The following is a 72,089-nucleotide window of genomic DNA, read 5'->3' as shown; positions in this document are numbered from 1 at the left end:
AAAAAATATCCTCTGACAATATATGGTATAATGTCCAAGGGTGGCTATATGGTAACCACTTATGACATATAGGACACACCATATAAAAAACCTAAAGCACATCATGATGGAAATTCATCAAAGAAGGTAAAACCTTAGTGATAGTCAAAAGTCACATAGGGATATAGTATTTCACAATGACGGATGAGATCAAACAGTTCCAGAGAACTACACATTTTAAAGGCCTACCGACCAGTCTCTCTGGACAACGACCTAGAGGCCAAATAGTGATGGGCAAACCAGAGTGTTGTTCAACAATGGGTTTGGGATATTACTCATAATCTGTACCAAGTAATACCGGTATAAAACCAAACTCACTGAATGTGTATAATTAGATGGCAGAGAAGCCCATATGAGCCAGCAAAAATTACCCAAGAAAATAGTTTGATGAAAAAGGCCATTTGTGGGCCCACCCGCAATGCCCCAAGAGACTGTTATGTATAATCAAGAGGAGGAATCCAAAATGCCCCAGATTGCAAAAGTACAAATAAAGGGTCATAGGACAAAAATCACTGTTCACCCAAAGATAAATGAATTATTCACTCAATAATAATAGCAGGAGAAATTTTTTTTTTTTATACCCTGCTCTGTATTGTACAATAGGATATAAAAAATGTACTACTGATACAAGTATAGGCAAGGTTTATTAGCCTCTTTGCCTCTCAAGCAGACAGAAGAAACAATATATGGCATATAATAGTTATAGCTGGCTCATATGAATTTTTGGGTAATTTTTGCTGGCTCATATGGGCTTCTCTGCCATCTAATTATACACATTCAGTGAGTTTGGTTTTATACCGGTATTATTTGGTACAGATTATGAGTAATATCCCAAACCCATTGTTGAACAACACTCTGGTTTGCCCATCACTATTTGGCCTCTAGGTCGTTGTCCAGAGAGACTGGTCGGTAGGCCTTTAAAATGTGTAGTTCTCTGGAACTGTTTGATCTCATCCGTCATTGTGAAATACTATATCCCTATGTGACTTTTGACTATCACTAAGGTTTCACCTTCTTTGATGAATTTCCATCATGATGTGCTTTAGGTTTTTTATATGGTGTGTCCTATATGTCATAAGTGGTTACCATATAGCCACCCTTGGACATTATACCATATATTGTCAGAGGATATTTTTTTCAGTCTTTCTTGACTAGGGTTGTACCACTGTAACATCTCCATACAGGACATTTCTGTGCACAATCGTTGACACCATGAATGCACATATCATCTTGTTTCGGATACGGTTCATGTAGCATATTTTATAAGCGTCATCAGTCTATTTTATTCAGCACATATGGCCTAATTTGGGGCATTTTTTTTTTTTTTCCCCGCTTTTGCTACTATACTATTATTCCTGGCTGTTATATGTATATATCGATCATTATATCATATGATGTACCAGAGATACGGAGATGGCTAGTGCCTGTGTTGCCACCTTTTTGTGCACGTGCATTTTTTTTTTTTTTTTTTTCATTGCTATCATGACAACCTGGTACCACTATGCATTTTCCATATATAGGAATGCGCCTTATGAGTGCTCTATGCTGATTGGATTATATTTAGGAACGCGCTACATGAGTGTTCTATACTGATAGGACTTTTTCATAATTAGTATTCAGTTCTATTTAGTTATTTTTCGTGTCTGTATACTGTTGTTTCTGGTTGACTTTTGTATATAATGTACATTATACCGCACGATGCGTCATTGTACATGCATTGTTTTCATTATCACCATTGTATTATTATGCCCAGATGCACTCTCTGTATTAAGGGGATTATTGCTGAGATTTTCTAGCGCATGCGCTGTCTGTCTAACTGTATGGTCATTATTACTGGTGTCTATTTTGTGTTTAATAAAATCGCCGTACTTGTTGGTGCACTGATACTCCTGGTCGCTACAGAAACTGAAGTTCACACTGTGTGATGTGCCACTGGTTTAGGGATGGTTAGCACGCGTGCTGACACCTTCCGACACGCGCGCTCCCTCTCTTGTTACACCGTTACCATGGCTACTTGAACCTATGACGTACTTCCTGTATTGAAAGAACTTGAGCGTGCGCTGTGATTTTTTTGGCGCTTGCGCTCTGTGTTTGTCTGGTGATTACCATGACAACTTCATAAGAACACCCACTAACGTCCGGCTAAATGACCAACAGAGCATGTGCATTCCACTCTGCCCTTTCATCACATGCCTCTCCTGTGCTTAATGAGTTTCCCAATGGCCTGGTAAGCGGCGCAGCTGCGCACTATTGTTCAATCACTGACTGTATTTAAGGACATGACTACACCATGATTACTACCCCTGACGAAGCCACTGCGGGTGGCGACACGCGTCGGGCATACATTGCACTTGGCTCTACTCCATATGGGTCTTTATATGTAGTACTATTTCCCTCATGGAATCTAACATGAGTGTTTTTTCTAGCCTGTGGTTCTAACACCTGTATATCTGAACAGCTATCCTAGTGGTAACTAACTATCATGACCTCATTCCTGAACCCATATGCACTCCATCTGCATGTATCTTTGTGATCTCAGTGACTCATTGTTCCATTTTGTCACTGTTCATATATATTTCTAGTGTGTATGGCTCTTGTGATTATTTGTCATCTTGCTGACTTTTGCCTTGCAGGGTTCAGGGTTCAGATCAGATATAATATATGGTTTTTTGTATCCTTGGTAGGGCATTTTATACTGTTAACCACTATTTGGTATGCTGTTTTTATGATCATTTGGCTGACACTTGCACAATCTTTTTTGGAGTATTGCTATAGGTTGCAGGCTGTATTATGAGCCTAGGGTTGTTATAGCTATGTCACATGGATGACTTTTAAATGTCTTTAAATGTGTGTGTTGGTGCATTCATGTCCAATAAAATTTGCTTCTAAACGCTATCTCCTGGTTTGTGGTGATCCCCCTTTTATGGCCTATCTTTTTCTTTGTTTTTGTTATAGTCTTCATATATAGGCCTGGGTTGGATCCTGCTTTCTGTATTTAACCGTGGTGCCCCCGCTTTTGGTTTTAAACCACTATTTGGGCGCATGGCAGAGCTCGGAAGGGAAGCAGCGCCATTTGACGTTTTTGGCTGGAATTGAGATCGGACACCATGTCGCGATTGGAAAACCCCTGATGTACCAAAACAGTGGAAACCCCCACAAATGACACCATTTTGGAAACTAGACCCCCTAAGGAACTTATCTAGATGTGTGGTGAGAACTTTGAACCCCCAAGGGCTTCACAGAAGTTTATAACATAAAGCCGTACAATTAAAAAATCATATTTTTTCCACAAAAATGATCTTTTCACCCTCAATTCTTATTTTTCCAAGGGTAACAGGACCCTAAAAGTTATTGTGCAATTTGTCCTGAGTACGCTGATACCCCACATGTGGGGGTAAACCACTATTTGGGCGCATGGCAGAGCTCGGAAGGGAAGCAGCGCCATTTGACGTTTGTGGCTGGAATTGAGATCGGACACCATGTCGCGATTGGAAAACCCCTGATGTACCTAAACAGTGGAAACCCCCCACAAATGACACCATTTTGTAAACTAGACCCCCCAAGGAACTTATCTAGATGTGTGGTGAGCACTTTGAACCCCCCAGTGCTTCACAGAAGTTTATAACGCCCGGGCGTGAAAATAAAAAATTCATATTTTTTCCACAAACATGATCAATTAGTCCCCAATTTTTTTTATGTTCCCAAGGGTAACAGGAGAAATTGGACCCCAAAAGTTGTTGTCCAATTTGTCATGAGTACGCTGACACCCCATATGTGGGAGAAAACTTCTGTATGGACACACGTCGGGTCTCGGAAGGGAAGCAGTGACGTTTTGGAATGCAGACTTTGATGGAATGGTCTGCGGGTGTCATGTGCGTTTGGAGAGCCCCTGATGTACCTAAACTATTGAAACTCCCCACAAGTGACCCCATTTTGGACACTAGACCCCCCACGGAACTTATCTAGATGTGTGGTGAGCACTTTGAACCCCCAAGTGCTTCATAGAATTTTATAACGCTCGGACGTGAAAATAAAAAAATCATTTTTTTCCACAAAAATGATATTTTTGCCCCCAATTTTTTATTTTCCTAAGGGTAACAGGAGAAATTGGACCCCAAAAATTGTTTTGCAATTTGTCCTGAGTAGGCTGATACCCTACATGTGGGGGTAAAACACTGTTTGGGCTCATGGCAGAGCTTGGAAGGGAAGGAGCACCATTTGACTTTTTCAACTCAGAATTGGCTGTAATTGAAATCAGACGCCATGTTGCATTTGGAGAGCCCCTGATGTGCCCAAACAGTGGAAACCCCCAATTCTAACTCCAACCCGAACCCCAACACACCCCTAACCCTAATCTCAGCCCTAACCCTAGCCCTAACCCTACCCTAACCCTAACGGAAAAATGGAAATAAATACATTTTTTTATTTTATTATTTTTCCCTAACTAAGGGGGTGATAACGGGGGGTTTGATTTACTATTTATGGCGGTTTTTATGTTTGGCGGCTGTCGCACGCTAAAAGACACTTTTTATTGTAAAAATAGTTTTTGCATCACCACATATTGAGAGCTATAATTTTTCAGTATTTTGATCTACCGAGTCATGTGAGGTCTTATCTTTTGCGGGACGAGTTGACGTTTTTATTGGTACCATTTTCGGGCACGTGACATTTTTTGATCGCTTTTTATTCCGATTTTTGGGACGCAGAATGAACAAAAACCAGCGTTTCATGAATTTCTTTTGGGGGGGCGTTTACACCGTTCCGCGTGCGGTAAAATTGATAAAGCGGTTTAATTCTTCGGGTCAGTACGGTTACAGCGATACCTCATTTAGGTCGTTTTTTTATGTTTTGTCGGTTTTATGCAATGAAAACTATTTTATATAAAAAATAATTATTTTTGCATCGCTTTATTCTGCGAGCTATAACTTTTTTATTTTTTCGCTGATAATGCTGTGTGGCGGCTCGTTTTTTGCGGGACAAGACGACGTTTTCAGCGGTACCATGGATATTTATATGCGTCTTTTTGATCGCGCGTTATTACACTTTTTGGCGGTATGATAATAAATCGTTTTTTGCTTCGTTTTTTTATTTTTTAAGGGGTTCGCTAAAGGGGTTAACTAATGGGACAGTTTTATAGGGCGGGTCGTTACGGACGCGGCGATACCTAATATGTGTACTTTTATTGTTTTGTTTTTTCAAAAAATGGATTTATTTGGGGGAATATTTTTTTTGTAATTTATTTGGCGATTTTTTTTAAATTATTTTAACACTTTATTTTTATTTTTTTTTCACTTTATTAAATAGTCCCAGGTGGGACATCACTGTTCTGTGACAGATCGCTGATCTGTCACATCACAGATCACTGTGACAGATCAGCGATCTGTCACAGGCAGTGCACAAGGCTTCCTCATGCCTGAGCTTTGCAGGCACTGAGGAAGCCAGCTTCCTGCAGGCCCCCGTCGCCATCTTGGATTCGGGGGCCTGCAGGAAAGGAGCCCCCGGCAGCAGCGCTGCACATTGCGCTGCCGTGGGGGGCTCAGGGAAGCACGGAGGGAGCCCCCTACCTGCCGATGGTTCCCTTTAACTCCCGGTACACCGCGATCATGTTTGATCGCGGTGTGCAAGGAGTTAACATGTCGGGGGCGGTCCGTGACCGCCCCTGACACATTGTGCCGGGTGTCAGCTGTGATAATCAGCTGACACCCGGCCGCGATCAGCGGCGCTCACCACGTGGGCGCCGCTGATCGCGGTAGACGTACTATCCCGTCCATGGGCATAGGGGCCCGGGTCCCATGGACGGGATAGTTCGTCTGATGGCAGGAAGGGGTTAAATGCCCTTGTCAATCATTGGCATTTAGGTGGCACGATGGCTGATGTATGCACTCACCAGCTCCCATGACGTAGTTGCATGTTGCTGATGAGTGTCATGTGTTCCTGCCATGTTAGTTGTTCAGTGAAGCCCAGCTTGAGGTTGGGCTCCCTGGACGATGTCACAATTACAGCGCAGAGACGTTATTACAGCACGCTCACTTTGTATATACCTACAAACATGAGGAAGCAGATGCCAAGTATATAAAAATGTTATATTAATAATAATCTTTATTTTTATATAGCGCTAACATATTCGGCAGCGCTTTACAGTTTGCACACATTATCATCACTGTCCCCGATGGGGCTCACAATCTAGATTCCCTATCAGTATGTCTTTGGAGTGTGGGAGGAAACCGGAGGCTGCAGTGCTATCCACTGAGCCACCGTGCTGCCCCTTTATTAAACATTTAGTACAATCAAATTAAAATGCCTAGGAGACACAAAATACAAAAATAACTGCATACACAGGGAGTAATCTTCCTTGTTGATTCATGTATTATTCTGCCACCAATATACGTGGGTGAGATGTGTCAGAGGGATGTGAACACGGTTCTCTGTATAAGCAATAACACGTAGTGCTAACTCGCTAACGTGTGCCTCTATTCCTGATGAGCCGCACGTGATTAGTCCGGAAGGATGATGCAGTGAGGAATTCAACAGGTTTTATTCACAGTACCTTGATGAGATGAGGTGATATGTCAGGGAGGATTAAGGGATAAAGATGAGGTCGGAGTTAGTACTGCAAGTTAGAAGGTCACAAGGGAACCCTTTCTCCAGTCCTGAAGCATGTGTTATCCAAGATGGCACTGACAAGGAAGAAGGAAATGAGATAAAGATAGGAGGAGTTGCAGAAAGAAGTTCAGTAATACATGAAGAACATAATATAACAGCGGCCAGTAGATGGCAGGAAAGTACAACAAATACAATAGATGGAATTAAACCATATAGATAACAGCACATGTATAACAATACTAGTAAATTAAGCAACTTGGCCCTTCTAAAAAGATTTTTTCAAATTAGATAATGAACAAATGGGTATTAAAGTATACAGAAGCCAGATGATTGTGGATAGGGATTCACAAAGAAGTGGTAAAATGGCTAAAAAAAAAACCTTGCAGTTCCTCTCCAGTTCCGTCAGGTTGGATGGTGAATGTTGGTGGACAGCCATTTTCAGGTCTCTCTAGAGAAGCTCAATTGGGTTTAAGTCAGGGCTAAGGCTGGGCCAGAGTTGTTCTGAAGCCACTCCTTTGTTAGTTTAGCGGTGTGCTTAGGGTCATTGTCTTGCTGGAAGGTGAACCTTTGGCCAAGTCTGAGGTCCAGAGCACTCTGGAAGAGGTTTTCATCCAGGATATCTCTGTACTTGGCCGCATTCATGTTTTCTTCAATTGCAACCAGTCAAACTGTCCCTGCAGCTGAAAAACACCCACATAGCATGATGCTGCCACCACCATGTTTCACTCTTGGGATTGTATTGGGCAGGTGATGAGCAGTGCCTGATTTTCTCCACACATACCGCTTAGAATTATCACCAAAAAGTTCTATCTTCGTCTCATCAGACCAGAGAATCTTATTTCTCATAGTCTGGGTGTCCTTCATGTGTTTTTAGCGAACTCTATGCAGGCTTTCATATGTCTTGCACTGAGGAGAGGTTTACGTCAGGCCACTCTGCCATAAAGGTCCGACTGGTGGAGGACTGCAGGGATAGTTGACTTTGTGGAACTTTCTCCCATCTCCCTACTGCATCTGTGGAGCTCAGCCACAATGATCTTGGGGTTCTTCTTTACCTCTCTCACTAAGGCTATTCTCGCACGATTGTTTAGTTTGGCTGGACGGCCAGGTCTAGGAAGAGTCTTCTATAGACAGGTGTGTGCCTTTACCAATCAAGTCCTATGAGTTTAATTAAACACAGCTGGACTCCAACGCAGGAGTAGAACCATCTCAAGGCGGATCACAAGGAAACGGACAGCATGTGACATATGAGTGTCTGAGCAAAGGGTCTGAATTCTTATAACCATGTGATATTTCAGTTTTTCTTTAACAAATTTGCAAAAATTTCTACATTTGTTTTTTTTTCAGTTAAGATGGGGTGCAGAATACATTGAGGAAAAAATTAACATTTTTGAATTTACCAAATGGATGAAATGAAACAGAGTGAAAGATTTAAAGGGGTCTGAATACATTTTGTACCCACTGTACATGAATCAACAAGGATGATATACTCCCTGTGTATGCAGTTATTTTTGTAATTTGTGTCACCTAGGTATTTTAATTTGATTGTACAAAATTTTTAATAAATAATATAACCTTTTTCTATACTTGGTATTTGCTTTCTCAGGTTTGTAGATATATATAATTTTGGAAGTGCTACTAATCTAGGCCAATACTTGCCTTTATTTACACTCATTTTGTAGTTAGCAATGACCCCATCACTGGAAGCAACTGCCGGAAGGGAGAATAAACCTTAATTTTCTCCCTGTAGCCAACGTTTTTCTACTAGGCTGGCTAACCAGGAATTAATTTACCTGTACATTATCCCTATATTCCTTGTGTTTCTCAAGGTGAGGCGTTAAAGGCCCGTTACACATAGTGATATTGCTAGCAATATCGCGGTAACATCACTGGTTTTGTGACGTAGCAGCGATATCGCTACATGTGATACTTACCTCCACCCGGCTCCCCCGCTGATTATCGCTGATCGTGTGAGAACGTCCAGGACAATTTCTCGTCGGGTGCTTCCTGCTGGGCCTCCTGTGGCGGCGACGCGTGGACGCGGGCGGGAGGACGTCAGGATCGCCTCGTCTGACAGATAAGTAGCGACCCCCGATCACTGCTATGTCGCTGAGGAGAACTGCCTGTTTGGCAGCTCACTAGCGACCACTTAGCAATGCACCAGCGATCCATATCGTTGTCGGGATCGCTGGTGCATCACTAAGTGTAACGGTACCCTAACCCTTAAAGGGACTCCGTCAGTACAGATTGACTGTTCAAACTAAGTCCTGCCGCTTGGTGCTTCACTGAGGGAACAATCTTGAAAATTCACCTTCCCATCTGTTTGTATTCCATCATTCTCCACCCCCTCTAATTTAATTGACAGCTCTGGCTTCATAGAGCCAGAGAAGGATGGAGATGGATGGAAAACAAGCAGGTGGGAAGGTGTATATAAATGATTGGCCACCATGATGATCAGAGCTCCTCTGCTTGTTTTGAATAGTCTTTCTGTGCTGACAGAGAGCCTTTAAAGAGGTGTCCAATACACCTGAAGGATTTCACTCTGACTCATAACATTGCTTATAATGCATTCAGCATTATATGAGTATATATCAGTATAATGTCAGCACAATCCTCATCTTGGGCGGGTCCACTGTGGGATACAAGCAGCGGGCATCCCGCAGTGGACGCGCTGGTGTGAAATTACCATAAAGATGTTTTCTATGGATTCTGTTACAGGGAATCTGTCACTGATTTCATGTCTTAACTAAGGCTAAGTTCACACTTGCATAGGGTTGGTCTGCGTATGGCTGCGTACGTCCTCCTTTAAGCTCTGCCTACTTCTACATGCATCCTGTGTACCTATCTTTAACATTGAGTACGCAGGGACATGCGTTGTATGCGGATGCGTACACATGCGCATACAACGCATGTCCCTGCGTACCCAATGTTAAAGATAGGTACGCAGGACACATGTTGAAGTAGGCGGAGCTTAAGGGAGGCCATACGCAGACCAGCCATACGCAAGTGTGAACTTAGCCTAAGGGTAACAACTAGTCACACATCCCCATAGCAAAATGCTGGGTCACTCAATTGTACCAAAATTTTGTATTGGAAGCTTCAGCAGATTATTCAGAGTATTCATTAGTTCCTGACTGTCTCCACCCCCTGCTGCTAATTCAGTTTAAAAAAAAAAAAAAACTTAAAAAAAAAGCTGTAAATCGGGCCGGGTGTAGAAAAAGCCGGGAGCTCAGGAAAATCCAGACTCGGCATTTGCTGCTGCCAGAAACTTATTTTCCTAATGAGGTATATTACACACGTTTAACATCCCTGTCATTATATTATATAAAAAAACATTTACGGTAGCTGTAGAGTGGGCCCTAGGCACCCCACTCAGACCCTGTGTTCTTGCATGGCTTCTGCTCCATTCTTAATCCCCCGTCACACACAGCAATCTCGCTAGCGAGATCGCTGCTGAGTCACAAGTTTTGTGACGCAACAGCGATCTCACCAGCAAGATCGCTGTGTGTGACACCAGCAACCGGCCACCCTGACTGGTATCGCTGATCGTCCTGAAATGGCCATGACATTTTTTTGATCGCTGGTCTCCAGCTGGCCAGCATGCATCGCTGCGTGTGGCAGGTGGGAGACCAGCGATCTGGCGCTGGTAACTAAAGTACACATCGGGTCTCTAAGCGGCGCGCAGCGCTTAGAAACCCGATGTGTACCTTAGTTACCAGCACGTTGGTGCAGGGAGCTGGTAACCAAAGTACACATTGGGTTTCTAAGTGCCTGCGCCACTTAGAAACCCGATGTGTACCTTGGTTACCAGCTCCCTGCACCAACGTGCTGGTAAGGTACACAGTGGGTAACTAAGCGACGTGCGTCGCTTGCGTGTCGCTAGTGCTGATCGCTCGTGAAGCTGCCTGTTTGACAGCTCACCAGCGATCCTGTAGCGACACACCAGCGATCCTGACAAGGTCATATCATTGTCTGGATCGCTGGTGCGTCGCTATGTGTGACGGGGCCCTTACAGCATATATCGGTACTCTGTTCTTGAGATTGGTGGTGGCTCCTGTGATAAATATCCAGCCCAGTATGTGAATAGGTGGAAACTTGCTGAGTTTACTCACTTTAAAGAGGTATTCCCAAAAAAAGAAGTTATCCCCTATTGATCGGATAGTGCAACATTTGCTGATATCTGTGACCCCTTTCCCCAGATATCACAAGGATGAGACCGTGTAGCCACATTCTGAACAGAGGGAAGGTGTGCATGTGCAGCCTGCACTCCATTCAAAAACAAAAGGCAATGAATAAAAATGTACCTTGAGAATGAGATTTTAGAAATCTCATTTATTTTGCTGCTACTATAAAACAATGCATTTTTTGCACACAGAAAAATGCTGCATGTGAACAATCCTTAACAGCACTACCAGTTTCCACAGCTTTACCCTATGTATTTCAATGGGGCGGATCTGAAATACCAGACACAACCCCAAGGTTTGGCTGTTTCTGGAAGACTGCAGTTGGGCGTGTCTAATCCTGTACCACCCCATTAACTGTTCTGAATAACAATCAGACGTCTGATGTGGAGAATGTCAGCGTCAGGCGTGTATTGTGGGCGTTGGGTGTAATTGGGTGCTCCACACTGGGCAAAATGGGCACCATTGTAATAAGTGTGGCCATGGCTAAAATCCAAGATGATGACTACCGTCAATAAAACAGACAATACACAGCATTAAGTAGTACTTTAATTCTTTGCATTTTATCCTTTTATATTTTTTTTTTTTAGTCAATGACATGTTACAATTTAACAGCCTCACTTCGAAAGAAAAATAAAATACAAATTAAATATTAAACCACATACAGCCATCCAAAGATATATAATCTATATTCAGTCTGTACTCACTAGTGCTAACACATTATCGCCCAAACTCACACAATAGCGAACACACTGTAGTAAGAATTCAACTCTATTCCCTCTAAGAGGGAGGAGGCAAACAGACGTAACCCTGGAACTACCACACGAGTGCAACTTTCTTATGTGGTGGCGGTGACAGGGTTACATATATCGGCGTACAAACTCATTTATAACCCTCTTCACTGGAAGGAGGTCGCTACACAGGGAAAAAGACAGGACAGCTAGACAGCAAAGATCTCACTTCTCATTATTGAAGAGCCTGGCAGATCCCCAGAAGATGTTTTGTTGTAAGGCATAGAATGGGTTAAAAGGCGTCACCCCCCCCCCCAACTCTCAGGGATGAGTTTAATACAAGTCTAATTGCACTATGCTTATTAATAACAGATCATCAGCTACATACACAGACAGATACACTACTGAGGGCAGAGAGAGCGCTGACAGAGTGACAGATTAAAAGGCTTTGTAGAAGGACGGAGCGTTGGCGCTGGTTATAGGCACCAGCTGAGAATACACCGATAATGGGGAAGTTAGACTGAGGCAACACAGTTACTGCTAATGGCTACTACTTTGTTAGCGGGAGTAACAGCTGGATTTCCAACTGCCCAAGCAAGGGAGCAGAGAAATAGATGAACGATACACCCAGGATCACGGTTAGGGTTCATTAGACCTCCAATTTTCACATACGAGTGCTAGCCCCGTTTTCACAGATAGGCCGGGGTCAGACTTGCGAGAAACTCGGACGAGTCTCGCACGTCAATACTCGGCACTGCCGCCGGCACTCGGGACCGGAGCGTTCAGCTGCATGTATTTCTATCAAGCTGAACGCTCCGCTCCCGAGTGCTGGTGGCAGTGCCGGGTATTGACAAGCGAGACTCAAGCGAGTTTCTCACAAGTCTGACCCTGGCCATAGCCTGATACCGTTCAGGTCTGTGATTCTTCACGGACTGCTCTGTCTATGGAAAATTGCGGAGATATGTCAGATTTGTATTTGAGGGTCGTCTCAAAATCGGAAATGCAAGTCAAGGAGTTTGTGTAAGAATTGGATCAAACTCTTATGACATCTGAATGAGGTCCAGTTTTCACGGATTGGCAGAAAGGAAAAGGTGGAGAAGCTTCCCCCCCCCCCCCCCTTTCTCCATGTACGAGAGAACTGATGACACTCGGACCACACTCTTATCAAAATAGTCAGTCTGGGTGAATGAGGCGTAAAGCTGGGTTCACACATCATTCATGTGAAATCTGTCATTTTACAATACCATCACTGTGGGTCAGTTTTTGTTTTTCCTTCACTGTGGAAATTGCCTTTTGTTGCATTTTCTTTTAGGCTATGTGCACACGTTGCAGATTTGCCTGCAGAATTTTCTGCATCTCTTGGCAGAAAACGCAGGTAAAAAAAGCCACAACGCTTTTTTTGCGGATTTAGTGCGGATTGGCCTGCGTTTTTTACCCCTGCGGATTTCATTAATTCAATGGGTGTAAAATGCATGTGGATCCTCAAAAAGAATTGACATGCTATGGAAAATAAACCACTGCGGATTCCGTGCAGAATTTTCCGCAGCATGTGCACAGCTTTCTTTTCCTATTGAATTACATTGGTTGGTCACACTCTTGCGGATCTGCAGCGAACCCGCTCAGAAAATCTGCAACGTGTGCACATACCCTTAATCTGCAGTAGGTGAATAGCTGTTGTGAAAATGCACTTTATGTGGATTTTACCCAGTTATTTTTATGGAGAGACCCTAAATCTGCAGGTCAAACTGCTGACCTGCCACTGCCATTCCTTTGTTTATATTTTTGGCATGTTTCCCAGAGAAAAAAAAAAAAAAAAATTAATGAATGTAGAACATATTTGCAGATGCAGAAATGCTATGTACGGTATTTCAGTTTTGAAGTTGGTCTACAAAACTCACGCCAAACACAGTACTTGTAAACCTAGCCATTGACTTTTTTCAGATGTAGTGTTTGGGCTACAGCTTTTGCCACACAGTCTAGAACTGCTTGACAAACTCAAAATAGTTTTCTCGCAGTTCCGCAGCTACGATAAGTGAAGGAAGGTCTTTGAAGCTGCCACAACTCATGGTAAAACAATGAGGTTTTTGCCACTAAATTCTCATCTGTGTGGCAAGAGCCATAGTGACCCTGCTACACGTGAGTGTTTCAGTATGTCAGCTCATTATATACTAGATCCATATAGAACTCTACACGACAGGCATAAATACACAGACTAATCTCAAATAGAAGAGGAAAAAAGACGCGCACTCTTGCTATAAAGAGAGGTGCTGACTGAGCGTGGATAGACCACAAACAGTAGTAAATGGATGGACAGTCGCACTCAGTAAATAAATAATCTTTGCAAAAAAGTCTTTGAAAAATTTTTTTTAATTCATGTGAGATTTTTCCAATAGATCAAATAATAAAACACTGCAAACAAAAAATAAATATTCCAAAAGGTGAGTATTATATGGTTCCGTTTTGACCTAATCCTAGGTCTTTCTCAAACCATATTCAATAGAAGATTCAAGGTAAACAGCAGGGAGATTAATTGCAAACTCCCAGTTAGGGGCTGGTAGCATGTGGGAGGCAGGAGTCTGCCATAATGTGCACATCACTGCAGACTCCTGCCTCCCACACGCTACCAGCCCCTAACTGGGACTTTGCAATTAATCTCCCTGCTGTTTACCTTGAATCTTCTATTGAATATGTTTTGAGAAAGACCTAGGATTAGGTCGAAACGGAACCATATAATACTCACCTTTGGAATATTTATTTTTTGTTTGCGGTGTTTTATTATTTGATCTATTGGAAAAATCTCACATGAATTAAAAATCATAAAAAAAAATTTTCAATGACTTTTTTGCAAAGATTATTTATTTTCTGAGTGCGACTGTCCATCCATTTACTAATCTCAAATAGAGTCTGTCAGCACAAAAGACGACTGTTCAAACCAAGCACATTGCTCTCAGAGCACCCTCTTCTTTCCTTCTCCGGCTCCTGTAAAGCCAGAACTGTCAATCACGGAAGAGGGGACGAAGATGGATGGAAAACACATCAGCTGAGACGGTGCACCGAGCGAGTGTGCTTGGTTTGACCAGTTATTGAGAGCTTGCAATGACTGCTTGTAGGACCGTTCTCTCGCATATGCTGGTTGTAATCAGCACTTTTAACCCCTCTCGCTCTGTCTCTCTCTCTGCCAGTTGCTGGTTTGTTGCCCTGTTATGGGCGTCAAAGTTTTTAAAAACATCTGCTCGCATCTCAAAAGGACTCACGCGACGCTCTCACAGGAAAACCGCAATTATTCACTCTGTCTAATTAAAGTGATTGAAAATCCATGCAAAAACAAGACTAAAGGCACATGCATCGCATATACTGCAAAGATGTATGGAATCCCACTACTATATACAGTGTGTATATATATATATATATATCAGTGCTCCGCAGCTTGTGCCCATCCAGCCGCTGAGGAGCTGGTCCGGAGATGCTGGGAGTTGTAGTCTCACAGCAGCTGGACGCACACAGCTCGCAGACCATTGGTTTTCATATTGCTGCAGATCATTTCACCACACAAAACTCTTCTATCATTGCAAACTTGCATTTTTTTGTTATATTTTAAATTATAATCTAGTTCTTAGCACACGGAAATTATCAAAACTAGCACCCAAAATACAACACCAGGATTACATCCTAATCTGGTGCACGTAAATAAATTGAACAGCACCATCAAGCTGTAATATTCTCTGGTTTCCACTGACGCCACACATACAGTGACCAACATGGCCGACATATGGAAATGGCACACTAAACAACAATTAGTGAGCTGATTGTTTTTACCATCCAAATGCTCATAAGACAGTAGACACAGCCATTATTAATCTGGTGTTAATACCGTCTATACATGTAGGAGACAAAGCCATTTTATCATTGTGTAATAGAAAAACTAGCCTTGCCAGCAGCAACCAATTACAGTACAGCTTTCATTTCTAGACAGTACCTGAAAAAATGGAAGCCGTCATGTGATTGGTTGCTATGGGCAACACTAGTATTGGTAAAGGCCTAATGCCAATAATTGTAACAATCTTTATCATTGTCCTTTTTGGCGGCACAGCTGAAGTAAAAGATGGAGGGTTACCTGAAATATGACAGTACGGCCATACTTGCGCACTTTCGCGTTACCCCATGCAAGCAACTATGGCACCTGCGTAGGGGACCTGGGCATCCAGAAATGGCAATAATAAAAGCACAAGAATGGTGGATCCCCAATATTACTGTGCCGACTGAAGACAATGAGTATACGCCAAGATGTCATGTAGTTGCAGACTGACGCTTTGCTTGTGTGTGCAACTGGAAATCTAATCTGGATCCTTACTGGTTAAATGTCTATTCTTGCACGTCATTAGCTTTTCATTAAAACAGCAGATGACTGCTTGTTTACTTTGGATCCCGCTGCATCAAATGATGTTAATTATAATTGTGATGATGCACAAGCTTGCCAAAAAACTAAATATACACTCTATAGATGATAGCAGTGACTACAAATCAGATCATAGAACTTTAAATGCATGGCTTACAAACGGAGTTGAGGAAACGATTCGTAGGACCTTCTCCAGTCGCTACTGGAACAGATCACGGGAAATCTACTACCCGAGGCGTCCCCTTTACCTCCTCTGATTAGTAGGCCCCTGCGAAGTCATGAATATGTCACAGGACCTACTAGTCAGAAGAAGCACCAGAGATGTAGGAGGTCCACAGTCCTCTGGCTCAGTGGCCACTGGACCAAGGTCCTCCTTATTTTGCTAAACTCTACTTTTAAATCTAGCTTCCTGGGGATGTTCAGCAGCAGATAGGGACATCTTGCCAGCAATCATGTCACTTATCTGGGACAGATTGGGGAGCGTGGACTGTTCTAGATTCCATTAGCGTATGTTCAAGCAGTTTCTAGAGGAGAAAACTGGGTTACAAACTGGGGCACAGTAACTGATCTTCTCGTTATGGTGTTTCTCTACACTGTCAGCACAGATTGGATGAAGTCAGACTATGTGGGCACATGCCACATTGAGGGGGGGGGGCGTAGGATAAAGCCCGGTTTGAAAAGTAATAGCACATTTAGGTGCCACAAAGTTATTTCATGGGAAATACTAGTATTAACTTGTGTAAGAGCTGACTGAAGCGTCACAGCACGAGAACCTGACCATCAATGGCATAAGGTGTGGGCAGATATTGAGCATGTTTGATTAATAAGGTTCAGTAGCACATTTTGCGCTGACACTGTCCATAACAATAAAACGAATAGGTGAACAGCACCTTAATGTGTACATGTTCAATCCATGAAAAACAAGCACGGAGCTTGTATGTGAAAAAAAGACACGTGAATGAGGTCTAAGAGTATGACTTGGCAACCATTTGCACCGCTCCACCCACAACAGACTGAATGGTTTGATGGTATAGGTATATGAAAGCTAATTATGTCCTAGTGGAGGTATCTGTACGGGCACTCCGTGACCTGTCAACATATTACTAGACAGTTTGCTACACTCTCCCAATTCTGCCTATTCAATATGGAGATGTACGAGAACTATTATAACTTCATTTTGGCCTTTTTGGTATGTTTATTCTTCATGATCTTTGAGTTTGATTTGTTTCTGATTCCTTGTGGTTGAACAGGAGTGAGCTAAAACAAGTCTGAATAACACAGACTGGCAAGTATGGCTGGGGTCACACTTGCAAGAAACTCTGAGTCTCGCATCTCAATACCCGGCACTGCCACCGACACTCGGGACCGGAGCGCTCAGCTGCATAGAAATACTGCCGGGTATTGAGATGCGAGACTCGTGCAAGTTTCTTGCAAGTGTGACCCCAGCCTTAATTGAATAGTTGTTGGAATTTCCCGTGCGGAGGTCAGCAGTGGGAGTGTACACGGTTACTAGCTAGATAGTCAAGATGTTAGGGGTCTACAATAAGAGGAAAAAAAATTTGTAAAATGGTTTGCAATGCCAATAACTATATGCATGCAACTAGTGCAATGGCGTTAGAATTTAACATGTAGATTCAATCTAGATGAGATTTGCCACACAACATGTAAAATAGTCAAAGTTGATCTGTCCCTAGTAATATAACAGTTTGTAGTATGTCTTAAATACAGTGAAAGTAACTTGACAGGTTGTAGCATGCAGCTAAGCAATTGCAGAAAGAGTGGAAAAAAATATGTTTTTTTTGTTTGTTTTTTTGTTTTTGTTTTTTTAAGTGTGCAACATATCATCTTGTGATGGAACTTGCACTCTAAATATAATTACTACAATATAATCTAGAGTTTACTATATCCTATGATTATTTGTAGGGTATTAATTTACTTTTTTTCAAATTTAGTATTTATTTTACACAGCAGAAAAGCAATGCTAATTATAAGTTAGATATCAATATATTATCTATTTTCTTTGTTTTTGATTTTTATTTTTTTTTAAAGGAGAGAAAATACAGTTTTAAAGTAGTGTCTATTTCCTAGGTTCCTTCAATAAGCGGATGAGGGAAGGAGTAAAATTACTAATTTTGGTACACAATTGTTACTCAAGTCATGTCATGATACACATTATAAAAATAAAAAACTGAAAGGATATTCACTCTGCTGTAATTTCAGTCCTCAATTTACATTTTTTTTGTCAGGGATTTTTGGGATAAAAACAGGTGTGAAAATATGGCCAGATTTCATCTCATATGACCCTTTTTCAGTAGAATATTGAGCATCTTATATACCGGTAATTGAAGCCCGAATTTATGCTTTAACGTTACTCAAAAAGTTATGCTATCGCTGCAATAATCAAATAATTGTGACATTCGATTCTGCACTTGACATTAACAGGGTCATTGTATAATTAAAGGGGTTGCTAAAAAACCTTTATGTTTTATGCCAGAAAGCTCTAAACTTGCCCCAGGTCTTCTTTTGAAACCTGCTGCTCATGGATGGGATGGTAAATACTGAATGTGTCAATCTCTTCATCCATAGGAATCACGATGGTGATGGTCACAATGTTTACCCATGTGTCTGCTTTCCCAGCACATATGGCGCACGCCCAGATACCAGCAGCAAAGATTCCTATATCTGCATCTGCGCAAGTGAATAGAGCTGGCAGACAGCTGAGGAATCATGTGGGTATGTCATGAAACTGCCACCATCTTGATCACTATTGATGTGGACTACGTTGGGGCTGGGATTTACAGTCTTATCCTTGCACAGCGTGAGGAGATGAAGACCAGGAACATAATATAGAATTTCCTTGTACAAAATGCAAAAAAAGTTTACTAGTCATACAGAACAAGTATATGAAGATGTAAGTAACATTTAGCCACCACAACAAAATGGATGGAGAAAAGTATTATCTCTCCTGAGAAAATGGCTGCCCTTTCAGTGTCAGAGGGGGTTAGCAAAACATCTGCCACTGAAGTAAACAAGCCAAATAAAGCTCAACAGTCACAATATGGTTAATATCTACAATAAGGTGGACTTGTAGCCTACACACTCAAGACAGTGATTTTGAGGGCCAGGCCAATACGTAGGGCCCAATATTAATGAAGGCTCCTTTCGATTAAGATGAGACGCAATTAGGTGCATCTCCACCAGAAATATAACTCAAGTCATGGAGATACACAAGTTTTGTGACATTTAAAGGAGTTTTCCACCAGAATTCTGACAAAAGTACCTTCATGAATTGGGCCCATAGACTACCAAGTCTGTGATGTCACAATTTCCAACAGAATTTGCAGCAACTGGTTGAGCTCCCAACATGACTTCCTGTACAGTGAGTAGGGGGACAAGTATGTTTCATGTCACACACACACATCCAGATAGCTTCCTCACTAGCTGATGGGGTCCCTGAGTCCACACAGAAATGTACACTTCTTCACGCATGCACACAATTCTTCCAAAACGAGTTGACACATCATTCACAGAAGTCCTTTATAAAAGAAAATGGAGGCAAAACATCTATCTGGTAGCAGTGAGTCATCTAATGGATCACGCCAACCGTGCATATTCCCATTTGTGAACACGCTGTCGTCAAATACTCACACATGCTTCATAGTGTTCTAAAATATGTACACGCCATTAGAGCACATTACTCTAGTAAGCACCTTTGAAGTGATTATATACAAGTCTGTTGGGTAGGTCACTACCAGGTTATAGGTTTGTTCAGTCATAATTTTGTCCGTTATACCGTCTCAGTGCTAGCGCGCTCACAAGGTTAACAGTTCTAAGAAGGTTAATTGTACATGTGACTCCTATGAGGAGTCTGCAGCTGCCATGATGGCTCCCTTGATAGGGCATCATACCGATACCAGTCACTAACTAGAAGCCTGACTGGCATAGGTGGATAGGGTATACCTGGACATACTGCTGGGGGCAGAGACATAACAGCATCTCCCCATATTCACCAAGGCAAGCAACCACATAGCTGCTGTCCTTCTATATTCTTCCCTGATCCTATTGATTTCTATGGGATCATTTCTGCATTAGAACATTTGTTGGAGCCGGATCAAGAAAAGTTTTTCGATTCTTCGATGGATGTTGGAACGGTGCACAACTTTTCCATCAGTTGTGTCAGGGCAATTTTTATGCCTGAACCAGAACAACCGTTATGTGAATGAACCCAGACACCATTATTATAAATCACGGAACCCACACTGAGTACATGAGGGACATGCAATGCTCGAGCTCTGTCCTTTTACACATGACAGTAAGGCTGCTGTAACAAATGAAGAGCCTGGACCTTGTACGGAGATGAATCACTATGTGGCTTTTCCGTTACTACCCCTTGTATTAATACAACCCCCTAAACGGGTTATATAAGAAGATTTGCGATATCTTTTTTTCCCTCAAACAGCACCACTTTAGCGCCAGGCTGTGTCTAGTATTGCAGCTCTGCCCCATTCAAATGACTAAGCGAAGACTAGACACTGACATCAAAATGGCACTGTCCTGATCCCAAAGGAGAAGGATTTTCTTTTTTTTTTCTAATAGTCTTGATACTTAAAGTAGCACAGTAGTATTAATATATATATTTAAATATAATTATTTGCTAAAAAAAAAATAAAAAGATTAAAATATAACGGAAATAGTCAAGTAGATTTTTTTTTCCTTACTCCACAATTGTTCTGACTTCATCAGTCTGAACAGCAGCCTTACATACTAACCATAATCTCTTTCTTATTACCGTTATATCAAATCAGGCTCATCAGATTACCTTTCTGTCCCAAATACCCTTCACTCCTATCCAGATTATCTACATCCACTTACCAACATCAACCTGCGACCACTTTCTGCTGATGCCAAGCATTGCAGGTCCCTCTGGCAAGTGAAGGGAACACATTACAACCTCACGGTACATGTTGGAAATGTACTCGGTGGTCACTTTAGACCTATCTGATGTGTATATTGCGTGCCATCACCTATGTACTCAGTGTTTCTCGAATAGATCGTGTGAGGGGTAACTTGATTTCTAGAACAGATGACCACAGTTACATTTGTTTCTCATAAAAAATAATTATAAATTGATTGTAAGGCGTCTTGGCCAAGCCATTCATGAATACCCAATTAACCTTTGAGGTCATATATAACCGTACGTATTGCAACATGCCAAACCTTGGGGCACTAGAGTTCAGGGACAACATTTCTGAAATAGACAGTGTTAACACGAATAACAAAAATACATTTTTGTATAATGACTAGAGTATTGGGTGTGACCATAATAACAGAGAACATAATTAAATATATTGCCTTTCAAGGATTCGGGTAACTTCTCAGCAAACTGTGTAGATTACCTTTTCCCTTAATAATGATGCTGGAAAATCTATGTACTTGCAGCACCCTTGGCATTGGGGTATGTTTACTACTGGAAAAACGATGAAAACAACGGGGACTGGTGGTCTTGTGCTTAGGGCAAGGAAAAAAAAAAAATAGGCAAGAGACGGTATTGCCAACCCATGAGGCAGGACAGGAGAATTCTGGGTAAAGATAATGCCCATGTTCATGTAAACAAGCTAAAGGGTCAGTGGTTGCACTGGCGCTGCCTTGGTTGGCACATATAATTGCGGTGCCGCACTGCATTGCGACCTTGAAACTCCCGCGCCAGATTCTGCCTTTGTAGATTTTTACGTCCTAGCTTGCGCTTATCCACCATAGCTTTGGCGCGTTGGATCCTTGAGACTTGACCTACTTTTCCTAAAATAGCGGCTTTGGCAGCGACTGAGCTGGCATGGTGGGGTGTGCGACGCTCCACTCTGGTTTTGGACAGTGATCTGCAGAAAGGAGGGGTACACGTTACAAGGCTTTTTCTATGACGTAATGGAAAGTATTATTACACCTCTAACCCCATTTCTGTCTGGTGTTCCGTTTACGCCTAACATCTACTCCTAGACCATCACTCCATAATAAGGATAATTAACTTTTGTTTTACAGTTGTGCCCAAAAGGTTACATACCTCGGCAGAATTTTTGTTTTCTTGGCCTTTTTTCAGAGAATATGAATGACAATACCAAAACTTTTTCTCCACTCATAGTTAGGTGAAGCCATTTATTGTCAAACTACTGCGTTTTCTCTTTTTAAATCATAATGACAACCCAAAAGATCCAAATGTCCCTGATCAAAAGTTTATATACCCTGGAGATTTTGGCCTGATAACATGCACAGAAGTTGCCACAAATGGGTTTGAATGGCTACTAGAGGTAATATCCTCACCTGCGACCTGTTTGCTTGTAATCGGTGTGTGCATAAAAACAGAGTGAGTTTCTGGGGACTAGACAGACTTTTGCATGAAAAATGTGCTGCATGGTCGAGTCGCCAGAAGAAAGCCATTACTGTGCAAATCCCACAAAGTATCTCACCTACAATACGCAAAACAGCACAGAGACAAGCATCAAAACTTCTAGAACAAGGTAATATGGAGTGATGAGACTAAAATTGAACTTTTTGGCCACAACCATAAACGTTACATTTGGAGAGAGGTCAACAAGGCCTATGATGAAACTAACACCATTCCTACTGTAAAGCATGGAGGTGGCTCGCTGATGTGCCAGCTACAAAAGGCACAGGAAACTTGGTCAAAGTTGAAGGAAGGATAAATGCAGCACGTTATCAGCAAATACTGGAGGCACATTTGCAATCATTATCCCGGAATCTGAGCATGGGACGTACTTGGACGTTCCAACACGACAATGATCGAAAACACAAGGCTAAGTCGACCTGTCATTTGCTACAGCAGAATAAATTGAAGGTTCTGACGTGGCCATCTCAGTCTCCTGACTTCAATATCATTGAACCACTCTGGGGATCTCAAGCACGCAGTTCATGCTAAACAGCCCAGGAATTTAGAGGAACTGGAGGCTTTTTGTAAATTAGAGTGGGCAGCTTTACCATCCAAGAAAATAATGAACTTCATCCACAACTACTACAAAAGACTTCAAACTGTCATTGATGTTTGAGGGGGCAATACATGGTAATAGAGTATGTAAACTTTTGATCGGGGTCATTTGGATGTTTTGGGTTGTCATTATGATTTAAAAAGAGAAGCCACCAGTAGTTTGACAAATTGCTTCACCCAACCACTAACCATGAGTGGAGAAAATGTTTTGGTGTTATCATTCATATTCTCTTAAAAAAGGCAGAGAAAGCAAAAATGATGCTGGGGTATACTGTATGTAAACTTTTGAGCACAACTGTACTTCCAGATTATAAACAGGTCCCCACACAATTGTTCTCATTTGTTCTGTAAAATACATATATTACATACCTGTCTCTGGGTATTTCATTGGTTTCTTGCTCCACCACGATGCTGCCACTGGTGATGTATACGGACATGCTGGGGTGCTCAATCAGGAGGTCTTCTAGCGGGCTGCTTCCAACCGCATTGTGGCCAGGACCCTCTGCAGTGAAACAGGGGGGAGGGGTAACGAACCAGCTCTCGTCCATCGATTGGGGTGCGTGGGGGGGTATGGACCAACCAATCCTCTCACCCAGGGAGTGTGGCAGTGGGCTGGAGTCAATGCTGTCCGTTTGGCCTTCTGCCACATCTTCCCCACTTGAGGTTAAGGTGTAGCTATCTGATATGGCCAAGGAGTCAAGTTAGGAGTGGAGGAAATGGAGGACCACACACATACAGTGTTAGAAGAAGGGGTGGGGAATGGGAAAAAGGATGGGGGAAGTTATTAGTTATGAAAACCATTATAAACGTCATAGGTGTCTATTCCTTACCAATGATTTGTTTTTGCCTATTAACTCCCATTCCCAAAATTCTCTGTCTATACAAGTTATGCTGCTTACAAGTTATTTGACAGGTCATACCCTTTGGTTTGGAGATATCAAGGCAAGTATAAAGTGTGCAATTAACTGGTCACATAGATCAGATCACTGAACAAGTGTTTCGTTAGCTGAAACTTATAAGCCATATCTTTATCAAACCCCAACAATCATGTGCTTGCTCAGCTCCGTCAAGTGTGCACTTGCATTTGCAGTAGAAAGGCCTGAGTAAGCTACTCCCAATGTCACCTCACATGTATCTATGACATATCAGAAGGTCATTTTCACTTTTTATTCCATTAGTTAGGAGGCTCGTCAGCTAATATATTAGAGAATATTAGTAACATGTTTCGTAACCTGTTGAAGGACTACACAGAGAATTAGCAGAACCAGTACCGGCCAATGGGATCAAATTAGTCAGTTGCACATATTATTCTAACCTAGATATCCCCAGAGCATGTTAAATATCAAAATCATAAAAATGTGGTCTCCACAAAATGTATTGAGCCAAATCATTCACAAGTAAAAAGTATTCCTGTTGTAAGAGACAAGCACATAAAATATCTATAGATATAAAGGGTTAATCTCTTGGATACTAAAAGGTGCCACTGTATTGCTCCCAGAACCAAACGTTTAAGTGATACATATGGTCCCAATATCAAACTGGAGAGAAGACTTGGGAAGTGCAAGGTCTACAGCTCATAGTACTGTACTTCTTGATAATATCCTCTCCAGCAATGTCAGGTACAATATGTGGACCAACATATTGGTTCCTTAGAAACCAAAGACTAACCCTGTATGGCAGTCTAAGGGAGCAGTCAGACGGCTGTATAAATCGTAGCAAGATCAAACCGCAGTGCTCGAACTGCCCCTGGCTCTCCCGACCCAAGTATGACAGCGACACAGAAGTATATAAAGCTGTTATGCTTGGAGTGGGGGAGGGCCCCACCAGCCAGTCCGTGCAACACTGTCCGATTTATATGGCTGTCCAACTGCACCCTTACATATGCTCTACTAGAGTGTCCACTACTGTATGTTATGGTACAAATTCGTCCAGGGTGGTCTGAAAAAAAATACAACCTTTCCCCATACTCACCAACAGGTAGTGGGATTGAGAAATGGCAGGGCACTATCAGTGTAACCAACAGAAGAAGCGGCAAGAAGACCAACAGGCAATGTCACCTTCTTGCCGCAGCCAGTTAGCAACCAATTGATCAGCAGGGGATACAAGCAGCAGGGCGGGGCCAGAAGCACATATATATATATATATATATATATATATATATATATATATATATATATATATATATATTACAAAAAAAAATAAATAGAAAAAAAAACATGCAGCACTCCAGTTAGCAGGAAAATTGTGGACTTTAATCCAGCGCCAAGTGGTGCAACATTTCGACCTCACAGCACGGCCTTTGTCAAGCAAGACAAAGACTGTGCTGTGAGGTTGAAACGTTGTACCACTTGGCGCTGGATTAAAGTCCACAATTTTCCCGCTAACTGGAGTGCTGCATGTTTTTTTCTATTTATATTTTTGCATTGGACAACCGCATTATTCAGGACTATTGCACCCAAAATCTGCTCAAGTTTTTGCTGCTGTTTTTTCCATTTAGCTATATATACACCGTATATATATTATATATACACATACACACACTTTTTAATAAGACCACCCATTTGTAGCATGATATACAGTAGGGATACAAAATGTCTCTAATTAAATTTAAAGTGAATTTTTATACCTTAATGTCAAATGGATTCAATCTTTTTTTTTTTTGTCAGATCTGTTTCTCTGATACAGGGTTTCAAATACATTGCATAGATATAGCAATAAAAAAAAAAAAATCATGTAAAATACTATACACCTACAGCCAACACTACAGGGGGCTTAAAGGGGCTGCCCTACAAAGTACATCTTAACCAATAGATCTTGGAATAATAAAGTTCCACAAATGGATATGTTAAAAAAACAAATGTTCTTGTGCTTAGATAATGTTATAAACAAGCTGTCCAGGAGAAGAAGCATAACTCACGTATGATAAGCGAGTATACAGACAAAACAGCAGGTGCTTGTAGCTGCTACTTTGTCAGGTAACAGTGTTTCTGTTGCATTTCCAACTCATCATAAATCACGTCAGTGTTATAGGAGCTCCAGCACTGAGCCTTTAGGTCATCGACTTGATTTATGATTAGGTCACAAGACTGGTAACATGGCAGAAACACGCCTATGATACAACAGGCAGGGAAATGTGTTACCTGACAAAGTACCAGCTGCAAACTCCTGTTTCATTTGTATACTCACTTATAAGTGATTTATGATTCTTTCACTGGCCAGGAGCTGTGGCATGTACCAACCATGAACTGTAGCGGCGCTCTGCATTGTGAGACACAGCAAACAATGCATGGCAGGGGCACATTTATCAGATATCCGCACAGGAAAATTAGAAAAAAAATATATAATATATTAAAACATCCAATTGGGGAACTTTTATTCCACGATCAATTAAAATGTGCTTTGTGGGACAACTCATTTAATGTATGCTGCTATACGTTGAACGCTAAACAAACAGTACACAGTAAGCGCCCCCTGCTTCCTCTACAGGAAACTGAAGGCAGACAAAATTATCTCTCTGCTTTACTAGATTTATATTAGGTCTACCTTTTTGAAAAACATATCGAAGATATATATATATATATATATATATACACACACTCACTGGCCACTTTATTAGGTACACCATGCTAGTAAGGGGTTGGACCCCCTTTTGCCTTCAGAACTGCCTCAATTCTTCGTGGCAGAGATTCAACAAGGTGCTGGAAGCATTCCTCAGAGATTTTGGACCATATTGACATGATGGCATCACACAGTTGGCGCAGATTTGTCGGCTGCACATCCCTGATGCGAATCTCCCGTTCCACCACATCCCAAAGATGCTCTATTGGATTGAGATCTGGTGACTGAGGAGGCCATTTGAGTACAGTGAACTCATTGTCATGTTCAAGAAACCAATCTGAGATGATTCGAGCTTTATGACATGGCGCATTATCCTGCTGAAAGTAGCCATCAGATGTTGGGTACATTGTGGTCATAAAGGGATGGACATGGTCAGCAACAATACTCAGGTAGGCTGTGGCGTTGCAACGATGCTCAATTGGTACCAAGGGGCCCAAAGAGTGCCAAGAAAAAATTCCCCACACCATGACACCACCACCACCAGCCTGAACCGTTGATACAAGGCAGGATGGATCCATGCTTTCATGTTGTTTACGCCAAATTCTGACCCTACCATCCGAATGTCGCAGCAGAAATCGAGACTCATCAGACCAGGCAACGTTTTTCCAATCTTCTACTGTCCAATTTCGATGAGCTTGTGCAAATTGTAGCCTCAGTTTCCTGTTCTTAGCTGAGAGGAGTGGTACCCAGTGTGGTCTTCTGCTGCTGTAGCCCATCTGCCTCAAAGTTCGACGCACTGTGCGTTCAGAGATGCTCTTCTGCCTACCTTGGTTGTAACGGGTGGCAATTTGAGTCACTGTTGCCTTTCTATCAGCTCGAACCAGTATGCCCATTCTCCTCTGACCTCTGGCATCAACAAGGCATTTCCGGCCACAGAACTGCCGCTCACTGGTTTTTTTTTTTCTTTTTCGGACCATTCTCTGTAAACCCTAGAGATGGTTGTGCGTGAAAATCCCAGTAGATCAGCAGTTTCTGAAATACTCAGACCAGCCCTTCTGGCACCAACAATCATGCCACGTTCAAAGGCACTCAAATCACCTTTCTTCCCCATACTGATGCTCGGTTTGAACTGCAGGAGATTGTCTTGACCATGTCTACATGCCTAAATGCACTGAGTTGCCACCATGTGATTGGCTGATTAGAAATTAAGTCTTAACACACAGTTGGACAGGTGTACCTAATAAAGTGGCCAGTGAGTGTATATATATATATTTTTTTTTTTTTTTTTTGGGGGGGGGGGGGGGGGGACTGATATAAGAGATAATTTATTAAAACATAGTGGGTAGAAGATCATAGAATTACTGTGCCTATGCTTTCTATTGAATCTGTACCTGACACTGTGTGCATGCTCAGGCAGCAGCTAGCCACCATCGTCTGAGCTGCACGCCTGCCAGGGAGTTGGCCATGTGGGAGGTGTCAAAACCAGGACACCTTCAATCTGCTTGCAATTGAAAGAGAATCTGTCAGCAGGTTTTTGCCATTTAATCTGAGTGCAGCATAATATAGAGCAAGACAGCAGGATTCCAGGGATGTGTCACTTACTAGGCTATATGCTGTCATTTCAATATAATCAGTGTTTTATCAGCAGGAGATTATTACTGCAGACTAGCCATAGAAGGCAACACAGTACAGCTAATCTGTATAACCCCACCCTAACAACGGATTGGCAGCTTGCTTACCATGTACACAGGAAACTACCAATCAGTGGTGAAGGCGGGGTTACTCATCTCAGCCTTTGAGAACTGCTAGATCTGCAGCAGAGAAAATCGAGATTCTATCAAACTGTATCAAGCAGTCCAGTAAGTGAAACATCAATGGAATTAGACTCTCTGCACCCACATCATGCTGCTCTCAGATTACAAAGCAACAACCTGCTGATAGATTTCCTTTAAAAAAGTTAAAAAGGTTTATAGTTACTCTTTAATAGTCTTCTTTATCCAGAACCTGAAAAATTAAGGAGAGGAATTCTCCTTTAAATACTGCATACTTTTGCTACTATTGTGCAATTGTGAGGAGTAAGATATTTTGGAAATACTTGAGAAATATCCAACCAGCAGTGGTAACTATTGCTGCTGCAGGCTAAGGAACCAGGGCCAATGGTCCTTTAAATGAATTAATCCCTGCCTGGAAACTGAGATACATAGTTGTTCCCTTAGACTTTTTTTTCCATAACAAAATAGCATGTGCCTGAGAGCAGACGCACACTGGGTCTAGAGCTAAATTTAAGGCAGACCTCCGGAGAACGACTCAAGGAATGTTAATTGCACTGACGGTGGAAATGCTAAGCAGTACAAATAGGGTTGTGGAAAATTATCCTGCTATGTTGCCCTCCTTACCTGGGATATCAATAATTAACCAGCCATCATCTTCCTCCTCAGATACAAAAGCTTTTGGTTCTATGGGATCACTGGCTGGTCCCTCACTGAAGAACAGTCGGGTCAAACGTTGGAACATGGTTGAAGTGAACCTTGGAGACTGATGAAAAGTGGAAGTCAGAGGGGGTGTAAACGGCGACTTTGCGTTGTAGGGTCAGCAGGGTCCTACTTCAGGATCTGTAAACATGAGGCTTCTGTATGGCTTGGATAAAATAGCCCTGCAACAAGAAACAGAAAACTGTAACTGGCGACAACATGAAATATGGAGCAGGTAGATATGGCTGACGGCACATGAAGGATCAGATCTCTCATTTTAATAATTCTGACATGCAACTCACCAAATCCCTCCATCCTAGCTGAAATCTCAACACAGTCCCATATGGTTCTTTAAACAGGAGGCCCAAGCAGTGCCCAATGGAAACTCTGGATAACTCATGCGACTTACCCAGTAGTTTGACCACTACAATAGAACAATAGAAAAGTATAACCCATCCCGTATTACCAATATGAATCCTATAATTTCCACTGCATCTGTTTTGTGTATCAAGGTTAATTAATCTTTTCGAGTGCAAAAAGGCAATTTGCCATTTCTATGAAAGTTAGCTATACATTGGTAGTTGAATTGACACCAGCTAAATTGGCAGTGAGGTGCGTGCAAGAGAGCTGGAGTGACAGAGGCTTCAGATCTACTATAGATCTTCAGCATCATTTGCATATAATTTCAAAACAGATTTCTCTGTAAGAGAGGAACCGACTGGGCATGTAAAAGGAATTGCTAGGCTTGTCTTTGAAAGAGCTCGTGGGTCGCCCTCCCAGGGCTGTGGGGTACTCGGTACCGGGCCGGTCCTTCAGAGGGGAATGTCACAGCAGCGGTGACCCGGTCCGTGGCCCTGGGCGCCCATGTAAAAGAGGATTGAGTGATGAAATAAAGTTTGAGTGATTCGTGACGCCACCTGTTGTGTTCGGCAAGGGAGGTGTTAAGCCGACGCTGCAGACAGATCCTCTGGGACAGATGATGGGGTCCAGCAGTGATGTTATAGCCCTCCACATGTAGGGCTGTAGTCCTAGGGCAGAGTAGATGAAGAGAATAGGGGTTGAGGAAGAGGGTGCAGTGTCTGGCACAGAGATGTAGCACTGCTGAAGAAGTTGCAGAAAGAAGGCAAGGACACAGCGGAATGTAGTTTCTTTACCTTTACTTTGTAAGTGCAGTCCAGGGTTCAGATTACAGATGGCACAGGAGCTGATTAGCCTGGAAGCAACTCAGGAATCTCTCTATGCAGATAGGTTGTGTAGTCTCCTTCCTAGCGCTTACTTGAGGTACATGCAGTACTGTGTTACACTGACGTTCCTCCTTCCCTTTTGGATCTACCTCGTATGGCAGACAGCTGTAGCCTTCTATCTCTTCTCTTGGCTCACCCGTTGCTGTTGTGCCTCCGAGTCTTAGGTGGGAATAGAGCATTTACAGATTCCTATTCCTCTGGTTTCTGTTGCAGGACCTTCAGTATCCATACAACCTTGGAGACCAGGCTCCAGATCATGCGCTCCAGCTGGGAACGAGCTCTCAACTACGCTCCGTCTCCCAGCTTCTCTCTCCACGTCTACACACTTCGGCCTCCTCACACTAACCCCTAATTTCCCTTCCAGGCCCTCAGAAAGCACTCCTCCCCCAATTCTGGTTCAGAGCTCCCCCTGCTGGCCCGGAGTGGGAAACTGTGTTGCATGTTATGGTTAACTGCTAGAGAGACCCTTCATTGCTTCCAAGCCTGACATCACCCTCCCTGGAGGAAGGCAATGCCACTGTGGCGACCATACTCCTGGGACCGCCACACTCGCACATTTAAATATTTTGGGGTGGTAGGTGAAATCCTGTCAGATACTCTTTAAAGTAAATAACGGATTGGCACTCAAGAACGGGGCCTCTACAGTGTGAACGGGTGTGTGGTGTTCCAGTCCAAATACTGTACTTTCACAGGTTAAAGACGTGTTAAAAGCTGATCACCAAGGGTTACAGGTGTTGGACACCCACTAACCTTTGGATAGGTGATCAGTATAAAACAAAATTAAAGAACTCAGGCAGAACATATGTTGGTCTAAGTGTGACATCAAGGTACACGATCACACTGTGGCCACCTAGTAGACAAAACCTAAGATACAAAACACACTGCAGGAAGTAAATATGAATACCATAGTCTACTTAGATGACACTGTTGTGATAAAAAAAAAAAGCCACCCCATGACGACAAGACATGGCATAAAGACTACAAGTCCTCCAGGGTTTTATCAGCAGGAGATAATCACTAATTTTAATGAAACAAGCAGCCCACTATGATACTTTGTTAGAATCAGGGTCTTTGCCCCTACATGATGCTGCTCTCAGATTACATACAGGGAATCTGTCAGCAGTTTTTGCTAAGTAAAAACAATGAAGGTCATTCACATTATGTGATTACTAGCAGCACACAATGATACGTCTGTAACTGAACGCTATGGCTGCTTCCTAGAATAGGTCTTAAATTTAAACTCTTGTTTTACAGAATTACCAAAGCCAAAAATGTATTTTCTGCAAACTGTGGAAAGAAGGATATATCAGCAAGATTATTTGGCGACATGGTTTTCTTCCATCACAGTACAAGGTCGGCGTATACATAAATATATGCATGGCAGATCCAAACATCCAGTGCGATCGGATAAACACTACAATATGTCACCCAATTTCCCTCTGCTCCATGAACACAGAACATTGATATCTTTCAGTTAGGGCAAAGAACAAGCTTCTGTAATCTCCTTACTGTCTGAGCTGTGACTGGCACAGAAACCTCCCAATAAAGCAGTCACCCGACTCTCCTGTCCAGATTATCACTCTCAGTTCGGCACAGATTTCATCCGGGCCCCCCGCATCCGCAGAGCTAATGATATTACTGTGCGGTGATCACGTGCCCCAGGAGGCTTGGATATTTTGTTCTATTCACAGGGGAGCTCCCCTTACAGGAGTGACACAAATATGAAGACCTGGTAAAGGTCCCTGTTGATCAGGCTGCAGCACTGCAGACTAAGGCTATGTTCACACACGGTGTCCATGCAGCGGATTTTCCTTCTGTGTATTTACAATACCAGCATGTTGGAGAAGATTTATAAAACGTCATCTATGTGCCGCAAATGTGATATCAATTTATGCAGCAAAAAATAAGAAACACTGCAGATTTTTCAGTTACAGATATGTCCATTATGGAAATTCTACAGCATATCTGACCCATATGAACATACTCCAAGATTGATCTTTTATGTTGGTGGTTCCTTGAGCAGTTTGTTTGCTGCTACGATATCATTCAGAGGTTCCGCCAATGCGGAGGACCTGCCAAGTCCATTGCTCATCTAGCGATAGAAGAGACTAATCGAATTGGAGTGTTCAAGTTTATTGAAAGCAGGATACACTGTCGGCCAAATTGGCATTTGTCTCATGTCCAGTGTTATCTCACCTTTTTAGATACAAACAACTCTTTAATGTATCTTATTAAAATGACTTTCCATCCTCAAGAACAGAGAGCTTTTTAATTCTATGAGTTTGTATAGTGTTGCCTAGATTATCCGCAGTCTATCAGTGGTAGCTTGTCTCCTTAGCAAGGAATGCAGCACTTTGCTATAGAACTTGCACAGGGCCGGCCCGAACGTACAGGCGAACTAGGCGGCCGCCTAGGGCACCGACCCAAAGGGGGCGCCAGAGAAAAAAAATTATAAAAAATCTTTTCAAAAGGCAAAAAGTTTTAGGGATGGAAAGAAAAGTGTACATATTTAAGGGCAAATATGACGCAAGAGAGGTTGGTTGGGTTGGCAACAATTTCGATAGAATCTGAAGTTGCTAAACAAATTAATTTCGGTGATTTAGTGTCATCCTTTTCAAAAAAAAAAAAAAAAAAAAAAAAAAGGCAAGGAAACAAAAATTTTAATTACCTATGGTCGTTTTTGTTTTGTGTTATTGATTACTTTGTATATATTTGTCCTATACAACTTCTCAGAAGATTAAAGAGTTAGGAGAGAGTTAATTAATCATTGTTGTTGTGGTTTATTTTGCTCCTAAATTTATATCCCAAGTTTTCATCTACTGCCAAGAATAGTAGGGGCGCAACAAAATAGTTTCGCCTAGGGCGCCGTAATCTCTCGGGTCGGCCCTGAACTTGCACATACTGCTCTGAATTTGGCCCAATCGTGGATCGCTTCAGTGTCCTGCGCTCCTCCAATACTACAGAGGCAAAGCTACTCTCTATGGCAGCATAGAAGAGCAAGCAGTTCAGGCAAGCATAGCCAAGACGTTCATCAGAATTGTCAATCGGGAGAGCATGCCAGAAGCAGAGAGGCTGGGGAGCAGGGCACTCCTGAAGATAGAACATTAAACCCTTTTAACACGAGAGGTGTTGTAGGAGGATCTCCAGGGGCTCAGCTTTTGAGGCCTTGACAAACTGCCAGTTTTCCCAGTTAAAGTTGCTGCTGCCGCCATCTGCTCTAGTGGCCCATAATCAAGCATTCTAAGGAATAGCCACCCTTCTAATAGATGGGGTAGACCAGAGCAAGAGCTGCTACTCTAGTTTACAGGTTGGGATTTAGAGAGGGGACCATATTCGTTAACGGGGCATGAAAATGTATTGGTGTTTACTGGCCTAGATAGTATATGCACCAAATCTGATGTCAGTTTCCATCAGTTTAGTGATAAGAGGGGCTGCTGGGCACTGTACCAGCACCAATGCTTTTAAGCACCTCATTCAGATGGCCATTTTCTTTCTTGCATGTGAAAAATTGACCATTTATATGCAGACTTTGATCAGAGAACCTTTCCATTCAGATGTGCTTCTTCCTGTATATTTTACTATTGTAGCCTTCCATGTAGAAGAGGTGCAGCAGAAATATTTTCAGGAGTGTGAGTACACTGCATGGTTAAAAGAATGCATGTAATGTGACAGTCCTAGAACTGCACAAGAACTGAAAAGCGGCATTCCACTCCATGTAGGCGACAGGCTGAGATGCTGCGAACATAGGGCCGAATTCAAAGATTTATGCCAGAATTCCGGCATAAGAACCTTTGAACGGTAGCAAAGTTTGCAGCAATTCAAAGCTGCTCTAAAATTGTGTGACTTTTGGTGTTCTTGTTTTCGCCTTGTTCTAACAAAGCGGGCGGAGCTGGTGCGGGTCAGGGGCGAGACAACTGCTGCTCATCAAATTCATGAAGAGCGGCGTTGTTTACTACGCCACAAATCTTACCCAGGATTAATGAGGTGGCGCACATCACTTCTCCAATGGGCCCGATTATTGAAGAGGCATACGTCACTTCATGAATCACGACAGTCTTACTCCATAACACCCTGTGTACAACACCAATCTTGCTAAAATCGGGGCCACAGAATGTACTAAGTTGTTATATGACCTCTCACCTAAATTTGTATATGTGCACAAACAATGGAGGAGCAGCCCAGGGTGACCTCTGCACTACATTACATGCATCAAAGACAAAGAACTGCAAAGGTGGGGATTTTTTAGTCACTTTTTAGCAATGGCTTAAAGACCTCTGTAAACCCCACTGCCACGGTCTTTTATGTAGGATTCCAGTCCCACCAACTCACATACTAGTTTGGCCCATTTTGGCAAACTCAAACATACAAGGTGTTTAGATTGTGGAAGCACATCACATGTTAAATTGATTTTTATGTGATTGCTTTCATATTCTGAATTTCACAGTTCTCCATCCAACCTCATCCCACTTTGTCTCAATCTCAGGCCTGAAAATCAACCTAGATTAATTCATAGCCCTTAATAAATCTAATACAAAGTTAAGTGTTTTAACAGCTAACTACCATTTGGTAGCCCCCATAACAAGATAGCCATAAGCCAAAACACAGACAACAGCCATCTCTGTCAAGTGCCCCTGTATTCTCTGTAACAGACCCACTGCCAGACTCCTCTGCGGTGGTTACCTCCCCAAGACCAAAACAATCAGACACGTTGTATCCTTATCTCCCGCTAAATCTGTTGGGAAAGAGTTGGGAGGCCCCATTCACATTAGACTATTGTCCGAGCCTGCAATTATTATTGGCAAGTTTGACCAATTTGGACTTTACTCCTCTCACTTCTTATATTTCTCTTATCTCCTGTTGAGGTGTCCTCCAGAAGTTCATCAGGGCAGTTTTTTTATTTTTTTCTTAAGGCCCCGTCACACACAGCGATTTCTCTAGCGAGATCGCTGAGTGTGACGGGGTTATCGCTGATCGTGCACTATCGTCCTGGGCCGTTTTTTGATCGCTGGTCTCTCGCTGCCACACGCAGCGATGCGCGCTGGCCAGCGGGAGACCAGCGATCAAAAAACGGCCCAGGACGATCGTGCACTATCGTCCTGGGCCGTTTTTTGATCGCTGGTCTCTCGCTGCCACACGCAGCGATGCGCGCTGGCCAGCGGGAGACCAGCGATCAAAAAACGGCCCAGGACGATAGTGCATGATCAGCGATAACCCCGATCGTCCTGGGCCGTTTTTTGATCGCTGGTCTCCCGCTGGCCAGCGCGCATCGCTGCGTGTGGCAGCGAGAGACCAGCGATCAGCGATGCTGGTTTCCAATGTAAACATTGGGTATTTAAGAGCCGCGCGGCTGTTAGCAACCTGCTGTTTACCTTAAATACCAGCATACACACTGGTTTCCAAGGTAAACAGCAGGTATCCAAGAGCCGCACGGCTATTAAATACCCGATGTTTACACTGGAAACCAGCTTGCTCGCTGGTCCTGATCGCTGGAGGGCCTGTCTATGTGACAGTTTGGTTTGGTTGCATTAACTAGTTTGGTTGCATTAACATTATTTAACATACCCTAGCTCACATATTGTAGATTTTAGTCCTGCTATATTGCAAAAAATGCACTTCTCATCTGAGGTCCATACAAGCGTTGAATAGCTAAACAAATCCAGCATGCAGATACAAAGGGGGTCAGGAAATGTCCATTCTCTAAAGAATTAACCCACTTTACCCTTCTTTGAGCAAATCTCAACATTACACCCAACATAGACCTATCTGTATGTGCGTGCAAGGGAGCAGGAGTTGGTATTAGGGCTCATATCCATATGTGTGAAAAAAACGTTCCAATATCAAGACCGAAAAAATGGACAAGGGTCATGCGAGTACAATCCAATTTTCACACCTAGCATCCGATTTACATCCGAATGCAGTGCAATTTTAACCTAGGCAATTCTCTATGCATTTATTAAATACATGTGTAGTAAGCTGCACATACACTGTACTAATTGAATATGTCACGGACATCTATATATCTATGTATTCTATATGTATATACTGTATGTAATCCATCTCTTCTATCCAGTCGGCTCCTGCTGTGATTTTACAGTACACGGCTGCTGAATTGCCAGCTTTTCTTCTTGCACACACACACATTATAATCTACTATATAATCGTCTAATTCTGTCTGTAACGGAAATCCCGGGTCGCTGATTGGCGTGGCATTCAAACGACGCACGCCACCGCTACCGTTGTGAGATCTGCGGTGCTAGTCGCTGATCTCCCGACGGTTACCGGGGGTCATCTCCTGCTGCACAGAGGTCAGTGGCGACGCATCCGGGAGATGACCGGCGCAGCGCTAAATGTGCGGATGGTACCTAGGGTCCGGAGGAGAGGATATACTTCTTCCGGTCCCAGTAATGCTGCATAGGTAGCATCAATAGTAAAAAGTTGATCACAATCCTAGAATACACGATGCGTTAGAATCGGGCCACCATCTAGTATATATAGGTCACTGACATCTATATTATATATATATATATATATATATATATATATATTCTACTCTGATTTTACTGTACTCGGCAGGTGAATTGCCAGCTTTTCAAAGGACAGCGGTGTGGAAAAAAACCCAAAATTAAATTAAAGAAAAAATAAAAAAAGAACTTGGGTCCATGAAGTTCAAACATTTTTATTGCCAGATTATTTTGAGAAAACTATTAGTATTTGCCATTACTACCTCTTGCAGTAGGGCGTCCCAGTCCAGCTACACTAATCGTTTCTGATTTAACTGCCGAAATCACATTTCAACTACACGGAACTACACGTTTCAACCCCCTCCTTAAGTAGTTTGATTTTGGTCTAGAATTGATGATGTGATACATAACTTTCATTCATGGTGACCCCTGGGTTGCCCTCCTACCATTCCCTGTACACAAGTTTGATTTATATTCCTCTCTTTCTTCTACTAGCTGCCAAACACACAATTTCTCATTATGGAAAAAAAAAAGAAAAAAAAAAAAAGTGTCCTTCTAAAACCATGACAAATTCCTTAAAGTTTACCAACCTTGGATTAACTACACCCAATCTCACCCGTCATCTTCTCGCATTGCCCTGACCTAATACATTAACCATACATGTCTCCTCTTCATCTTGACAGCAATATGTGAATCTGGCCACGTTCTGCTCAGGATACGGGTTGTAGGTCATCATAAATTGTTATAATAAGATTAGGTATGGTACGCCATGTACTCAGCAGACACTCAGCTGTGCTGTGTCCACAAGGCTGCTGGCCTTGGCATAAGCCTCCATGTATGAAAGTGTAGACTAAGAACGTCTAAAATTAGAATCCTGTATTAAACCCCTACCTGACAGGGTTAGGGCTGCATTACGTTGCATGTCTTTCGGCCAAGAAGGAAATGTCCAGTGTTTGATTAGCTAAAGACCAGGCCATGCCCAATAGTCACGTCATCGGACAAGAAATGTCGGCACAAAAAGGTGGTGTCACAAATTTATCCAGCTATATTTTAAAGCCAATCTGTATTTAACTACCTGTTAGTACACCTGTGACAGCTCTATATGAGCTTATTATGTGAAAAATCATTAGACCAGAGCTTTTATCTACGATGAGAGAATTAAAAAGATATTCTATTCAGAGATCCTGCTTTTTTTAGCTTCAAAACAGAAAGCTATGATGAAATTCTAACTGCATTTAGACAATACCACTACTAGAGGAAGAAGAGCTTACTGCATACTGACTCATTATTGAGCTCAATGTATAAACAGTATGCAGAAAGCGCTCTCTAGTGGTCATCGCAAGCAGAAAGATGTCAAGAAGTTCTGGGTATAGTAACCTGGCAGTTCTTTACAAGGCTTCCATGGATTGGGGGGGGGGGGGGGGGGGTGTCCTGGCCTTTACAAGGCTCTAGACACACTGGGGCCCCAACGTTGGGTCCTTGGAATGGATGCTGGACAGTAGAGGGTATTGGCAGAGTATGGTCAGGATGCCTAGTTAATAAGAGGTCAGGATAATAGACAAAATATGGAAAAGGTCGGCAAAAGGAATCAAATTAGCTGGGCAGTGAAGTAGCAAAAAGGAGTGAACCAGGGTAGAAGAACATATAACTGGCAACTAGAGGTAGGAAGCAGAGGGTGTAAATAATCTTAGCCCCACTCAAGGGAGTTTATTAGATAACCAAGTTCAGGAGTAAACCCCAAAATGTCCTGCCTGGAGGACAGCAATGGTCCCAGAATAATCAACTCAAATGGCTGCATTGTCACCCAGCGTTGCCAGTAAAAAGGAGAGGCGACAACCAGTGACAGAAGCAGAGGGAGTGAGCACACACACACACACACACACACACACACACACACACACATGGATTTAACAAAAGAATTTAACAAATGTATCTATGTTTAAGACATTCTCGCCCCAAAAAAGATTCTAGGAAATTAATCGGCACAGTACGGTATTTTGATCGTGAATGGTTTTCAAGATAGGCATTCACTGTAAGAACAGAAACACGTGTCTCTCAGCATTGATAGAACACAGAATGGATGTGAAATTGCATTCTCACATTGTGGTTAAAATGAGTGGTCTAGCTTTAAGGCCCATTTAAGACAAGTCGATAATCAGGAACGAGCGTTGGTTAGGGGTCATTCACAAGTCCGATTCTCACGCATGAGTAAAACAGGTCGATTATTTGGATCAGAGTTTGGTCTGAGTGTCATCCTTTTTTCTCATATGCAGAAAAAGAAAAAAATGCTCTACCTTCTATGTGACAGTCTGTGAAAATCAGACTGTACTTTGATTTAGATGCGACCCTCGGATCAAAATCAGACATGTCTATGCAATTTTCCACAGGCAAAAAAAAAAAAAAAATTTCACAAATCAGGTGAATGGTCCTATAGCTTAATCAGTTAAGCTAGGTTCACATTTGCGTTCCTCAGAGCTGCAGAGGACTGTGTAGTTCCTCCGTGAAGCTCCGCTCATTGCCGTACCTCCTCTGGTCAGCTCCGCCTATGTCTGCATTCGGCCTGCGTACCTATCTTTAAAATTGGGTACGCAGGCCATGTGGATGTATGCGGATGCATCCGCGTGCGTCGTTTTGACGATGCAGCGAACAAAAACTGCAACACGGTGCGTTCGACGCGGGACACCACATCGTCAAAATGACGCATGTAGACGTCACGGTCTGCAAACCCAATGTTACAGATAGGTACGCAGGCCGCATGCAGACATAGGCGGAGCTGACTGGAGGAGGTGCAGCAGTGGGCAGAGCTTCACAGGGGAGCTACGCTGCCTTCCGCAGCTCTGAGGAACGCAAATGTGAAGCCGGCCTGACAAGTGCCATCCATGACAAATCGATGGCTAAATGAGCTCTTGAAATGTGTATAAACATACTTGCAATCACTTGACAAATGAGCAATCACTTGTTCAACAGGTGATTAAATCGTTCATCATTCTCGGCAGCACATCATTCTGTGTTGTGAACACTTGTGACCTGACTTCTGAGTTTGGGCACCCTCTGGTGGTTGCTGCGGGTAATGGAGCTGGTCGAGTTACAGAAGTCAATCATCTGAAGAGGATGATTGGAGGTCTGGTGTTACAGACTGGGAAGATTTAAGTGACCAAGCTTTCCTCAGTTGTTGCTGGTGATTTGCAAAAATGCAGAAAGAATTGATAGGCACACAGGTACCTTATGTAACCACCAAAGTCTATTTGAACCTTATGGATCAGCATACAGCACCATGGATAAAGCCTTATGCAAGCAGAGATGCTAAAACCCAACACTGACCTAGTGTGAATCACACAGCCTCCCCACCGGCCAGGGTATGAGCCCCACACAGCCTCCCCACCGGCCAGGGTATGAGCCCCACACAGCCTCCCCATGTCCATGATGAGACTCACACGGCCTCCCCATGTCCATGATGAGACCCACATGGCCTCCACATGTGCAGCCAAACATCCCATACACAAATAAATTAAAAAAAAAACAAAAAAAAAAAAAACAAAAAACACCACATACTCACCTTTCTCCTGTTCCCATGGCGCTCTGCCTCTTCTTCTGTCTCTGGTACACCGACTCGCTGCAGCACACAGCTGATGCGATGACATGATGTCATCGCGTCAGCTATTTCACACACTGTTGGAGGAAGTGGGTCGCCCCCGCGGGCTTCACCCAGGGCAGCGGGGTACTCGGTACCAGGCCGGTGTCGAGGCGGGAATGTGTCACAGCAGCGGTGACCCGGTCCGTGGCCCTGGGCGCCCAATATCAATGGCAGTGATGTTAATGGTGTTAGAGTTTATATAAAGTTCGTGACGCCACCCGTGGTGTTTGGCAAGTAAGATGGTAAGCCAACGCTGCATACAGATCCGCTGGGACTGATGGTGTGGTGCAGCAGAGATGGTATAGCTCCCCACAGGTGGAGCTGTAGTCCCAGGGCAGTGTAGGTGCAATGGATGAGGAGAGGCGCAGAATGGTATGGATGATGTTACCCAGATGTAGCAGTGCTGGAATAACTGGAGGACACCAGAGCATGCGGTTCCAAAGCTTTACTCACTGTTTGCAGTTCACACAACTGCCTGCCTCCGTACTGTGTTCTCCAGGTCAGGGCTCCAGCCAACCTCCAGGCAGGATAGGATTCTCCCTTCCACACTCCGCCAACATGTACCTTACTGAACGACTCCTCCAATGCGCCTTTAGGTGCGAAGCACTCCAGTACTTAGTTACCCTGGAATGCCTTTCTCTAGGTGTTCCTAGTCTTTACTTGTATGACAGACAGCTGTAGCCTGCTCGGGGACTCCTCACTGCGTCCTGGCTCTCTCTTCAGTTGCTGTTGTGTCCCTAGTCTATGATGGGAGCAAGGCATTAGCGGCTCACTACTCCTCCGGTGTCTGTTGCCGGACATAAAGATCCAATCAACCTCGGGGACCGGGCCCCGGCCTTTGCGCACTCTGGACTGGAAGGGTTCTCTCTCTCTCAACCTGCTTCCTACCGTCCTTCTATTCTCCTTCGTTCCGATCTGTTCTCTCTCTCTCTCTCTTATGGAATCTGTAGTCTTCAGTCTACGTCTCTTTCTCCTTCTCTTTCTTCCCTGAGGAGCTCGTTCCACTAAGACCAGTCCTCAGCCTCTCCTGACTGACTGCCTTCCTCCGTCTTGAGCTCCTCTCAGGCTGACCTGCTGTCAGCCTGCTCTCTCTCTGGGACTCACCCCAGACTGACCTTCTGTCAGACTGACCAGAAATCCTACACCTTCCTTCTCTTTTATATCCAACTCCACCCGCCTCCCCAGCACCTCTCGTGTTACGAAGCCAGGGACCACAAAAGGCACCATATGACCTTTCCAGCATAAAGCATGGATGGGTCCCTGCTGAACTATCCTGTGTGTGGGGTGCAGGTGTGGAGCGTGGTCAGGAGTTCCCACCTTACCTGGATGGTGGGGCACTACACTTTAGGAGAAGGTGCAGTACCTCTGTGGCGACTGAATCCTCAGGGGCGCCACAGAAGGACCCAGAGGCCCCTTCTCCACCAATGCAGTCAGCAAGGATGGAGAGTGACTGCGTAGACAGCAAGTGGTTACGCCACTGTTTTCAACACCTCGGCAGTCTCATTCCACGGGCCAGACTGGAGCAGCCAGAGGGCCGGATGCGGCCTGTCTTTGAAAAGCTAAATTAATAGATACTGTTATATCTTCTGTTAATATTATTAATTTTTATTTCTATAGCGCCAACATATTCCACAGCAAGTTACATTTTAGAGAGGACTTATACAGACAAAGACGTTACAGAATAACAATTCAACAGATACCAAAAGGAGCGAGGACCCTGCTGCCCGCAAGTTTATAATCTATGAGCAAATAGGGAGACACGAAAGGTAAATGACAAAAAGTGATGTATGGTCCAGCCATATTATAAGTAGGGGATTCACATAATGCTGCATGAACCGTTTGCTGCCAGTATGTATACAATACAGAGAGAGGGGCATGGAGGCTGGGCGAACAAATGCTATTTGGGGGGGGGGGGGGTCTCGATTTGGAGGAAACGGAGTTAGTTAGATAAGTGAGGCGGGGCGATAGACCAGTATAAAGAAATGCGTTTTTAAGCAACGATTAAAATTGTGGGTATTGGGAACTAAGAATTGTCCTGGATAATGCATTCCAGAGAAGTGGTGCAGAACGCGAGAGATCTTGGCGATGGGAGTGGGAAATTTGAATTATTGAAGCTGTTAGTCTTAAGTCATTAGCAGAACAGAGGGCACGAATAGGGTGGTAGACAGATGAGGGAGGAGACGTAAGGTGGTGCTGAACCGTGGAGCACTCTGTGGGCGAGAGTTATAAGTTTATATTGTACTCTGTAGCGGATGGACAACCATTGCAACGACTGGCACAGGGTAGAGGCATTGGTGTAGTGGTTGGAGAGGTATATGATCCTGGCTGCTGCATTCAGCAAAATCAGTATTAAAATGACATGCAAATGAGGGGTTAGGTGCTCTGGTTATGACAGCACTTCCTGGGCCTGAGCCTCAGTCTTCTAAAGTAACTGTTTCCTAAAGTAGCACCCACCTTTTTAGCTCACTATCTTTATGACATCAGGCAGGGAACTGTCAAACAAGCTAAAAAGCTTAGCGGGAAAAGTACCTCAGGAGTCAGACATTTGGGAAGTGCTCCTTCATGCCCAGAGCACTTAATGCCTTATTACATGTGAATTAAAACATTGATTTCTCAGAAATGCAGCAACAGATAGAAGAAATTAAAAAAGGTTGAGGTATTCAGGTATCAAAAGGCCTACATGCCCAGATATGTGGTTAGCTAAGTGTGTTTTAATCTTACTGACATATTCCCTATAAGCTTGGTCTCCAGAAGATACAGAATTCCAGCTATCTGTATACAGCACACATATGCAAGCAGAGATCAGTTGTTTATAGGCGGCTCCGGAGCAACGATTCGGGCCTAGCCTATGTCAACACCTTCACCACAGTCCACCTGCTTGGAGCTGTTTGCTTTACAGGAAAGGAATGTAATGACTGTATTACTGAAACGCTTATTACTGAAAAGATTATTAACCATTTCTATACCAACGGGAGTTAGGGACACATTATATAAGAGCAATCAGATGCATTACGCACATCATAAATATTCAGGGACAGCCTGAAGCCCCCCCCCCCCATCACCACCACCCCAGGGCTGATGCTGATCTACAAACTTCTCCAGGGCTCGAAGCGACTCAATAAAAAAACTCCATCCCGGTACAAGCCCCAACTTGCTAGACGGATTGAGCAACGGTGTCCTAATACAGGACAGTAAGTTACTGACACCACAGGACACCTGGATTTGAGTGTAAGCTCCACAATGTCAAGTCCGCTGCTCCAGCAAAGTAGGGTCTGAAAGGTAAACAGCTTTATTTAGAGGAGCGGGGGGTTATTCTCAGCACATCCTCGAAGTTCAGTGGAGGACAGGCACAGACGGCGTGACGTTCAATGTCATATGCAAATGAGACGCACGTCACCGGATTCTTCCATGTGAAATATAAGGAAGGCGGATGCTGTTTATAGTCGGAGCTGCGCGGATAAACTTTATATAGAAATGTCTGCAGCAATGTAAGTGCCCCCGCAAGGCCCCCCACCATCAGAACGGTTAGACACACGCCTTACGACTCTTCCCACTGACTTACATCGCCCCTCCTCTAACTTTTTCCAAGTTGCCTGTTTACAAGTTAACGGCATATGTCTCCGACCTGGGGAATATGCATCATATGGTAATCCTGAGATCGTACGATCGGCCGCATCATTAATGCTGACCTAAATATGTGCCCTGGACATCCCGCATTCATTACCGTCACAGGCTGTAATCTCCCATCATCTACATAAAAGGGAGCAGCGATGACACCGCCGGAGGGACATGCTATTAACCCCTTGCCACCCCAGACGCTGCGGAAAGCATCCAGCTCACGTACAGCACAGGTCCTATAGGGCGCGAGGCTGGCGATGTGATCCCCACACACAACACCTGGCAGGAATTCACATTTCCATAGAAGGAATGACATTTCAAGCAGATTTTGCCCGCAGATCGCACCCCACCCCCTGTTATAAAGCAGCACCCTGCTAACAGAGCCGGATTATACATTTGCCTACTGACAGGCCTGGGAAGAAGAAAGGGATGGGAAGATGGGGCGACCAGGTATCAGGGACATTAGGGTCCTCTATAGCACTGGCAAATTAGGACCTGCTAACCTCTTCCCTGCCAGGAGGAGCAGCAGTAATAATAATGGAGGGGGGAGCATAAGGAGGATGAGGAGAGGATAAAGAGGAGGAGAGAAGAGGAGGGGGAGGGAGAGGTACAGATGGAGGAAAGATGATCAACTACAGGGACAGGCGAGAAGGGAGCAGGACAGAAGCGCACAATAGGGCAGACCCAGGAACAAAGAGCCCCCCTGACTGCCACAGGGAAGTCAGCACTGATCAAGGGGGCAAAATGCACCATATACAGCCGGGAAGACTCCCCAGCACTGTTCTCTGCTGTCAGGGTTAATGCATAAAGATGTCCTTTCCTCATCCCCTCCCCCACCCCCTCTGTCCATTGTCACCTGTGACAACATCTGGTGCTCGGCCAGTGACGTCACCGCTGGGGTATATACTGTATATTACCAGCATCTATGTACAGGGGAGCACAGAGGACAATGCTGTGCGGGGATTTAACCCTCTATAGCCCCCCCCCCCCCCCCGAGAGGCCATAGATTAACCCCTGCAGCGCTGGAGGGGCTACAGTGGAAAGTTCAGCTGGAGATGAGCGAAATCCAACCCTTATTCCCAACCTTAGGCTCAAGCAGCAGCTGTGATATCAGGGCTGGGGTCAGCAGCACTCACCTTCCCGTGCAGCAGTCAGTGGATACAGGCACACACGATGTCCAGGTCGCGATACAGAAGGCCAGCTGAGGTAGGTGCACAGCGCTGCACACAGGACGGGCTCTGCCGGCTCATCTCACGGGCTCAATCATTAGAATAGCCTCAACAGCTGACAGCTACGTCACATGCACGGCCCCGCCCCCTGCCTGACGTCACGCTCTGCAGTTTACACTGCTGGAGGGAGGGGCTTGGAAGGCATACTGCGGTGACGTCATAGCGGCGGGCGCACAGGACAGCGCTAAGTGTCACCTTTGGATCAGCACACAGGGAGAACACCCAGATTCCCTGCAGATGTCCTTGGTATTATCATCTCTCCAATGCACTGAGCATGTCTGCTAACCCCATGGGGCCCAGGACAGGGGTGTCGCTATTCGGGCTCCTATGGCACCTTGTGATACGGCGCTGGACACTTATTCAGGAAATGTGCCAGATAAAGTGAGCTATGGACAAATTATGGGATCGACAATTACCATGGGGGAATAAAAATATTGGTTCACCACAAGGACCACCGATGAGTCTCCGCCACTGCCCCGTGCGAAGAAGCGCTGACTAAGGTCCACAGAGCAGCTGCCAGGGGACAAAGGTTTCCTGACAAGGAACAACCCCTTTAAGGTTTTTCCTTCAGTCCCATTGCTATAGAAGTATATAATCCAGCCCCATTTATTAACCCCTTAACGGCCGGGGTTATTTTCGGTTTTGCGTTTTTGTTTTTCGCTCCCTTTCTTCCCAGAGCCATAACTTTTTTATTTTTCCGTCAATATGGCCATGCGAGGGCTTATTTTTGACGGGTCGAGTTGTACTTTTGAACAACACCATTGGTTTTACCATGTCGTGTACTACAAAATGGGAAAAAAAATTCCAAGTGCGGTGAATTTGCAAAAAAAAAGTGCAATCCCACACTTGTTTTCTACTTGGCTTTTTTGCTAGGTTCACTAAATGCTAACACTGACCCACCATTATGATTCTGCAGGTCATTACGAGTTCATAGACACCAAACATGTCCAGGTTCTTTTTTATCTAAGTGGTGAAAAAAGATTCCAAAGTTTGCTAAAAAAAACAAAAAACAACACCATTTTCCGAGACCCGTAGCGTCTCCATTTTTCGTGATCTGGGGTCGGGTGACATTTTTAATGACACCATTTTTATGCAGACACGTTCTTTTGATCGCCCGTTATTGCATTTTAATGCATCATCACAGCAATCAAAAAAACGTAACTCTGGGGTTTTGACTTATTTACTCGCTACACCGTCTAGCGATCAGGTTAATGCTTTTTTATTGATAGATCGGGCGATTCTGAACACGGCGATACCTAATATGTGTATGTGGGTTTTTTTTACTGTTTTATTTTGATTGGGGCGAAAGGGGGGTGATTTGAACTTTTAGGTTTTTTTTCTATTTTATTTTTAAACATTTTTTTTTTTTACTTTTGGCATGCTTCAATAGCCTCCATAGGAGGCTTGAAGCATGCACAACTCGATCGGCTCTGCTATATATGGGCGATGAGCAGATCGCCCATATGTAGCAGATTTACTCCTGCTTTCAGCGTATCACAGTGAAATCCTAGGTGCATTGCTCCCTGGAAAATACGAATATGCAAATAAAGTCCGTGGAGCCTCATTTAAGAGTCTCAAACACGGGACTTCCTCCAGGGAAGGACCCAGCCAAGGAGTGTCTCCTTTCGGAAACCACCATTACCACCATATTAAGTGGCCCTTTAAGTCAATACTCATCAGTGTGGAGTAGGATTCTGGCTAGGTGGGAGCAATGCCTAGTAGACCAACATCACGAAACAATCACTGACCTCAGGGAGACCAGTCAAAGAAAACACTGCGGCAGCCGGCAAAGGCGCTCAATCACAGTGAAATCCTGGGTGCATTGCTCCCTGGGAAATACGAATATGCAAGTAAAGTCTGTGGAGCCTCATTTAAGAGTCTCAAACACGGGACTAGCCAGATCTTCCTCCAGGGAAGGACCCAGCCAAGGAGTGGCTCCTTTCGGAAACCACCATTACCACCATATTAAGTGGCCCTTTAAGTCAATATCCAGCTCTTTACGAGTTTACAGATATAACAAGGGAAATACCAAGGCCAGGTATCCATCCACAGACAGCTGTTTCGGGGTGTTGCCCCTCATCAGTGTGGAGTAGGATTCTGGCTAGGTGGGAGCAATGCCTAGTAGACCAACATCACGAAACAATCACTGACCTCAGGGAGACCAGTCAAAGAAAACACTGCGGCAGCACGTAGAACAGTCCCAGCTAAATAACACCAAGATGGTGGACATTACAGAGTCTCACCATTTCGATGACTTGCCCTGATAATGGCAGTTGTTAATTCAGATTTGGCTACCCCATCTATGGCACGCACACAGAGAAGAGGTAACGACAAGCATAGGGAGATTACAGTCCATTCAGGTACAAGGCCAGTTGACCCGAGAATCACAACCTGGCTTCTCCGAACATCTCCATGGAGCCAGGCGACAGGTGGGTCCCAATCCTGGCTTTCTCCAAACGTATCCATGGGTCAGCGATGGTCAATGGAGCAGATCTGTATTCTTCCAACCGGGGCCAAAAACCCCTAGGTTGTTTCCCGTAGAATAATAGATCCCTGTCCCTCGTGTTGGAGCCATGATATTGGCTGCTGTCCAGTCTCTGGTCCTTTGGATGTATGGATGTCTTGGCAGAATCTCTGGCTGTCCCTCCTAGTCTCTCTGCCTCTGGGTCTCTTTATGGAGAGGCATGTGACCTATTTTTGCATTTAACAAGTGTCTTTCAGTCCAGCATCACAGATAAGGGGAAGAATGGTGATGAGATCAACTAGCATTACTTGATTATTTAATCTTTTTGCACAATTTTTCCCTCTCTGCTTTCGAAATCAACAAACTGGCTGCATAACACAATGCATATTTAGCATATCAGCAAACATCACTAGTCATAAAAGATAAGAGCACACTGTGTAATATGAAATATTAGTTTACACAAGAAAAATTATAGATAACAGCCTATTCTTCTTGGTATGCTAAAAAAAATAGTCGTCTGGGTAATTAAGATACAATGCCGTGTCTTCACAGACATCTTGGCCAAACATCAGTGTCTGACGTCACAAATGCTTGTCTTGATGGATCAACTCAGTATTGATGCTTATGGACTTACAATAGGATGCCTTAGAAGCTCCTGTATGAATGTGTAGATGTTCCTTTACATTTGTCCATAAAATGTAGTTACCTTATATAGAGGGAAGCATCATTTACTTCAGTGGTCTGCAACCTGAGGTTCTCCAGCTCTTGGAATACTACAGCTACCACTGACTTTTATTGTCTTTCCTATAGAATGCTAGCTGTCAGACTGCTGTGGCTATGGCCTCCAGTACAACGGCGGAATACTATCACATACATTTAGTGATAGTATCATGTACAGTATTACTAATAGTATTAATACCATTGTAGAGAATTATTAATTCTTAATGTTATACCGAGCCGGGTCTGGAACTGTTGAGGCTGCCTCCCTTGTTGCCTGGGGGAAAGAATGAGGAGCCGGACCAACCTTATGACCCGGGTAGGAGGGGCAAGATAAAAGCAAAAGAGCGTGCAGCAGCCATCAGTTTGGCACGAACTAGCAGCAATGCTCAGCAGAGAGAGTAGCATGCTCGGTCACCTGGGTACGGGCGCCGTGACAGGCTGCGTTGGTTGGTCCCCGCCGTCTCCAGCGGGACCGCTGAGGAGAAAGGTATCGTGCGCTCAGTGACTGAGAGTACCGCGCACGAGAAGAGGAGAGAAGGCCAAATACCGGACAGAATCTTGCGGTCTTCCCTGGAAGTGACTTTGCGCGCATTCCCATTTGACATTGGGAATGCCGTGGCCTTGTTTGCTTCGGCCGCATGTGTTTATGGACTAGGGGCTCAGCGGAAAATACCAGAGACCGACCACTGCTGACAGAAAACGGGCCATCGTTTAAAGGACCCCATCTGAGGACATCTCCCCGGACGTTGCCGGTGTTACAACCCCTGCGGGAGCACCTGCTGAGGAGGAGCATAAAGGACACAAGTTCCTAACCTGGACTGCTATTGTTTTTCTCTCATTATTCTTATTATCCATTCTTTAACCATTTACCTCCCTGCAATGAGTGAATACCCTGTTCTATTAAATTGTTACATTTAGTTAACCCTTGCTCTGCCTTCTGTCTGTCACTGCATCCCTCAACCTGCTTATATATACTCAATCCAAGGAAAAAATTAGGAATGTACACAGCCCCATAGAATAACATTGGAGTGCGATTTGATGTTTTGTCGGATCATACTTGAACTAAGAATATGGTTGCCTGCCTCTGCCCTAAGGAAAGGTTGTCATTAATATTTTATGCTCAAACAACGCCTTTCATAGTGAAGAGCTGGTGGTATTTTCATATACGCCACTAGCAATTTTGGTCGTCCTGGCTAGATGAACATAGGGACCTTCCTGGAGTTTTATTATGAGCTGTTAAAGTGTCAACCTATGGCCAGGGTCACACTTGCGAGTGTGATGCGAAAAACTCGCATCAATACCTGGCACTGCCGCCGGCACTCGGGACTGGAGAGTGCGGCTGAATGTATTTCTATGCAGCCACACACTCCGGTCTCGAGTGCCGGTGGCAGTGTTGGGTATTGAGACTCGCGCAAGTTTCTCGCATCACACTCACAAGTCTAACCCTGGCCTATCAATGAGAAACGTAATGCAATCAATCTTTTCTTATGAGATAATCAGTGGCTTTCCAGATATGTCATAGTGAAGACGAGTGAATAACAACACGCTGACTTAGCATTACAAAGCTAATTACCACACTGTCATCCACCGACTGGGAAATACAAGACTTAAAATGTGCATTTTAATAAGCTCTTCAAGACACAAACATGTCCTGTCACGTGATTTATCCATGTGCTAAAACTATAGGTAGCAGTAGATGTATGGTCCTCAGGTGCAGAACTAGGCAGCAGTAGGTGGTCTCGTACTCTGCCTCAGGACGGAAGCACTGTTGGATTTCTATGTAATTACTTGCCAGGACTCGGAGCTCGGAGTCTGTCGTTTCTAGAAGATAATGACTTCTTTTTTTCATTAAAGTTTCTTTTCTTTTTTTCTATGTATAAAATATAGGATTCATCATCAATGTCAGTGTGATGAAGAAACCGCTGGGCTGATACAGAGTAACTTCTGGGAAGTATTTCATCAGCCTCCATTATACACCGCCGTTTGCTCCTCACTTAATTTCTTGCCTGTGCATGAAGGGCTGTGTAATATTATAAGGGGTGGTTAGAAGAACTGACTGAAAATGTGCATAAAACTACAGTAAAAGGTTTAGAAAATCTTAAAGAGTAGTATCTATCAGACACTGGTTGTATGAGTTCAACCATGAATGTCTGACGCTGAAATACTTCACTGTGGATCGGACAGTATGTTTCCACAGTTAGGTTCCCTTTAAATGCTGCAATGAATCTGTAGCCTTCCCTATCTATAATATAGTCACCAGTGTTCACATTAACATTTTGCTATTTTTTAATGAAAGCTGATAGGCTAAATACCCACAATGAGCTTTTGGTGCGTTTTTAATGCTGGATATTTTTGGTGTGTCAAAAACGCAACTTTTTCCAGTTCCAGCAAAGTGGATGGCATTTTTAGAAATCTCATGCCCACTGTGCTTTTTTTTTTTTTACACAGCGTATACTAAACTGCGGTTCGTGTTTCAAATCCGCAACATGTCAATTTCTCTTGTGGGTGTGCTGAGTTATTTGTGCAGATTTTCCCTGCAGACTTGTGTAAAATCCGCAGGTGAAAAAGGGGAAATGCAAGAAAAACACATGTAATCCACACCTAAGTATATCAATAAAGTTTAGTCAAAGCCAAATACCAGGGAGTATAAAAAGCATCTTTAACAATAGATGCAGAAATTCTGCAGCTTCAGAAACTCACCAAAAGTAGGAGCGTAGCCTTATACTGCACCGGCAGTACTAGCAGGGTCGGACTGGCCCACCCGAAAACCGGAGAATCCTGCGGTGGGCCCTGGCTTTTCCTTCAGGAGAGTTCATAGTGCAAACCTTGCAGTTGCTATGGGGCTCTTGAGTGGAGTGTGCCCAATGTTCTTCAGTCTGACACTGAATACTAGGGTATGCTCGCAAGGTGTGTTTTTGCAGCATTTTTCCTGCATTTTTGCAGCTAAAAACGCAGAGTTTTACTGTAACACCAAAGTAAAGGTGGGTCACCCTCCCAGGGCTGTGGGGTACTCGGTACCGGGCCCGATGAGCTTCAATGGGAGTTGTCACGGCAGCTGGGACACGGCCCGTGGCCCTGGGCGCCCATTGTAGCAGGGGGAAATGTTCAGTGTACTTATGATGATTAGAGTCGTGACGCCACCTTTGGTGTTCGGCAATGAAGATGTTAAGCCGACGCTGCAGACAGATCGTCTGGGACAGATGGTGTGGTGCAGCAATGATGTTATAGCCCTCCACAGGCAGGGCTGTAGACCCAGGGCAGAGTAGGTGAAGTGACACTTAGATGGTGTAGTGTTGGGCGCAGGGGATGTAGCAGTGCCGGGCAGGTTGACGCAGGAATAAGTGGAGGAGACCAGGGCACTCGTAGTTCCAAAGCTTTACTCACAGTCTGTTGTGGCACAAGAGCCCGCATCCGTGCCGTGTCCTCCGGGTCAGGAGCTCAGCCAACTTCCAGGCAAGATGAAGTACTCCTTTCCAACAATCCGCCAACATATGTGCCTTTTCTCAACGTCTCCCTCTTAGCGCCTTTAGTGAAGTACTCACAGTACTGAGTTACACTGGAGTTCCTCCTGTCAGATGTTCCTATGAACTCTACTTGTACGGCAGACAGCTGTAGCCTGCTTCGGGGACTCCTACCTAGTCCCGGCTCACTCATGTTGCTGTTGTGCCCCCAAGTCTGGTGTGGGAATAAAGTGGTGACAACTTCTACTCCTCCGGTGTCTGCTGCAGGACCATTAGTATTCATACAACCTCGGGGACCAGACCCCAGCCTTGCGCTTAGAACTCGGGAAGGGTTCTCCTCTAACCCTAATCCTTAGTTCTCTTCTTCTCCTCATGTTCTGTACTAATCCTTTCCTTCTTATGGAGAGTCAGGCTTTCTATTAGTCAGTTGGCTAATTTTGATAGGGTTTTTGCGGATGGCAGACAGCAGCTTTCTTATCCTGTCCTATGTAGTTAGCTTGGGCCCCATCATTTGCTCAACCTATCTTTCTATCTGTGTTAGTGTTTTCATCTTGCTTCACCGTCATTATATGTTGGGGGCTACCTATTGCTTTGGGGTCTGCTCTGGGGCAGTTTAGTTTTTCCCCTTTCTGTCTTTAGGCTGTCTAGTTCTCCGGCTGTGATCGAGGGGTCTAGGGCACCGTAGGAACCCCCCACGGCTACTGCTAGTTGTTGTGGATAGGTCCAGGGGTCTGCAATCTGATAGCTGCCAATCTCTCTGGTTTTTCTGGACTTAGCTGGTATTTTGTTTTTTCCTCCTTCGGTGACTCATCATAACACTGTACCATGGGGTGGGCGACAGGGGTAGATGTTGCCAGCCTGGCATTGGTACGTGTCATCACTACAGTGGGTGGTACTCCTGCTGGGGAAACATAAGCGTGTTCCTTCTTATAGGCCACAATGAGATCATCAGGAATGCGGCGCACGTTCATCGCGTACCATCCACGCAGCCCCTCATGCCCGGTAAAGGTTACATATTCCCCCGGTTGCAGATCCCTAGCAGGGTGTCCCTTCCTCAGGTGCGACTCCAGATCTCTCCTGCTGAAGAACAGGTCACTGATCCTCTTGGGATCTGCAATGAACCCAAACCCCCGCTCATGGTTCACATTGAGGACCTGTCCCCATCCAGCTGAGTCCCGGAGACCAAAGTGACCGGCACGGACCTTTTCCTTCCGGTCCAGATCAGGGCCCTGCACAGCCAGCCTCCTCCGATCTCCCTTTCTCTTTGCTCGGCTGCCAGCTGACGAATGGTTTCTTGGCAACGAGCCCGTGTCTCATCTTCCTCTTCCCGGGGCCTGCTACTACCCACAGTGGACAAGGGTACTACCGCTAGGGGTTCAGGTGTTTCCCCCCAGGGCTCAGAGTCCCGGTCCCAGATGAGGTCCAGCACCACTTGTCCGGACGCTGCAGCAGCTACACACCCGGAGGCCTTCCCAGGGACAGGGGCAGTAGACGTACCTGGGGCCTCCTGGCGGTGTCCGGGCTCCTGTGCAGACTTGAGGCAGCAGGCGGTGGAGCAGATGGCGGCTCTGGGTCCGCAGGGGTCTCTGGTGGGACCTGCGCAGCTGCGTCAGGTCCAGGTGGGAGATCAACTTCTTCCTCCACTTCAGCTCCAGGGCCCTTGGACAACTCCTCCTCGCAGGCCTCACCCAGCGGTGATGACAGTGGTGAGATGATGATAGACGCTGCCGGTGGTATTTCAGCGGCTGCAGGCTCCACAGGGTCTGCCTGGGGGAGGTCCGGAGCAGCAGTGGCGGGTACCGGTGACTGGGGTACCGCTGATGGAGGCCCCTCCTGGGCGTGCTGCCAGTTCATCCTCCATAACGCCTCCTGCCTCAGTCGCAGACGAGTGGTCAGCTGGGCTATCTCATCCTCCAGCTGCTGATGGTTCATGCCGGAAGCCAGATCGGAGCCTTCAGCCATTACGCCGGGGAGATTCAGCTCAACCTCCCTTTGCTCTTCAGGCCTCCTCTCTCCTACCATCATGGCGTTCTCTCCTTCTTCTTCCTGTCTGGACTCTTTTCCCGCCACCGGCTCTCGATCCTCCTTCTGGGGGCGGCGTCTTCTTCCTACTCCTCCATACCAAGCCAGTATATGAACCCCTCGGGGGGTGGGCCATGTTGCGGTTGCATAGAAGTTCAGGCAGGAGAGGCCCAGGACAATTTACGGTCTTTTCTTAGGACCACCCATATTGTCACGCCCTTCTTCTCCGCGCCAGCGGCCATTTTTAGTGTTCATTTTACAGTCTATCAAATTGGGTCTTTTGCACATTTCCACAAATTTTTAAGTCCAATAAATTGTAGGCACACAGAACTCGGTGGCACCGGGCTTCGTCATCCTGTTTGTGACGCCAAGTTGGGTCGCCCTCCCAGGGCTGTGGGGTACTCGTTACCAGGCCCGATGAGCTTCAATGGGAGTTGTCATGGCAGCTGGGACCCGGCCCGTGGCCCTGGGTGCCCACTGTAGCAGGGGGAAAAGTTCAGTGTGCTTATGATGATTAGAGTTGTGACGCCACCTGTGGTGTTCGGCAATGAAGATGTTAAGCCGAAGCTGCAGACAGATCCTCTGGGACAGATGGTGTGGTGCAGCAATGATGTTATAGCCCTCCACAGGCAGGGCTGTAGTCCCAGGGCAGAGTAGGTGAAGTGACACTTAGATGGTGTCGGGCGCAGGGGATGTAGCAGTGCCGGGCAGGTTGACGCTGGAATAAGTGGAGGACACCACGCCATGTAGTTCCAAAGCTTTACTCACAGTCTGTTGTGGCACAAGAGCCCGCATCCATGCCGTGTCCTCCGGGTCAGGAGCTCAGCCAACTTCCAGGCAAGATGAAGTACTCCTTTCCAACACTCCGCCAACATGTGCCTTTCTGAACGTCTCCTCTTATAGCGCCTTTAGTGAAGTACTCACAGTACTGAGTTACACTGGAGTTCCTCCTGTCAGATGTTCCTATGAACTCTACTTGTACGGCAGACAGCTGTAGCCTGCTTCGGGGACTCCTTACTACCTAGTCCCGGCTCACTCACGTTGCTGTTGTGCCCCCAAGTCTGGTGTGGGAATAAAGTGGTGACAACTTCTATTCCTCCGGTGTCTGCTGCAGGACCATTAGTATCCAAACAACCTCGGGGACCGGACCCCGGCCTTGCGCTTAGAACTTGGGAAGGGTTCTCCTCTAACCCTAATCCTTAATTCTCTTCTTTTCCTCACGTTCCGTACTAATCCTTTCCTTCTTATGGAGAGTCAGGCTTTCTATTAATGTTCCTTTCCTGTGCCAGCGGACCCCGATCACTGAGGTCGGCTGCAGCACTTCCTTCATCCATCCCACTCAGGGGATCTCCTTTCACAGACTGACTTCGTCAGACTCCTGTGACTAACTGACTAATTCCTATCCTCTTCCCGCTCTTTTTAGTGCAAAACTAAACTCCACCCGCCTCCCAGCTTGCTTCGTGTTCCAAGCAGGGAGCCAACAAAGGGTGCTTTGCTACATTACTATGTTGTGTGGGATGCAGGTGTTGGTGGTCAGGTGTCTCCACCTTACCTGAATAGTGGGGTACCACACCTCAGGAGGAGGTGCAGTACCTCTGTGGCGACTGAACCCTCAGGGGCGCCACAAAGGCAATTTCTGAAATCTCATGCACACGTTGCTTATTTTTTCCTTGCAGATTTGGAGCAGTTTCATGTCTACAGCATGTCAATTCTTTCAGCATTTTTTACAGTGATTGTCACCTATTCTAATGATTGGTAAAAACGCATGCAAAAAAAAAAAGTATCAAAAATGTATTTTAGCCAGTGTTTGTCCTGCCAAGAGACACGGTTTTGCTGCAGAAATGTCTGCTGCAAATACTCAACATGTGCACATTCCGAGGTACCCGCAGCTTGGTCTTCCTCCTTACATTTATTCAAGGAGAAAAAATAACAGCTTTCACCAATGCACCCGTAAATCGGATCGCACTCAGCCATTCAAGTCAGTGAGTCCATGGAAAAAATTAGACCATACTCAGATGACATCTGAGTGCATTCTGATTTTCATGGACTGACAAGAATTGAGAAGATGGAAAAAAAATGTCTCCATCTTCTTCTTATCCAAGAAAATGGGATCACAGACTGATCATACTGTAGTGAAACTCTGAGTTTGATCATAGTGTGATTAGTGTAATCGGACCAATTTTGTCAGATGTGAGAAAATATAGTCGTGTGACCAGAGCCTTAAGAGAAGTCATAAATATCAAATTGGTGGAGGTGTTACACCTTGCACCCTCCACCGATCAGCTGTTATTAGCTCCAATAGTCCAACAGCAGCCGCATGTAAACATTGGAAGGAGGGACCGTTGCCCTGCACTGAAGATTGGCTCCTATTCAAAAATTAAGTGCAGTTTTTTTATTTATTTATTTATTTTACTTTTAAATAAATTAATAAATGTGCATGAAACCATCCCTACAGTTTCTTTCCTTCTAGAGGACCCATCATGTTCATGCATTACATGAGTAGTTGAGCACTTGTCAAAATGTTCACTACAACCATTAATACTTGTCTGTTGGAAGGTAGTTTTCATAAAGGGGTCACTTCTGTGAATCATCAAAATAATGCACACATTGGTGATATTTCATTCCTGGACCCTGTTGTATTTAGAGCCAAAATATTGGGGTCACATCTAGGGTGTTTCATAAACCTTGAAAACACAAAATAATATTTTTGGCATTGTATTTTCACATTGGCACAAGCTGGGCACATTATATTGGTAAAGAATTAACATATGTGGGGAAAATTTAGAAATTATACTCAAATTACACATTGCAACATCGATTACACACTTATTTGTAAAAAGTACATTATGGTTGAGATGTCCACTACATCCCTAACAAGGTGTAATTTCTAAAATAGGGTCACTTTTTAAGGGTTTCCATTATACTGGTACCTTAAGGCCATGGTCACACTTGCAACTGCAATGCGAGAAACACGCGCAAGTCTCTCACCTCAATACCCAGCACTGCCGCGGGACTCCAGACCGGGGTGTGTGGCTGCATGTATTTCTATAAAGCTGAGCGCTCCGGTCCCGAGTGCCGGTGGCATTGCCGGGTATTGAGGTGAAAGACTCATGTATGTTTCTCGCATTGCAGTTGCAAGTGTGACCCCGGCCTAAGGCTGGAGTTACACTAAACATATGAAAAATCGATCTGAGTCTCCCTGCCGAGAGTCGCACGAGTGTCATGCAAGTACAATACAATTTCTCACACCTAGCAACCGATTTACATCTGAAAGCAGTGCGATTGCTATCCGATTGCAATGCGATTTTAACATGAGCTTTTACATGCAGCAATTCTCTGTCATTTACACATCGTTTTCAAAGGAAGTATTCTTCAAAACATAGATAGATAGACAGATAGAAGAAAAGTCGGCAATTCATCTGCCGTGTACTGTAAAATCACAGCAGGTTCTGACAGGATAGAAGAGATGGATTACATACAGTAAATACAAATAAAATAAGTAGATATACAGATGTCAGTGGCAAATACAATTAGTATAGTGTGTGTGCAAATTACTGTACATGTATTCAATTAAGAAAAGATTATTTTTCTGAAAAAAATGGCGGGTGCTCCCTCGTAATTTTCTTAACTATGCTGTTGTCTTCCATTGTGATTTTACACTACGTGGCTGCTTAATTGCTGGCTTTTTTTTCTTTCTATCTATCTATCTATCTATCTATCTATCTATCTATCTATCTATCTATCTGTCTGTCTATCTACAGTATGTAATATACAGTATATACGCACATATACTGTATATATATATATATATATATATGTGTGTGCCACTTGCATCTACAGTATATATCTATTTTATGTGTATATATCTATTCTATGTATTCTATTCTAACTTGTCACTCTGTGATTATACTGTACGTGACAGATGATTTGCAGGCTTTTCTTGCATTTATCTATCTATGCAATATAAATACATGTATATGTGTGTGTCACTGACATATATATATCTATGTATTCTATATATATATATATATATATATATTTTAGCTATTCTATTCTAACTTGTCAGTGTGATATTACTGTATGCAGCACATGAATGGTTAGAGTGATGTGCGATTTTTTTTTTTCCCCGCACCCATAGGCTTAGAATGGCGAGTCTTGGCCGAGTCTTGGTGACAATCGCAGCATTCTGATATTTTACACGCACGCCGAATACAGCTGAGAAAATAAACAGTGATGGGAGCTGTCCCATAGATTAATACTGGTCCGAGTGCTATGAAATGTTTTCTCGCATAGCACTCATCCGTATTCTACGGTAGTGTGACACCGGCCTAACTGTGCAACACTGAACTGGAAAAACAATTAGCAACTTTTGCACCCAAAAGTCAAAAACAGCTCCTTCTGTTTTGAGCCTGGCAGCGTGCCCAATCAGCAACTCACAAACTGAATGCACCTGCACCCTGAGCCCGCTAAATTATATGCAAACATTGAATATATGAATTGCATTACTGCTACATAAATCATATTTATAAATTGGAGATTCTTTAATCACTTTTTGATCAAATTGTGTGGGCCCATATGCCAATGACAAGGAATCCTCTTTAGATTGGATCCAATAATAACAGACTTGCCTCTTTTGGGCCTAAGCATACAGATTTAAAAGGAAAAAAAGATCTGCTGTAATTAAAAACTACCATAGTCATATGAAAGGAGTGTCCGCCAAGATGGAAATGTGGCGCCCCTGAGGCTCAGTCGCCACAGAGGTACTGCACCTCCTCCTGAGGTGTGGTGCCCCACCATCCAGGTAAGGTGGAAACTCCTGACCACGCTCCAACACCTGCACCCCACACCACAAAGTAGTGTAGCAAAGCACCTTCGGCGGCTCCCTGCTTCGAGTATAGCAAGGCACCCAATGGTGGCTCCCTGCTTGGAACACAAAACGTGCTGGGAGGTGGGTGGAGTTAGATTACATTTCAAGGAGCGGGAAGAGTTTAAGTCAGTCAGCCAGTAGTTGGTTGGAGAGAGAAGAAGATCCCTAGAGAGAGGGATAGATGGATGGAAGTGCTGCAGCAGATCCCAGTGATCTGGGTCTGCTGGCATGAGAAAGAGAGAACAAGAGAGCAACATAGACTGAAAGCTTGGCTCTCCATAGAAAGAAAGGATTAGTACGGAACGTGAGGAGTAAAAGAGAACAGAGTACGTGGGTGAGAAGAGAACCCTTCCTAGAAGTTCTAAGCGCAAGACCGGGGCCCGGTCCCCGAGGTTGTACGGATACTAATGGTCCTGCAGCAGACACCGGAGGAATAGAAGTAGTGACCACTTTATTCCCACACAAGACAGCACAACAGCAACTGGATAGTTAGCCGGGACTTAGTAGCAAAGAGTCCCCGAAGCAGGCTACAGCTGTCTGCCGTACAAGTAGAGTTCATAGGAACATCAGACAGGAGGAACTCCAGTGTAACTCAGTACTAGGAGTACTTCACTCAAAGGCGCTATAAAAGGAGACGTTCGGAAAGGCACAAGTTGGCAGAGTGTTGGAAAGGAGTATTCCATCTGGCCTGGGGGTTGACTGAGTCCCAGACCCGGAGGACACGGCACAGAAGCAGGCACCTGTTTGTACGACAGACCGTGAGTAAAGCTTTGGAACTACATGCCCTGGTGTCCTCCACTCATTCCTGCATCAACCTGCCCGGCACTGTCACCATATCTTCTCTGCCCTGGGACTATAGCCCTGCCTGTGGAGGGCTATACCATCACTGCTGCACCACACCATCTGTCCCAGAGGATCTGTCTGCAGCGTCGGCCTAACATCTAGATTGCCGAACACCACAGGTGGCGTCACGACTTATTCATTCACATTGAACATTTACAATGGGTGCCCAGGGCCACGGGCTGGGTCACAGCTACCGTGTCAACTTCCATTGAGATCCACCGGGCCCGGTACCGAGTAACCCCACAGCCCTGGGTGTGAGGGCGTCCCAGAAACAATTACCATCTCCAAATAAACAATGCAACAAACTAAACAATCAATTTGACAGTTGCTAGTTGGTGTCACACAGGGCCTGCTAAGATACATAAAACATTAAATAGGTGATTTGTGAACTGCATACCTCCTCAAATTGTGGGAACCCATCTGCAAATGACAAGGTGGCCTCATCAGATAGTAATTTCCATAGTGTCAAAACCACAGGAAAATCCTCATTGGTAAATACTGCTAATCATTTCCCTACAAAAAAAAATGTTCTGGATTTGGTTCACATTTTACCCTTTGCATTGCAAAAGGGGAAAACCGCACAATGAACAATAGGAAAATTTCCGCAGCATGGGAATGGGATTTAATTACCATAGAGCTCATTAACTACACTGGCACTGTAATTCGCAACAGATTTTGCTGAGGCTAATTGACATTGGAAAATACACTGCATTTCTGCTATATGGGAACATATTCCAAGATTTCTGTACAAGACTATTTTTAAATAGAACAGAGTATAGGTAGATCCTTCTGGCTCCCTTAAATTTGTAAGGAAAAGCCCAGGAGAGTCAAGTCCATCAGTGCAAGCTCCCATTAGCATTCTAAGTGGCAAATGGGCTCATAGAATCTGATGAAAATGTGTGCTGAGAACCTCAAATTTATAAGCATAGTCTAAAAATGCAGCTCAAAATTAATCTCTTTATTGTTTGCATATGCCTTAGCACGCTATGCGTACACTGTGATTGTTTGCTTGTATGCTTCAATGAAGTCACAGCAACCTGCGGCTGTAGATTTGTCTCATTTTGCTTCATTGTGCTGATCAATGGCTTGTGTTGTAAGCAGCAGGTTATGACCCCACATAAGTTATTGCAGCACTTGGGAGAAATTGTGTTACAAATTCTTGTGTGCTGTAACAGCTATTACCCATTTCAAAAATGAAAATTGTTTATCTACAGTGTGAGGCAGTGAGGGGAATTATAAGCGAGGGACGGTATGTATCTCCCAGTATGCGCATAGAAGTGTATTGAGGCCGCTGGAGTGCATTGCAGTTGTAAGGGGTGTGCAGGCGGCTGGTTCGGGCCCTGCTTTCCCGTGCACCCCTGCTTAATGAAACCAGGTACGGCTTATATGTGTTAATATGTGTCCTGTGTAATATGACAACATCTGAGTTCATTTTAGTGTGTTGACTAATGTATTTATGATTATACATTGTGCATGTTGTGTATATGCACCTTTATGGGATAGAGATATATAGTGATGAAGTCAGGTTTAGCATTAGTTAGGATCTAGAACAGTGGGGGGACAGTAGAGATAGATAAGATAAGAATAGTTTAGGCAATGGGAAGCTAGCTGGTGGGAGGAGCTAGAAGAGGGGTTAGGAGAAGTGTAAGAAGAAGAACTGAGATTGAAGAAGGTTGTGATGTCTGCCTTCGGGGTACGTGTGGATCTGGGCAGCCAAAGGGATTCAATGTTTAGGCTATTGGGTAAATCCCGTGACGTCCGGGACCTAAGGTCCGACAAGAATTGGCAGTGCCATCCTGAAATTTCACCCAAGATGGGAAAAGTGGATGGGGAGCACAGGGACAAGATAGGCCGGTGATCCAGTAAGCTGCGGGAATGGAGAGCACGGTACCAGCTTACACGTTGTTAGAGAAGACCAGGGACCTCTTAGCTGAAGTAACATTCATGACATATGAAGACTGTCGGACAGTGTCTGTAATGAAGATGAATGAGTTAAGTAAAATTTTATTGAAAATGAACCTGGACTTTGAGAATATTTGTGTGCTACTGAAGCAGATTGGGACTTTGCACTCTGAGGAGACTTCTGACCCACAGGTTGGTGAAGCACCTTGCAAACACAGCACACAATAGAAAGAAATGTTTCTGTAGCGGAGCGTTAGGGTGTGCCAGCGTGGCGCCCCTGAGGCTCAGTCGCCACAGAGGTACTGCACCTTCTCCTAAGGTGTAGTGCCCCACCATCCTGGTAAGTTGGGAACTCCTTTCCACACTCCACACCTGCATCCCACACACAGGATAGTTCAGCACTGATCACATTGCGGCTCATGCTTAGAGGGTAGCAGAGCACCTCTGGTGATTCCTTGCTTCGTAACACGAGATGTGCTGGGAGGTGGGTGGAGTTTAAATTCATATAAAAGATGGGGAAGGTTTAGAATTACAGGTTCAGTCTGACAGAAGGTCAGCAGAGTAGGAAGCCACTCAGTGAGGAGTGGGGATCCCTGGAAGGAGGGATGGAGGAAGGAGTGCTGCAGCTGCCTCAGTGACCTGAGCCAGCTGGCACGGGAAAGAGAAGAGAAGGAGAAAGACGTAGACCTGTAACCTAAGCATCCATACGAAGGAGAGACAAGTACGGAACGAAGGAGTAGAGAACAGAGAGGATGAGTGGGTTGGATAGGAACCCTGCCTATAGGTTCTCAGCACAAGGCCGGGGCCCGGTCCCCGAGGTTGTATGGACACTTATGGTTCTACAGCAGACACCAGTGAAGTAGTTGGCTGTAAATGCACTACTCCCATCCAAGACTTGGGACACAACAGCAAACGGATAGAGAGCCGGGATCCAGGAGGTCCCTGATCAGGCTACAGCTGTCTGTCATACAAATAGAGTTGTTAGGAACATCTGACAGGAGGAACTTCAGAGAACCATGGTACTGGAGCTCTTCACACTAAAAGGTGCAATAGAGGAGTCGTTCAGGAAAGGTACATGTTGGTGGAGTGTTGGAGAGGAGAGCCCTGACTTTCCCGGGAGGTTGATTGAGTCTCTACCCCGGAGGACACGGCACGGAGACAGGCACCAGTGTGTACTAAGAACTGTGAGTAAAGCTTTGAAACTGCAAGCTCTGGTGTCCTCCATTCATCCGTCGCTAACACCTTCAGCGCCGCTACATCTGGGTCCCAGCATCCACACCATCCTTCACTCCTCCAGAACCATTGCACCTACACTGCCCTGGGACTACAGCTCCACCTGTGGGGAGCTACACCATCTTTGCTGCATCACACCATCAGTCCCAGTGGATCTGCAAGCAGCGTTGGTTTAACATCTTACTTGCCAAACACAACGGGTGGCGTCACGAACTTTCCATATAAACTGCATTACAAACATCATCCGCCTTCGATATTGGGCGCCCAGGGCCCCGGACCGGGTCACCGCTGCCGCAACACCTCCCCCTGACACCGGCCTGGTACCGAGTAACCCACAGCCCTGGGACAGGGGCGATCCACCAGAACAGCAGCAGACCCTCGCCATGACTATCACCTTGGCCCCCATTACACAGTCACAGACATAGCTGTGGTTGCAGTGCAGAATAAAAGTACATTTGGACTTGGTCAAGCTATTTGGTCAAGGTAGATTTAAGAAAATCCAGCATGGGCTTTTATTTTTGGAGTGAACTGCAGGATGGCAGTGGGGTGGTTTCCTCCCTCCAGCCAGGACTTACAAGTGGCCCATGGCCACAAATCCCATTTAAAAACCATGCAACCAGGCTCAGTCTGGCCTGGCGGGGTATGGGGAATCCCCCGGTGGGCCCTCCCCTTGACTGAGGGAAGGAGCCAGCCAGAGGAGGAGAAGTAAAAAAAAAAAAGGGGCACCGGCTCTTTAAAAGAGCAGGGGCGCGCGCACACTGCGTTCCTAAGGCTAGCTTCACACTAGCGTTTTAGGCCGCAGTGCACGGCCGCTGCTAAGCTCCGCCCCCTGCCAGCCCCCTCCGGTCATCTCCGCCTAGTAGCGCACATCGCTGCATGCGATTCTGCACACCCTATCTTTAGCAAAGGGTACGCAGACCGTGCACTGACCGTGCGCTAGTAGGATTTTTGCGTGCGCTGCACACTTTTGAAGGTGCGCCGAGCGCACCAAAATGCAACATGGTGTGTTCGGCGCACATCGGCACACCTTCAAAAGTGTGCAGCACACTCAAAAATCCTACTAGCGCACGGTCAGCGCACCGTCTGCGCACCCTATGCTAAAGATAGGGTGTGCAGAATCGCATGCAGCGATGTGCGCTACTAGGCGGAGATGATCGGAGGGGGCGGGCAGGGGGTGGGGCTTAGCGGCGGCCGTGCACTGCGGCCTAAAACGCTAGTGTGAAGCTAGCCTTACCTGAACGGCTGCGGCGTGCGTCCCGATTGATAGTGGCATGTATGCGCCTGACATATGACGTCAGTGTCATGCGATGGGCTCACACATCCACCGCTGGCCTCTGCGAGGAGGACGCCGCCGCCAGTAGTGCAGGCTGGTAAAAGATTTTTTTTTTCTTCTCTCTCGGGAGGGGGGGCCTGGAAGGATGCACATAAAGGGGGGGCCTGGATGGATGCACATAATGGGGGGGGCCTGGATGGGCGCACATAACGGGGGGGACCTGGATGGATGCACATAATGGGGGGCCTGGAGGGGTGCACATAACGGGGGGCCTGGATGGGTGGATATAACGGGGGGGCCTGGATGTATGCACATAACGGTGGGGGCCTGGATGGGTGCACATAACGGGGGGGCCTGGATAGGTGCACATAATGGGGGGGCCTGGATGGATGCACATAACGGGGGGCCTGAATGTGTACACATAATGGGGGGGACCTGGATGGATTCACATAACGAGGGGGGCCTGGATGGATGCACATAATGGGGGGGCCTGGATGGATTCACATAATGGGGGGGCCTGGATGGGTGCACATAACGGGTGGGGGACCTGGATGGATGCACATAACGGGGGGGACATGGATGGATGCACATAACGGGGTGGGGCCTGGATGGATGCACATAACGGGGGGGCCTGGATGGATGCACATAACGGGGGGGCCTGGATGGATGCACATAACGGGGGGGACCTGGATGGATGCACATAATGGGGGGGACCTGGATGGATGCAAATAACGGGGGGGGCCTGGATGGATGCACATAACGGGGGGGACCTGGATGGATGCACATAACGGGGGGGATCTGGATGGATGCGCATAACGAGGAGGGACCTGGATGGATGCCCATACAGGGGATGAGGGGGCTGGATGGAGGCACATACAGGGGGGCCTGGTTGGATGCCCATACAGGGGATGAGGGGGCTGGATGGAGGCACATACAGGGGGGGCCTGGTTGGATGCCCATACAGGGGATGAGGGGGCTGGATGGAGGCACATACAGGGGGGGCCTGGATGGATGCCCATATAGGGGATGGGGGGCTGGATGGATGCCCATACAGGGATGGGGGGCCATGGAAGGATGCACATACTGGGGATGGGGGGCCCTGGAAGGATGCACATACAGGGGATGGGGGGGGCTGGAAGGATGCACATACAGGGGATAGAGGGGGGCTGGAAGGATGCACATACATCCAGCTCCCTCCCCATCCCCTCTATGTGCCTCCTTCCAGGGCCCTCCATGGCTTGGGGTGAGCTGGACCGCAGAGTGAAGGCAAAAGGGCCAACAAGACTGTTGGAAGACCATTTCCTGTGATTACCTCTTGAAGCTCATCAAGAGAATGCCAAGAGTGTGCAAAGCAGTAATCAGAGCAAAAGGTGGCTACTTTGAAGAACCTAGAATATAAGACATATTTTCAGTTGTTTCACACTTTTTTGTTAATTATATAATTCCACATGTGTTAATTCATAGTTTTGATGCCTTCAGAGTGAATCTACGATTTTCATAGTAATGAAAATACGGAAAACTCTTTGAATGAGAAGGTGTGTCCAAACTTTTGGTCTGTACTGTATATGGGTAGTAGAAAACACCGTGTGCACTACTGCAGTGGTGCCAAGTTAGGTTCCCAAACCATATATGATAAAATGAAAACCTGGCACTCAACTTAATGCTTGGTGAGGCAGTTTATTGTAGTACCAGAAAACGTTTCGGTCAATATAGACCTTCATCAGTTACGCAGGATAATCTTAATAGTTGAAAATATCAGTGCAGCCTGGTCCTCCTGGATGTGGGTAAGTGGTGTTTACCCACGTCCAGGAGGACCAGGCTGCGCTGATATTTTCAACTATTAAGATTATCCTGCGTTACAGCAGCATTCTGACCATTTGATTACTGGCGTTATCAGTGAATAACATAAAAAGCGCCCTCCTTCAAGCTACTTTCAAACATACTAGCACGTAACTGATGAATGTCTATATTGACCGAAACGTTTTCTGGCACTACAATAAACTGCCTCACCAAGCATTAAGTTGAGTGCCAGGTTTTCATTTTATCATGTACTGTATATGGGGGCAGGATAGGATGGATATATGAGGGAGCCAGGATGCATATATGTGGGGGGCCAGGATGGATTTATGGGGTCAGGACAAGGGACCAGGATGCATATTTACGGTGGGTCAAGATGCATATATGGAGCGGCCAGGATGGATATATGGGGGAGGGGGAGGACAAGGGACCAGGATGCATATATATGGGGGGCCTGGATGGATATATGGGGGAGGGGTCCAGGATGGATATATGGGGGAGGGGCAGGACAAGGGACCAGTATGCATATATATAGGGGGGCCTGGATGCATATAAATGGCAGGCCAGGATGCATTTATGGGGCGGCCAGGATGGATATATGGGGGGAGGTGGTGGCCAGGATGAATATATGGAGGGGGGGCAGGATGGATATATGTGAGTCGGCAAGAAGTCATATATGGGGGGCCAGGATGGATATATGGGGGGAAGGGACCAGGATAGATTTATGGGTGAGGGGGGCAGGACAAGGGACCAGGATGCAGACATATGGGGAGGGGCCAGGGTGGATATATATGGGGGGGCAGGTTGCATATATGTAGGGCCAGGATGGCTATATGGGGGGGCAGGACAAGGGACCAGGAAGGATATATGCGGGTCCAGGAGAGATATATGGTGAGGCAGGACAAGAGACATATGAGAGCCAGTATGTATACCTGGGGAAGCGGGATGGATATCTGGGGGCCAGTCTGGACAAGGGACATAGGGGGTCAGGCTGGGCAAGATTATTAAATGAAGGGGGCCACGATGAGGGACTTTATTACTGTTTGGGGGCCAGAATGAGGAACATGCTATATTAGTTTATGGTGACAAGTGGGGAACATAATTTCTTTAGGGTCCAATTAGGGACATTATTACTACTGTAATATAATTTACTTTTTAGGAAACGGTTTTCCATGGAGGGAACAAAAGGGGATCCTGTTACTGTGCAGGGCGGTACTACGTTGCTTTTCTTCTTCATCTGACATAGTGTAGAAGTAAGGGAAAAAGTAAGGAAAATGCTCTGGAATCGATCAGCTATTGATGACTGTGTGTTATTTTTTGCAGAGACGAGTCCTGGCTGGAAAAAGTGATGGCGGTCTGTGCTGGTTGAAGAAAAGCAAAGATGAAGGACTTCAACTACAGACGTCACCGGTGAGTCAGTGTATTACATGCACACATACACACTATACACTATATACTGTGTACAGAGCTCCTTTGTATAAGGTTACTGGTGATCACTGTATTACCTGCACACTAAATGCTATATACAGAGGTCCTGTGTATAATGTCACTGGTGATCAATGTATTACCTGTACACTGTCACTATATACAGATCTGTGTATAATGTCACTGGTGATCCCTGTATTACCTGTACACTGACACTATATATAGAGTTCCTGTGTATAATGTCACCAGTGAGTACTGTATTACATGTACACTGACACTATATACAGATCTCCTGTGCATAATGTCACTGGTGATCCCTGTATTACCTGTACACTGACACTATATATAGAGTTCCTGTGTATAATGTCACCATTGAGTACTGTATTACCTGTACACTGACACTATATACAGAGCTCCTGTGTATAATCTCACTGGTGATCACTGTATTACCTGTACACTATATGCTATATACAGAGGTCCTGTGTATAATGTCACTGGTGAACACTGTATTACCTTACACTGACACTATATACAGAGCTCCTGTGTATAATGTGACTGGTATTACCTGTACACTGATACTATATATAGAGTTCCTGTGTATAATGTCAGCAGTGATTACTGCATTACCTGTACAATGACAGTATATACAGAGTTCCCGTGTATAATGTCACTGGTGATCCTTGTATTACCTGTACACTGATACTATATATAGAGTTCCTGTGTATAATGTCAGCAGTGATTACTGCATTACCTGTACACTGACACTATATATAGAGCTCCTGTGTATAATGTCACTGGTGATCACTGTATTACCTGTACACTGACACTATATATAGAGTTCCTGTGTATAATGTCACCATTGAGTACTGCATTACCTGTACACTGACACTATATACAGAGCTCCTGTGTATAATGTCACTGGTGATCACTGTATTACCTGTACACTATATGCTATATACAGAGGTCCTGTGTATAATGTCACTGGTGAACACTGTATTACCTTACACTGACACTATATACAGAGCTCCTGTGTATAATGTGACTGGTATTACCTGTACACTGATACTATATACATTGTTCCTGTGTATAATGTCAGCAGTGATTACTGCATTACCTGTACAATGACAGTATATACAGAGTTCCCATGTATAATGTCACTGGTGATCCTTGTATTACCTGTACACTGACACTATATATAGAGTTCCTGTGTATAATGTCAGCAGTGATTACTGCATTACCTGTACACTGACACTATATATAGAGCTCCTGTGTATAATGTCACTGGTGATCACTGTATTACCTGTACACTGATACTATATATAGAGTTCCTGTGTATAATGTCAGCAGTGATTACTGCATTACCTGTACACTGACACTACATACAGAGCTCCTGTGTATAATGTCACTAGTGATCACTGTATTACCTGTACACTGACACTATATATAGAGTTCCTGTGTATAATGTCAGCAGTGATTACTGCATTACCTGTACACTGATACTACATACAGAGCTCCTGTGTATAATGTCACTGGTGATCACTGTATTACCTGTACACTGACACTATATATAGAGTTCCTGTGTATAATGTCACCATTGAGTACTGTATTACCTGTACACTGACACTATATACAGAGCTCCTGTGTATAATGTCACTGGTGATCACTGTATTACCTGTACTCTATATGCTATATACAGAGGTCCTGTGTATAATGTCACTGGTGAACACTGTATTACCTTACACTGACACTATATACAGAGCTCCTGTGTATAATGTGACTGGTATTACCTGTACACTGATACTATATATAGAGTTCCTGTGTATAATGTCAGCAGTGATTACTGCATTACCTGTACACTGACACTATATATAGAGTTCCTGTGTATAATGTCAGCAGTGATTACTGCATTACCTTTATACTGACAGTATATACAGAGTTCCTGTGTATAATGTCACTGGTGATCCCTGTATTACCTGTACACTGATACTATATATAGAGTTCCTGTGTGTAATGTCAGCAGTGATTACTGCATTACCTGTACACTGACACTATATATAGAGTTCCTGTGTATAATGTCACTGGTGATCACTGTATTACCTGTGCACTGACACTATATACAGAACTCCTGTGTATAATGTCACTGGTATTACCTGTACACTGACACTATATAGAGTTCCTGTGTATAATGTCAGCAGTGATTACTGCATTACCTGTACACTGACACTATATACAGAGCTCCTGTGTATAATGTCACTGGTGGTAATAAGTGTTGTTAGTATTGTGGTTTGTATCAGTATTGTAGTATTCGGTCACTATGTGGTGGTAATTTGTGGTCTGGTCACAGTGTATTCAGACCTGGTTGGTCTTTATCTGCACTTGTTTCATCTGGCTGCACGGGAGCGATTCAGACATGTTTCACGTACATTTGTAATAGATATGGTCTTGCTTTTAAAATATTCAGGAGGCCGTAATGGCACAGTGAGTAATAAAAAATGTAGAGTAGGACCCCCCACATGAGATTGCCTTGGCGCGGCGGGGTGGCTCAATGTATTGATCAATATTTTGCCAAATGTCTCATTTTGATTACAGTTAGATGTCAATATGTGCATTGCACTTCATGTTATGCGTTCTGACCATCGGCAGCGCTGGCTTCTCTCTTTTTATATTCACAGTGTGGCAGTATTTGTCCTTGTATGTGGTATTATTTGGTCCCTATATGCAGGTAATATATCATATTATTCGGTCACTATGTGGTGGTAATATGTGGTCTGGTCATGGTGTGGTGGTATTTGTCCCTTGTATGTAGTATTATTCAGTCTCCATGTGGTCTGATCATGGTGTTTTGGTATTTCATCCTGTATGTGGTGGTATTGGTCTTGGTATAGTGGATTGTGATGTGTATGGCAGTCATTTGTTCTCTCTGATATTATTTAGGAGAAGATTCTTTATTTCAACTAGAGATTAAATACTTTGTACACAGCGACAGAGATGCACTTACAGGGGGTTTCCTGTGGAAAAAAGTAATCATCTCTCCACAGGATTAGTGATAACGTATTGATTGGTGGGGGTCTGACTACTTGGACCCATTCAGCAAAATGTGGAACTTTTTATCCCCATTAGACTGGAGTGGCATGTCCGACTTGACCACTGATCATTCTTTCCCTCAGTGGCTGCGCTTTTTTTTTTTTGCTAGACGCTCCAAAGAGAATGAAAGGAGCTGCGGTCAGATATCCCACCTGCCGCTCCATTTTAAAATGGGGATAAGTGTCCTATCAACAATAAAACTTTTTCATTCTTCCGATCGATGCAGTTTCTAATGGTCGGACCTAAGCGATCACCTATCCTGTGGAGCCCATGGATCAGTGATAACTTGTTCTAACCAAAGAACCCCATTAATGTAACCTACCGTAATTATACATCCCATTTCTGGTGGCACACAGTAGATGTGCAGGAGCCGTCTGTGTTTTACAGCCGATGCTCCACTATAATGGGGATAACGACTGACAGATATTTGTATATAGCTGTACGGTGGGCCCCTAGAGTCCATTCCCCTTGTGGGCCCTAGACACCCCAGTCCGACCCTGCATGCAACAAAGGTTTGGGTGTGTCAGTGTTTGCTAGCAAGCTACAGAGGACGTGGCTCTACAACACCCGGCTTGTGTGAAGTCAACACCGAGCCAAGGGAAGCAAAACGCCTCTGCTTAACACGGTGGTACAGTCGCCCACGGCAACCGGTTGTGGATACGGACTGTTTTGATGCCCCAGCTGTGATCCGAAGGATTCCGTTTGCCTTTAAGTTGTGAGTTTTTGGACAATAAAGACATTTGCATTGAACTTACTGGGTCACTGCCTCATTACCACACGGTGTGAACACCGCCCCACTACAACAGCTACATATATTTTTTTTAAATATTGTCATTTTCTTATTTTGACAACCCAATTCTTGCAAAATCTATAACACACCTCTGGGATTAATATGTTAACTTCAACCCTTGCCAAATACCATGAGCTATTTACGGTAGTTTCTAAATAAGATCTTTGGGAGTATTTGTTTTGTTATGGCACCTCAAGGCCTTGCACTGTTGAAATAATGTCTAAAAACATCCTAAGGCGCTATTCCCATTATGCCAAAATACTGTGTTTTTTTTCTGCAGCTGAATGCACTAAGATGCACAATAGCAGTCTGTTCTAATCATCACGTCTTTGCTGATTTTATTTTTTATGTTTTATCCTTTTGTCACACATTTTTGGTGCATATTTGATAATTCTGCACATAACCCCTTAAAGGGAATCTGTCACCCCATTTTCGGCCTATAAGCTGGGCCACAGCCACAGGTGTTGCGGTCTGGTCCTTCTAGAGATGACGTCCTCCTTCTTACTTCTGCTGCAGCTCCTGCGCAGGTGTACTATATCTGCCCTGTTGAGGGCAGAGTAAACTACTGCAGTGCGCAGGCGCCGGACCTCTCTGACCAGGGCAGAGAAAGTACGCTGGAGCTGCGGCAGAAGTAAGAAGGAGGACGTCATCACATGAAGATGGGAGGACCCAGATCGGACCGTGACACCCACCGCACCCGACCTCACCCCCCGCTGAGTATAATCTAAATTGCTTTTCTTATCTTTCAGGTTACATCGGGGGCTTATCTACAACATTACAGAATGCTGTAGATAAGCCCCTGATGGCGGTGGCCGCATTTTATAGGCCGAAAATGGGGTGACAGATGTCATGATCCAGGTTGGATATGACAGGTTTGGAATAAGTAATCTTTTTTTTCCATTGAGCTGGTTGCGTAGAGTTAGTTTTGCCCCCGGTGGCTATTAGGGTTATTACACAGTGGTGTCTTTTGTTCTAGTTTGCCCCCGGTGGTGGTTAGTGTTATTGCACATGATAATGAAGCAGGTGTGATTCCTTGGGTCCTGCCTATAAAG

The 72,089-nt window shown here is 44.6% G+C and overlaps 1 protein-coding gene across 3 annotated transcripts; it reads right to left on the bottom strand.

Annotated features, from left to right (window-relative positions):
* Window positions 1–14,783: 14,783 nt before the first annotated feature.
* TP53INP2 (tumor protein p53 inducible nuclear protein 2) lies at window positions 14,784–45,196 on the bottom strand. 3 transcript variants are annotated; one of them, XM_073555414.1, is made up of 5 exons: window positions 45,064–45,191; window positions 29,273–29,394; window positions 28,896–29,152; window positions 23,311–23,620; window positions 14,784–21,820 (listed from the first exon to the last, which is right to left on the bottom strand). In XM_073555414.1, exons 3-5 carry the CDS (start codon window positions 29,011–29,013, stop codon window positions 21,571–21,573), a joined length of 678 nt encoding a protein of 225 aa, XP_073411515.1. In that variant the 5' UTR covers window positions 29,014–29,152; window positions 29,273–29,394; window positions 45,064–45,191; the 3' UTR covers window positions 14,784–21,570. The 3 variants fall into 3 exon arrangements, with proteins under 3 accessions (XP_073411515.1, XP_073411514.1, XP_073411516.1); XM_073555413.1 differs by lacking the exon at window positions 29,273–29,394 and having other exon boundaries at window positions 45,064–45,196; XM_073555415.1 differs by lacking the exon at window positions 29,273–29,394 and having other exon boundaries at window positions 23,311–23,443; window positions 45,064–45,196.
* Between the last annotated feature and the right edge of the window lie 26,893 nt (window positions 45,197–72,089).

Source organism: Dendrobates tinctorius, unplaced genomic scaffold (assembly GCF_039654945.1).
Source record: "Dendrobates tinctorius isolate UK_male_01 unplaced genomic scaffold, ASM3965494v1 ptg000223l, whole genome shotgun sequence".
NCBI lineage: Eukaryota > Metazoa > Chordata > Amphibia > Anura > Dendrobatidae > Dendrobates > Dendrobates tinctorius.
This window is presented reverse-complemented; position numbering and strand designations above follow the sequence as displayed.

Coding starts and splice junctions, on each gene's coding strand:
- TP53INP2 (XM_073555413.1), bottom strand. CDS start 29,013: ATGTTCCAACGTTTGACCCGACTGTTCTTCAGTGAGGGACCAGCCAGT. Junction 23,621..28,895: donor GTTAATTATTGATATCCCAG/GTAAGGAGGGCA, acceptor TGGCCATATCAG/ATAGCTACACCTTAACCTCA. Junction 21,821..23,310: donor AATGAAATACCCAGAGACAG/GTATGTAATATA, acceptor TCCTTTCTGCAG/ATCACTGTCCAAAACCAGAG.